Raw genomic sequence first — 72089 nt, forward strand, 5'->3', positions numbered from 1 at the left:
AACATAAGGAGAACACTGAATATTATAACATGTGCCAAGAAAAGTATGCAAAACTCTGTGCTAATTAGCTTTGATGCGCAGAAAGCATTTGACACTGTAAACTGGCAGTTTTTATATAAAACACTGGCTGCTATGGGATTTCATTCAACGTTTGTGGACTGGGTGAAGGTCATATACACAAATCCAAGGTGATGCGTTAGAGTGAATGGCTGCTGTTCAGATTTCTTCAACCTTGAGAAAGGGGTCCGCCAAGGAGATTGCCTTAGTCCTTTGCTCTTCGCTGTCCTTGTTTAATGTCCTTGCGACATTAATAAGACAAAATAAAAATATTAAAGGTATAAAAGATGATGGTCAGACAGAAAATAAGACTTCGCTTTACGCGGATGACTTATTGACGTACATCAGTGACCCTGTCTCCTCAGTTCCGGCATTGATGAGTAGTTTAACACGTTGAGTGCCAATGACGAGATATCTCGGCTTACAGAATCCAACCGTTGAGTGCCAAAGACGAGATATCTAGGCTTAAAAAAAAAAAAAAAAAAATTTGACGGTGGGACATCGATCAACCCCTTTTACGTCTCCTATACCAGAATTGGAGGTATTGAATGTGTATAATCTATTTTACCGACCCACTGAGTGGCGACATGTCTCTCCACAGTAGGAGAGGCGAGCCAAAACTATAGGGAAAAGCGCGAGGAAGCCGTTCTCATACAGTAAAATGGATGGCGAAAACGCTTTCACTTTCGCGCTGATGCACAGCGGTGGCAACGGTGGGGGGTTCCAAGAATAGATTGGATGCACACTTTGAAACACGCACCATAAATAAGCCCAGAATCGCAAGAGCTTCATCAGAGCTCTCAACCGGACCGCCAAGAAACCAGCGAAACCCATCCAGCGAGCCCCATGCAGACTGCCAGGCAGCAGCAGCAAAGCAGCAACTCGTTTGTCACAGACCCGCCGCAGAGCCAAGGAGAGCGGAGGAGAACGCCCACGGAGGGAGGAGTTGGAAGTAGAGGGGGGTTTCCTGCTGTTATGGAGGAAATTACTGTTCAAAACTATTGTTTAGATGTCTGACGCCAAAAATGAATGGTTAAAGTGACTGTTCTATCGAATTTCACAAAAAGCCGTTTATCTCTGAATAAATTTTCTGACGCTGAAACCATGCTGTATTCAACTGCTAATGCTTACATAACTACTAACTCTACAAACTAACTCTTTTAGACAGAGAAAGCACACATTCTATTAGTTGTTTTGAGATATTGTGTGTTCACAAAATCTTAGCAGAAAAGAATCCTCGGGTCTTGAAAGATGAGCCAGAATCCTCAAAAAAACCCTCTGGCAGAACCTACCTACAGTAAAAAAAAAAAACGGCTGGCAGTGAATGTGTTAAAAGAATATGGGAAATTTTCAGGTTACCAAATTAATCAATCAAAATCTGAGGCAATGATGCTGGTGGGGAGCTGGCCACCACAGTTAGAAGGAAAATTTAAATTTCACTGGTCCAAGCAAGGATTCAGATATTTAGGAATTGTCATAACTCCTAGCACATCACAACTATTTAAGGCCAATTATGAGAAATTGATGGATGAAATAAAAACTGATCTTACAAGATGGGAAGTCCTTCCCCTTTCCCTGATAGGGCGTGTAGAAACAATAAGAATGAATGTACTACCAAGGTTGCTATTTTTGTTCCAATCCCTACCTATAGAGGTCCCTACTGCTACATTTAGAACAATTAACAAATGGCTATCTAAATGTATATGGCAAAACAAAAGACCCAGAATTAGACTTAAAAGACTATTATGCTCAAAAGAAAAGGGGGGTCTAGACTTACCCAACATGGAAAAATATTATTGGGCAGCTCAGCTCAGATCAATGGTAGCATGGCTATCTCAAGACAAAGACACAATATGGGTGGGGATGGAACAAAATCATTGCCCAAAAGCACCATTAGATGTAATCCCATTTTTGAACAAGGATTCTTGGAAAATACATAAAATTAATAATCAATGGGTAAAAACCACTCTGAAAATATGGTCAACCGTGAGACAGAAGCTAAGACTCCCCTCATCAATATCTATAGCGATGAAGATTGCACGAACTATTGATTTTCTCCCATCCAAAATAGGGGCAGGGTTTAAAGAATGGGAAAGAAAGGGTCTAATCATGTTGGGTCAAATGTTTGAAAGAGGGGTCCTGATGACCTTTGAACAACTTCAGCGCAGATATAACCTTCCACACAATGATTTTTTTTAAATATTTACAAATAAGACACTACCTCCAGAAACACAAAGAATGGGACAAATTATGTAATACACCATCACATCTAGAAAGTTTTTTTATGCTAACAATTGATGGGACTGTCAAAAAGAAAATCACCTCCTACATATATAAAATACTGCAAGGAGATTTAATGGATAATAGTCTGGACATTAAAAGAAAATGGGAACTGGAGATGGAATCTATAATTTCGGAAGAAGATTGGGAATTAGCATGCGCAGAGGGACACAAAACAACTAGTAGTCCCATCTGGAAGGAATTTGAATGGAAGGTTAAGATGAGGTTTTTCAGGACTCCTCATCACGTCAAAGTTTGGTGGTACCTCAGACAGATGTTGGAGGGGTTGCGGCCTGATAGGAGAGCATTCACACATATTCTGGGACTGCCCAAAATTAGGGGATTATTGGCAGAACATACAAACAGAAATTAAGAACTGTCTAGGGATTCGATTACCCTTGGAACCATCTTACTATTTATTAGGAATAATACCAGAAGATATGGGAAACAATAACTTGAAACGAATACTTAGAGTCCTTCTGTTAACCGCTAAGAAAATGATCACAATCTCTTGGCTGAGACCGCAGCCCCCCACGATAACACAATGGAAGGAGAAGGTTAAAGATGTTTATCAGATGGAGGAAATAACTGCAAGGTTACAATTAAAGACAGAGGCATTCTTGATGAGGTGGTCACCAATCTTTTTGTATTTTGTTTTGCCTAGAGTGTAGTGAACAACACCTGTAGTAGGCTATTAATTTTATTTCTTCTTTTGCTTTAATTTGTCTATTATCTTCTATAATTTTGAACTGACTGTCATGCTGTATGTCTTTTCTCTACATACGAAGAAAAGACAATAACAAACCCGGTCATATGGGAATGGAGACTATGGACATTGAAAAGACAAGATTATATGGACTGCATTTCAATACACCCATACCTGTGATGTAAATGAATGAATAAATGTATAATTGCACTTGAGAAAATAAATAAAAATAAGTTCAAAAAAAAAAGAAAAAAAAAAGGGCCAAAGCAACATACGCTCTAAAAATCCAGCGTCACTTTTCCACCAATGACCCCCGGAGCATGTGGAAGGGCATCAAGTCCATAACAGATTACACCAAAAGAGATGTAGAATGCCCCAGGGACCCGTCTCTCCCTGATGCCCTCAACACATTCTATGCTCGCTTTGAGGACCCAAACATCCCTCCTGTCTCCAGGCTCACCCCCCCCCCCCCCCCCAGTGTCTCTGCTGAGAGTGTGAGGAAGTGTCTGCAGAGAGTCAACCCCCGCAAGGCTGCAGGACCAGACAACATCCCTGGCCAGGTCCTTAAGGACTGCACACACCAGCTCTCAGAGGTGATGACGGACATTTTTAATGTCTCCCTCTCAACAGCAACTGTCCCAACATGCCTTAAAACTGCCTTAAAACCTTAAACCTTAAAACTGCCTTAAAAATCATCCCTGTCCCGAAATCCCCCACAGTGACATGTATGAAGGACTACCGCCCAATAGCACTCACCCCAATCATCACAAAGTGCTTTGAAAGGCTGGTCATGTCACACATAAAAGAGACCATCAGCACTACCATAGACCCCCACCAGTATGCATACAAGGAGAACCGCTCCACCGCAGACGCCATCTCCTACGTGGCTCACCTGGCCCTCACTCACCTGGAGAGCAAGAACTCCTACGTCAGACTGCTGTTCCTGGACTTTAGCTCTGCGTTCAACACCATCATTCCACAAACCCTGATTGACAAGCTGTCACAACTCGGACTAATCGTGCGTTCCTTTATCGCAAAAGAACTGGGAGGTGGAGGCTAAATGACGTTACATCCGTTTTGTTAGCGTTCCATTTGCAGAAAAGTTGAGCTGGGAAGTTCACTGTTCACTGGTCAGATCCACTCGCTAGCCAGGCTAGCCATTGTTAGCAATAACAGTTGATATAACATTTAGTGGCATTTTGCGCATACAAACACTGCAGCCTCATGTCCACACAGATAGAAGTAGGCCGTGCTGTGTGTACAGCTGATTTAACGAGACACAAACAAGACAGAAGTGCTAAATAGCATTTATATGATTATAACTACTGTTGTTGCGCGGAACAGCCATCTTGGATTTTTTTAGGTCGGGGCTGCTGAGACTCCTACGAGTTTGGAATGGGAAATACCAGCTCTAGTGACGTCACGTCCCAGCTCATGAACTTTGAACCGGTAAGATTACCAGTTCCCAGTTATAAAGGAATGCACGATAAGCCCATCTCTGTGCAACTGGATACTGGACTTCCTGACAAACAGGCCCCAATCTGTCAGGATCCATGACATCCTGTCCTCCCGCATCATCCTCAACATCGGCTCCCCCCAGGGATGTGTACTCAGCTCTCTACTGTACATACTGCTCACATACGACTGCTCAGCCTGGAACCTGAGCAATCACATCGTGAAGTTCGCTGACGACACGGCAGTGGTAGGGCTCATCACAAACAACGATGAGTCTGCGTACAGACAGGAAGTGGAGAAATTGGAGGCATGGTGCAACAAACAACCTCTCCAATGTGAAGAAGACGAAGAAGATGATAATAGACTTCAGGAAATCCAGCTCCACCCCCCCTCCCCTCATCATCGGGGGAGCAGCTGTCGAAGTTGTCCCATGTTTTAAATATCTGGGAGTGCACATCTCCGACACTCTCACATGGAGCCTGAACACAACCAGTACAGTGAAGAAGGCCAACCAACGCCTCTACTTCCTGAGGAGGCTGAAGCGTGCTGGCCTCGGCACCTCAGTCCTCACCTCCTTCTACAGGTGTGTGGTGGAGAGCGTCCTCACCTCCTTCTACAGGTGTGTGGTGGAGAGCGTCCTCACCTCCTGCATCACTGTGTGGTATGGCAGCTGCTCTGCTGCAGATAAACAAGCACTGCAGCGTGTGGTCAAAACCACACATAGGATCATTGGCTGCCGCCTGCCAAACCATCAGTGACATCTTCCAGGACAGATGCAAGAATAAAGCTGGTAAAATCATGAAGGACTGTACCCACCCTGCCAATGGACTGGTTGCCCCTCCCCCCCTCTGGTAGGAGGCTACGCAGCATCAAAGCCAGAACCACCAGGCTCAAGAATAGCTTCTTTAAAACTCTCTCGTAACGGACAAGCCCCGTCTTTTATTGTCACACGAACACCACAACACATGCATGCGGCCACAACACACTCATGCTGACGGTGGCCGGTGAAAAGTGTCCTCTGCATTTAACCCATCCAGGCATGTCCTTTCCTCCGGGGGGCAGGCCAGGAGCAGTGGTCGCTTTCTCGTACAGCGCCCGGGGACCAACTTCGGATGTTGTCGTCACTGGTCGGATGACGATGACGATCTGATCTTCTGCATGTTTTTAGTGGGGGGGTTATATATGGAGGAACCCCCTGGGGGAGCACGGGGAGAACATGCAAACTCCACACAGAGAGAAAGACCCTTACGACGAGATAACCCACCTGGGCAGTAGGCACTGAAGATATGGGGGGGAACACAACCACAGCGCCCACAGTGTCCCAGGCGAGAATCGAACTCAGGACCTTCTGACTGTGAGGCGACAGCTCTACCACTGAGCCACCGTGCCCCTCTTTCCGGTGGCTGTGAGAATTATGAACAATGCATAACCACTCTAACGTTACACACTTTAGTTTTCACGTATCTAATTATATACATATATATTACTATCTTTTATATATAGTACATAGCATGTATTATATCTTTATATGTATATATCTAAACTGCTGCTCGTGTAATGTACTGCTGCTACTTCTTATAACTTTTACCTTATTTTTTTACGTATCTAATTATATACTTATATATTATTTTTTATATATAGTACATAGTATGTATTATATCTATATATGTATATCTCAAATCTGCTGCTCGTGAAATTAACTGCTGCCACACTCCTCGCACTTTAATGCCGCCAGCTGTGAGCATAACAAAATGAACTTTAAGTGGCTCCCTGTTGAGCGAACACATGCACCTTAAATTGTTTCCCTTGCTCTTACATCAGGTATTATGTTGTTTTTATGATGATTCTAATTTATATGTTGTTTTTATATTGTTCTCCTTCTTAGTACTCAGTTGTTCTTATGATATTTTATGATTTATGATATCCTAGTTGACATATCCACCAGGACCTTGAGCCCATATTTCGTTCCCTTCCATGTTTCATGTTTTGGAATGACAATAAATATCCTTGAACCTTGAACCTTGAACCACTAGGAATACATAAGTGCATACTTCTTCCTACTCCTTTTCCAACATCATATTTAATGTGTGTTGTTTATAAGTTTGCCTATTGACTTTATTGTATCATTAGAAATCACGCGTGCTTGATTCTATCGCAGGCTTGCTAAACTCACCCACCCTGGAGCTCAACCACAACACAGGCTCGCATACACAGCTGGGCCGCTGCGCAGCCTCGCCCGCACGTGGCCTCGCCTGCTCTATTGGCATGTGCTGCACACAATTGCTCAACTTCGCATCACTGATGATATCACTCCCTGATGACATCACAATTCCTCGAGTGACCATCACTGATCACATCATGGAGTACTCGAGTGACATCACTCAGCGCACTATAGAGGGAATGCACGTGACGTCACGGACGCGACAGTCAGTGCGGGTACGCCCACTCAGCTGCAGTGAGTGTCAAAACGTCTAAACAAGCCAGGTGGTGCCGCCCGGTCACGGTGTTTAGCGTTCAGCTTCCGCGAGAAAACAACGTAAATGGGAAAGTGCTGTTGTGCCATTGACTGTAAAAATAGATTCAACAAGGCGTCGGAGGTATCTTTTACAGGCTGCCGAAAGCTAATGAAATGGTCCCGGTCTTCTCTGCAGCTATCCAGGGTTTCAATGAGGGCTCATTCATTCTCTGGCTGTGTTTTACCTGCACAGATATAACGTTACATGAGTGACAGTGTTCACTATGATTGAACAAAGCTAGCGTGTGTTAGTGACAGCGTATGCTATATTTTTCTTAATAAAAGTTGTAATAAAATAAATATTTACCTCTCCACATACAACCAGAATATCCATTGCTTTAATGTCGCCAACAAATCCAGCCTTGAAGTACAACCACGCGTCCAGGCTCTTGTATGCTTCCCTGGCGTCTATATTAAGTAGCTACATATAAATGTCAGGAAACCCTATTCATGGCCACATGTCTACGTCCATGGACCACTGGTTCTTTGGCAAGCTATAAGGGTCACATTCGAGTCCAACTGCCTTTAATTTAAGCAGATAATCGTTTATATTAGCCGTGGTTTCGCTACTACCCCTGGCGGAAGCCACGTTTGTTTTGGAAATTTGACACTCAGTGCTGCTTAGTCCGGCTGAGGGGGCGTGTTCGGGAGGGGGCGTGGCGTCGGTGCATTCCCTCTATAGAGCTGAGCACTCAGTCATGTGACATTTGTTGCCCTGGAAGTGAGTTCCCCATTCATTTTCTCCATAGACATTTTGAAAAATCCTTAAAGGTCCCATTCCGTGCAAAAGCTGTTTTTACTTGTAAATGCATATATACTGCTGTCAGCCCTCCCTGTAATGAGTGGTCACAAGCTCAGAACTGCCACAGTTGGATTTGTCCCTATACAGCTCTCTCAAGCAGTCTCCTCCAAGCCACACCCCCAAACGCTTCGTTTGCCCAGACGGGGGATCGGGACGTCACAAGCTTCCTCACGCATACTGCGCGGGTCTCTCTCACACAAGCTACCTGCACCAATTTGTCTATAGCCACAAAATTAACACTTCTAGCTGGAGCGACGCCAACTGTACGTGATCCAGCAACTGCAGAGGTGCATTCGGTAAGTCTAGGCATTTTGAGATGTCCTCTTTAGCGTAGTAACCGTTAAGTTAACGATAACTCGCAACCTAGGGTGCTGGTCCACAGACGCTAATCTGACGCTAATCCGCCCCAGGCTGGGAGCCTGGGGCGGGCTCTCCCTCAGCGGCCACTGGGAACTGTTAGTTCTGAATATATTATAGAAACAGAGCATTCTTGGGAAGCGACGAGATGAGGAAGTGAGAACTCCGTCACAACAAACGGGGTTGCTATATTTTCGACAAATGCTACATTGCCCCGGAGGGCAATGTACAACATTTAAAGCTATCAATGAAAATAAATGCGATACATGCATGGAAACGGCTTTAGCGAATCTTTAATCAAACTCCATTCAAATGCAGTTTTAACGGAGGAAGACAGCGGGATAAGTTAACCAGTGGGGATAATAGGCGACTCACATCCAGAATTGACATTTTATTCACTTAGAGCATTGGTTCCCAAACTGTGGTCCGCGGGGCTCCTCCGCCTGGTGGTCCGCCAGAGAATTGCATTTTTTTTTTTTTTTTTTTACAGACAACAGTTTTTACATACACATTAACCCTGAGCAGTTGCCGGATTGGGCCGATTTTCGGAAATATCGCGATATTTGGGAAACATCACAATTTTGAACATTTACTTTCAGAGGCTGCAGCAGGCTCAGTTTTAAAGCCAGAGCGAAGTTTCTGGTATCATATGAAACTAGAAGACTTAAGGAATGGATGTGTACCAAACATGTCATGCTAGCTTGTCAGGAAGGAAGGTAGCTAAATAACACTCCAAATGTAGGCAACATTTTGGTGAGGGAAAAAAACTTTTTCAAAGGGGTCCTCTTTTTCACAGCCTAATGTTGGCAGGTGTGTGTGTGTGTGTGTGTGTGTGTGTGTGTGTGTGAGAGAGAGAGTGAGTGTCCGTGTGTGTTCATTTTGAACCAGCTAGTAGCCTTATATTGTTATTTAGCCTTTCTGCTGCTATTGCATAGTTAAATCATCAAATTTTATTTTATGGGCGGGGGGGGGGGGGGGGGGGGGGTTATACGCAGTGGAAGTGGTCCATGGGAAATTTGGTTTGGTACGTAGTGGTACTTGGTCGGAAAGGTTTGGGAACCCCTGACTTAAAGTAACCTCTCTGTGGATTATATATACGCTGAATTGAAGAGTGGCGCCTGGTAATCTATTTCATGTACCTCTGTATATCAATAAACTTTATATATAACATAAACCCAGAGGAGAATCCCGATTTCTTCTGCTTCTCTATGCTTCTCTATGGAGCTCTAGGCTCAGGTTGTCTGAGTGTATTGTGGAGCTGCACGCGCTGTGATTTACTCATCTACGTTCGGGGCTTAGCGATAGGTGAATTTCATATGAAGTTGATGATGGTCCTTTTGTTATTTGAGCTGTTTTTGCTTTCATTTAGTTTTGTTTAAACTTCTTTTACGTGTTGGAAATAAAGATGATCAAATCAAATCAAATATGCAGACAAGAGTAAAGGTTAAATAACTCACCCATGGTCTCATCTCTACCAGCCGTTTCCTCTCCAGTAGTCTGCTGTGATTGGGTGGAGCATAGCCAGGTACCAGACGTCACACAGGGTCCCGCCCCAGTTGGCTACCCTCCGCTTGTTGTGTTTACTCCACTGGAGGAAGAGCGCCCTCAGCTGGTGGCTGAGGGGGGCAGGCTGTCTGAAGAGCCAGGCAGAAAACATCCACTGGAAACGGCACTGTGTGTACTGAAGGAACACACTGTGTGGTCTGAAGGATGAGAGAAACAGAGGGTAACAATAAGATGGACAGGGACGCTGGAACTAGGGGTGCTTAGGGCACTGCAGCAACCCCTCCTGGCGGGGAGCTGTACCTCCAAGACTAAAGGGTTTACTTAAATCAATAAAAAATATCGGTCCTGATGGATTCGGTGCTGAATTTTACAAGAAATTCTGTGACATTCTTGCCCCACTCCTCAGAATACATCTAGCTCTAACGCCTACATTCCACTGAGTCCGTGTTTGGTCCGTCTGCGCTGCGGTACGGCTTCGGAGCCGATACGTTTCCACTCTAATCATTGTGTCAACTCCCACCTACTCCGCTGCGTTGCGTGTCTACTCCGTCCCAGCTCCGACGATCCGGAGCTCTCCGAAGCAGATACACAAGGCTTCTATTTTTCACGGATGACGGAGCAAAGCCACAGCAAGTTGGGCGGAGCCAGGCATGGAGTCAACAGGGCAGAGGTGTTTACAGCATTCAATATCAAGCCAGAGGACAAACATGTATGAGGAAAAGTTCATAATTGAAGTGGAAAACCACAAAATAATATATGACACGACCCATCCTTTTTACAAAGACAACACCAAGCAAGTCCACCCCTCCTCTGCTTCTCCAGTTGGGAACAATGATCTTCTGCCTGTTTGTTGTTGTATTTATCCCACATACAAATTGTCTCGCGCGATTTTACCGTGGTAACCTGTGGGTCTTGTCTAGAGGTCGACCGATATTGCTTTTTCAATGGCCGATGCCGATGCCGATCTTTAGAGAGCAGGGCGGCCGATGGCCGATATATAATGCCGATTATTATTTATTTTGTTCATTCGATAAAATACGATTAAAATAAACTCCTCAAAAAAAGTTTGGAAACGTTATTTTGCTCGATTATTTCTCCCCTTTAATAATACCAATTGGTATTGTATTTTATATAGTTGGAAAGCCTGATTAGTCACCTTTACAACGGGGTACAACTTGTAAGGATTGTGCATTCGTGGAATGAGAAACACACAGCTAAACGTGTGGGTAGCGCCCCCAAAAAATGTGCAATATTCTTCTGTTGGTATTTTTTTTTAAAGAAATCTAGTAGCCTAGATTTCCATTATCTATTCATGCACATTGAAAATCGAATATAACATTATACTGTAGGCCTACATCTAATATAAGATGTTATCTTATATCAATTATTCTTTTTATTAAATAGAAAAATACATTGGGTTATGCGGTATAGATTTCAGTAGTGACTGGTAGTCTATAGCGAGAGAGCAGTATGTCAAAGAACTCATTCATGCACTGTTCTATACATTAACAATAATAATAATGTAACTGTTTAGATTTGCTGTCATTTGATGGGAGAAGTGTGTTTGCAGAAGATGGTGGTGACCGAGGAAACGTAACGTTACAGTAGGCTCATGGGTGCATGAGAAGACTCACATTCAGTGGCGGACTGCATAATCGGGCACGTCGGGCAAATGCCCGGTGGCCTGGCCTGGCCTGGCCTGCCAAAATTTTTTTTTTTTTTTTGCAGGCCGATGCAGATTAATTAAAAATGCCAATAATCGGCCCCAATTAATCGGCCGGCCGATTAATCGGTCGACCTCTAGTCTTGTCACTCCAGCTGTCTGGCGGAGCGGAGGCGTGATTTCTAACCCCACATAGGATAGGCAATAACCACGCCCTGTGCCCGCCTACGCAGCAGTCAAGCGCCGGGATTGGCCGGAGCAAGTCTTTTGTGTTCTTCTTTTGACAGATGGAATCTCCCACACCACAAACACTGGAGGGCACGCAGCCCAGCGATTTCATGAACCAACTGAATAACTCTTGATAACGGACAGCGATTTCAGCGGACATTGAGAGCGGACATTGAAATGAATTATGGTCGCATAATAATTGTAATCTACACAATGTACACAATCTACAAAAACATGTATGTGTTCACGTATCGTTCATTTCCTCTAATATAATGTATCATATCGTTAATTTCAAGCTCAATTCTTACCCAGAGAAAAGGTATAGCACTGTATAAATGTAACAAGCAATAGTTTTTTAAACATCTTTATTTTAAAAGATGAATAAACCCAGGTGCTTTAGTCCCAAGCTTCAACAAGCAGACTTTTTATCTAAAAAATCAAATACAATAATAAAATACAGTCCAGTTTTTTCTTCTACATTTTTCACAAGTCCAGCTGGGAATCCCTCTTCCAGTCCCAACAAAAAAACTACAAAAATAATCATATAAAACAATATAAAACCATAGATAAAGTTGTACACACCACAACCAATAAAATCAAAAGTAAAATAAATTATAAATAGCAATAAAGTAAAACACCAATAGCCTATACAAAACATGCAATAAAACCATAGATAAAAAGTTGAACACACCACAACCAATAAAGCTATAATTAAAATAAATGATATGCAAACATGCATCATAAAACCTAGATAAAGTTAAAAACACAATCAATAAAACCAAAAGTATATATAATTATATATAGCTAATAAAACTGTTGGGAATGGGAATGGAATAGACCAGTGTCCTCTAGAGAGAGAGGCGTCAGCGGAGGACCAAAATGCGAGACTCATTAGCCAATGAACACTACACGGCTCTGGAATGGACAGGTCACAGCATCCATCTCTGGGGAGAGGTAAATAGTGAGGAAATAGTCTCAGTGGATAAATGGAAACATTTTACATTTAAAACTATACTTACTGTGTCTTATCAGTGATGGAGGCAGAGGTCACAAGGAGCAGCAGCAGGTGACTTCAGGCAGCATGGTCACTGGGTTGGGACAATATCGGAGGAGAGGAGAGGAAAGGAGTGGAGAGAGGGAAGAGGAGAGGAGGTAAATTACACGAGGAAATCATCTCAGTGAATAAATGGAAACTTTTACATTTCAAACTATACCTACTCAGACAAAGTTGGTATCATTTTGGGTGGCTTTTTCTCTCTGACACAGAGTGTACCAGATGATGAGGAGCTGGTGCTCTGACCCTCTTGGCTGGCTGGCCGTAAACATGATCAGGTCCTGTTGTGACCTTTGTGGGGCGTCCAGCAGCAAGGCGGCGTCTTCCCCCCAAGGGTACCCTGCGTCTCGCCACTGCTGTTGGCTGTGCAGGGATAGCAGGGCCAGCATGCCTGGCAGCTCTACGTATGGCTCTAGATCTAACAGATGTCAAACCGTTGTTTGTGTACCGGCCAAACATATGTAAGGCTGTGCTGATCTTGGATGGATTGTCTTTGATTTTTTTAAAGGCCTTTACTGCAGCCAGTAATGGGGTTGTGAGAGACAGGTTGCTGTTGACCATGGCTAACAGCTCCTTATATATTTCAGCTAATCCCTCTTCAGCAGCTTGACGTGATTCTGGAAAACGAGACCAATAGTAATTTAACCAACAATTGTGAAATATTGTCTAGTTGTCTAGTGGTGTATTGGGTTCTATTATACCAACTCGGCACCAAAAAGTATTTGCACGTGAATAACAAAATGTGAATATTGATATAGGCCACAGTTGAAAGCACGCGTTCTGACTCAATACCTTCCTCCGATTCAGCCTGTTGAACCTCTTCAGCTACCATCACCAGATCCGTCTCTTCTCGACAGGTGTCACCGGCAGTGTCCACGTCTGCAACTGCATCTGTCCCTCTGGATGGCACAGCCTCTTCCTTCAACGGCTGCAGAAACTGGAGGGGAACATTATCCTCTGAAAATGAAACAAGATACCAAAATTTATGTCACGCACCTCCATTGAGTAGCCTACAGTTTGTGACTACACTACACTGCCATAGCCTGTACTTTGTATTTTACTTACTACCAGTTGCCATGTACAGCAGCTTTGCCTTCATGTCTGCTGTTTGTGGCAGGAAGTTGGTGCTGGGGACGCTGTGCTGGAGGACGACACCTGCCTGGTGTTTGCAGGGCCCACCACTGCTACCCATGGGACAGGTGCACATCTCCAGCTGTATGTCAACGACATAGACCTTTCCAGGAGTGGAGGAGCTTTTGACCTCAAAGTGGCTGTCATCAATCTATGTGAAAAAGTGACAGCGAAGACAGATAACAGACAGGAAGCAAACATGCATATTAAAAAACTGCCTGGACATTTCTTTCAGTCTCAAACTTTGCCAGGAGAAATTAATCTCCATCTATTAATCACATTTACTATCCAACTCCGCTTTGTAAAAAATTTAAATCTAATAAAAGTTTTACCTTGTGAATGTCTTCAGGTTTCACACTGTTGTCCTTTACCAGGAACCTGGACTTCTGAAAGCCTTCCCAATGGCCAAGGGCAGCAGCTGTTATTCTGGCCTCATAATATGCAGTGAGGCGGGTGGTCAGAAAGTCAAATAACTGTGGAACATTGTACGCTTTGGTGCGATGTAGGATTTTGTCTTTCAATATGCGCATTGCAGCCTCGCTGTAGTTGTTGGTGTTGTTGTTTCTCACAGGAATGGTGTCCCTGTAACAGAGAGCCCAACATTCCCTCCGGCTGTAGAGCTTCTCCAAATAGCCCCTGAACTTCGGATACCTTTTAGAGTCAAACACAGTGCATCGATATGAAAAAGTATTAATAGGTACCATTCCAGTAACTCCAATGACAAACAGGACTGTTCTGAAGTGAAAAAATGCTATGGAAATATGGAGACTAGCTGTCCACGTCACAGAATTGACTAACCTGTTGAAAGCAGAGCTCTGTAAAGCCTGATGGTAATGGCTGTTCATTGAACTTTCCCCCTGGGCATATAGCAAGTCTTTGACAAGCGCAAACAACGTAGCCCTGTCTCCCATGCTGATGTCATTCTCTTTGCACCACAACCATCTCCATGCAGCTTGCAGCAGGTGAAAGGAACAGAGGAGAAGTTTGGCTTGTGGGAAGGCTCTGTTTAGTGCTGCTCTCTCTGCCCGGCTGTCATCTGTGAGGAAAAGCATGGGCCCTGACTCTCCCCTGCCTGAAAAGGAGTCTTGATCAAGGAGGCTCTTCAAAAGTTGTAGGCCCTCGAATATGACCTGCTCTTCCTCAGACTGGCTGATGATAATTCCAAGCGGCAGGCCACCAGCACAACTGTGGGTCAACAGCAGGAATATTCGACAATGATGCCGGTCCATATTACCTGAAGCATCCATGAAGCACATCTCCCCACTGTGCTTGAGGTTGGTGTGCACTCTTTTCATCAAGGGGGAGCAGATGGCAATTAAAAGTCGCTTGCCACTGGATGTCGTTACTTTAGCGCATTGGTCCTTGCACTCAGTGTTGTACTGCTCAATCTGCCTCTCCAGAGCCGCTACCATCTGTACTCCATCAGATCTGACATACTCCTGACTGAATATCTGATGTTAGAACACGGCTCTCTTGAATACTCGATTCTGATTGGTCAATCAACAATATTCACCGGTCATTATTTCTCGACAACCGACCGCTGCTCTGCCACACCTGGATTAATCAGTTGATAAGAGCTTTTTGTCAGCAAGACACTACTAATTAGGCCAACCAGTTGCAGCTGTGGTGTCTTGTGTGCCAATTACGAATGAAACCGCTTTGTCGTTGAAAACGCTATTAAAAAATCTATTTGAATAATTATTTTTGTCAGATTATTGAATGATTTAGTTGTAGGCCGTGTTCTAAGCGGGATAATGTATATTGAGGCGGTGATTACTGGGAAATAATGACCTTCAGGTGAACGATTAAGCCCTCCGCTGGCGCGTCGGGCTCAATCCACCTGTCGGTCATTATTTCCCCGTAATCACCGCCTCAATATACATTATCCCTTACGTAAAGTCTGTCCAAAGACAATAAATTAGCGAGGCAATTGTATACTCAACTTTCAAAATTAACTAATGCTGCTTTTTATTTAGTAATGATATCTTCCTTGAATAAAACATTTCTCTTTCACAGGTTCTGACAAGGTGAATGAAGCACAAGTATGAAACATTATTCTTTGCAGGTTCTACACAAGTACTAATCCTGTTTCTGGAATGGCAACAACTGACAAAAAGAGTAAATTTATATAGGAGAGTTTAATAAATTACTTTTATCATGCATTTATTTGAAAAGAAAAAAGTATCAAACATATTTACCTGTAGCAGTCCATTAGAGTAGGACAGAGTGCTCTGTCTGCTGTGACAAACACATAATCATCCCCATGTTCCACCTGAAGATCATGCTTGAGCACATCTAAGGCTGAACTTGGGGAGTGTCCTGCTTCAAAAAGCTTGCTCAGTTTCTCTTTTGCCTTGTTGCCCACATCGCGGTGCCGCAGTGCACCAGCCACATAAATGTTGTGGTTGTGGTCGCTGCGGATGGTTAGTATTGCAGGAAAGGTTAGCATGTGAGGGTCCTTGCTTCTGCTGAGAAATTTATAGACAAAAATGTCATGTTCTTTAGGAAAACAGTGCCAAACCGCATCCTCAATGTCATATTTAGAGCAAGCCTTACCTTACTTACCTAGTCTGTTTGCGCTCAGTGCTTTGGATTGACACAGTCATCGTCGCAGGGCAGTTTGTGTTCTTGCTCCTGCGTGGCACTGCATTTTCTTTGAGTACGTAAGGTCGTACCTTATGCTGGCATCTTAAGTCCACCTTAGGACAATACATGTAGGACAATACATGTGTTATTTTACAACAGCTTATAGGTCTTATAATTATAATAGACTACCTGCATTTACCCCACCAAAAATGTCAATTCACACACACACACAATTCTTTTTTACTAGAACATCAACCTAAAAAACCTAAAAAAAATAGGATTGTAGGATGTTCAATGCAAAGTGTCTTACACTGTAAAGAACTTCCCGGCCCGTTGCTGGACGCGTGCGGTTCACCCTCCAGGTGACTGTGTGAGATTTCAGCCATGCCATCAACTCATCCTTTGTTGACAAGGCCATCCGAAGAGTGGCCCTGAAGTTAACGTGGTCAACTGTCTCACTAAGGGTGTCGTAACAGCACACATGGTATGAATAGCCGTCTGGCATAGAGGCCTATCAAACACAAGAGTATAAAGTAATTTTTTTTACATACCTATAGCCTATAATATAGCTACCATTAGCCTTTTCCACTTCACACCCAATTGACCCATTTTGTGTCTAAGATGCAAGCAAAACTAAAATGGCAAAAATGAAAATGGCTAATTTGTCTATTCAAAGCAGAAGTTTACTATGGTATTTATTTTATAGGCTACTATTCAAAGCAGACGTTCAAAACAGGAAACCCAGAGATATTACTCTTGGGGTTGATGCAGGTTGATAGGATTTTCTCACAGGGCTTTCTGAGGAGAAAGATAATTATTGCCTCAAATATCAGATTAAGACGAGATGAAAAAAGTTGTGCTATAAGAACAATCTAACTGTGTTAGTTTTGCTAAGAAGTTTTGATGGAGAAAAATTAGTTAAAACATTGTTAATTTACCCTTTTACCGAAATCATGTTGTAGCGGCACGCTGAGCTGCATGCAGGCTGAAGCCTTGTCAGTCTGCTTGTCACGCACCAGGAGCTTGTCAAGTAATCACCGTCCCATTGGCTCACGTGAGCGGCCAATCCCGGCGCTTGACTGCTGCGTAGGCAGGCACAGGGCGTGGTTATTGCCTATCTTATGTGGGGTTAGAAATCACGCGCCATTGAGCAGCTGCCTGTGATTCCTGTGTGCGTGTGTGTGAGACTCGAGAGAGAGAGAGAGAGAGAAAGAGAGAGAGAGAGAGAGCGAGAGAGAGAGAGAGAGAGCATAAGGGTTCATTTGGTCCGTCCAGTCTTGGACTATCTGGTAAATAAGTTCCAGGAAGTAAAAGTCAGTAAAAACTTTTTTTTATTTTTATTTTTTTGGGAAAACAAATACTGTATATGTCTGATGTGTCACTGAGGCAAAAAATAAAAGGCTCAAAAGAGAGTTCTGCTTGAAACGGTGTCCTTCACTAAAAACCTCTTTTTCTGCTATTTGTCTCCCAAGGAGTGCATTTTTAGTGAAAACAAGCTAACTTCCACTGCTTGTAACTAAACAAGGAAACATTTTTCAGTTTCAGTTTTTTACAAGGGGTAAGAAGAGAGTCTCTGCTTTATTGTGAGATATGTTGTGTAATTTTATTCCTAGCACAGAATATTCTGTGGGTCCTGGAAGATCAGGAAATATGCTCAAAATCCTGGCACTGGGAGCACACAGACCGAAATGACCCTGGCAGAGAATGAGTTAACCTGTAGTTTATGCACACCTGAGTCAAAATTACTATGGCTTTTGTCAATGTGTTTTATCTGCAGACTAGGAGCCATAGGCTTTTGGTTCTATCAAAGCCTTTATTTTTTGTATTGAGTGATACACTTTAATAAAACACTCATATTATATCAGAAGTTCTTTGTTTTGTGTTCACAATAGTGATGTCAGTTAGATTTGGTTAGGTCAGAGCTCTGGAATATTACAGTTAAATCATCCATCTTTGCTCACTACATCTGCCTTTCTTACTGTCATGTTACTGGCAAAGCTGTAACAGATTTGGCATTGGGCAGAGTTCTATTCAAGTGAATGGGCAGGCATGGGAAGTCTGTCCCATTATAAACCATTAGGGCCAGGGGTGCCCAACCTTTTTTGACCCAAGATCTACTTTTCAAGCAGCCAGCCTCCTAAGATCTACCAGTCCAGTTTCAACATCGCAAACGCACACACATCGTTTCCAGCCTGCAGTAACTAACCTCACAACACTTTCTCGTTGTCCCACAACCACTTGACATTAGGGCTGTGAATCTTCACTGGCCTCACGATTCGCGTCTCCCACCCTGCCAGACGAACTCAACGCGTTCTACGCCAGGTTCGACCCCTCTGCCAGAGCGCCTCCCCCCCCCCCCCTCTCCTCCCTCAGCCACCTCTCACCACCACCACCCCTCCTCCCCCCTCTCCCCCCCCTCTCTCCTCCCCCCCTCTCTCAGCACCCCCTCCCATTCCCACCTAACCACCAACCCCCCCCACCTCCCGCCCCCCACAGATCCAGACCGCCCTCTCACCATCACTGAGGATGAAGTGTGCCGGTCGTTCCTGCGTATCAACCCATGCAAGGCGGCCGGCCCGGACGGCATCCCCGGGCGGGTCCTCAAGGCCTGCGCCCACCAGCTGGCAGGCGTATACACAGACATTTTCAACCAGTCTCTCTCCCTCCGGCGAGTTCCCTCCTGCTACAAAGCAGCGACAATCATCCCCATTCCCAAGCAGCAGAAAGTGACCAGCCTCAATGACTGGCGCCCAATAGCCCTCACGCCAATAGCCAGCAAGTGCTTTGAAAAGCTGGTCATATCAAAGATACGCCCCACACTCCCCCCGGACCACGACCCGCAACAATTCGCATACCGCCCCAACAGGAGCACAGCGGACGCAGTAGCACACGTGCTCCACACCGCACTGTCCCACCTGGAGGGGAAGGACACATATGTAAGAATGCTGTTCGTGGACTACAGCTCAGCATTCAACACCATAGTACCCTCCAGGCTGGTACGCAAGCTCAGGGATCTGGGACTAAACACGGCAATGTGCGACTGGATCCTGGATTTCCTGACAGACCGCCGCCAGGTGGTGAGAGTGGGCAACCTCACCTCCTCCCCACTGACCATCAGCATAGGAGCGCCCCAGGGGTGAGTCTCCAGCCCCTTCTGGTACGACCTCTACACCCACGACTGCGTGGCGACTCAAACCTCAAACACCATCGTGAAGTTTGCAGACGACACAGCAGTCGTGGGGCTGATCTCGGGGGACGACGAGACGGCCTACAGAGAGGAGGTGAGGGCCCTAGAACAGTGGTGCCAGGACAACCACCTCTCTCTGAACGTCTCCAAGACCAAGGAGATCATTGTGGACTACAGGAGAGGGGGGGGCGCACACCCCCCAATCACCATCAGTGGTGGAAAGGGTGGACAGCTTCAAGTACCTGGGAGTCAACATCCACCAGGACCTGACCTGGGCCGGTCACACCGCCACTGTTGTCAAAAAGGCCCAAGAGCGAATACACGGACGCAGGCGCCTGAAGAAATTTGGGGTAAGGAAAGAAATCCTCAGGGACTTCTACAGAGGCACCATTGAAAGCCTGCTGACTGGCGGCTTCACCACCTGGTACGGGAACTGTACCACCATGGACCGCAGGGCGCTACGGAGGGTGAGGCGTGCGGCCCAGCACGTAACAGGATGTGAGTTGCCAGAACTGCATGAACTGTATAACCAGCGGTGCCTCAGGAGGTCCCTGAAGATCATCAAAGACACAAACCATCCCCACAACAGCCTGTTCTCCCTGCTACCCTCAGGGAGAAGATACAGGGTTCCAAAAGCACGCACAAATCGCTTGAGGAACAGTTTCTTCCCGCAGGCCACGAGACTCCTTAACATACACAAATAGTGTAGTACAGTAGTCGTACCGTACCGTACTGCAGCTGCTACCATTACGTATGTCTAATGTTTAATTGTATGTTTAATAAGGTACATGCTATTTGCACCTGTATGTCAAATACGTCGAATTTAAAATGTTTAAGCACGTATGCACATGACATGTGCACCTATGTGCAGTGAATATGCCACTGTCTCGGACTGTCTTATCACTATACTGCCTTATTGCTTATTGTTGCTTATTGCTTATTGCTTATTGCCTTATTGCTTATTGTTTTTGCACTCATTGTTATATTTGTACTATGTCGTAAACGGAGTCTACAGCACAAGAATTTCACACGTGATACTTGTACCATGGAGTGACAATAAAAATCTTGAATCTTGAATTCGATTCGATTACAATTCAGAGGGCTACGATTCAATTCGATTACGATTATCTTAAATCGATGAATCACTTTTTTTCCCCAATACATGATTTATTTTTTCTCACTTTCTTTTTTCTCACTGTGTGCCTACTTTTAAAATAAAAGTGCATTTGGAATTGCATTGTATTATGATCCATAATTAAAATAAACAACTGCATGTACTTCCATTATCTTTTTATTTGATTATAATTTTTTGTTTTTTTCTATAATTGATTTTTGACGCGATCGACCTGGGGTCAGTCCGCAGTCGACCAGTAGACCGCGATCGACAGGTTGGGCACTCCTGCATTAGGCTATCTGTCTGTGTGTTTCCACTGGATTAAAGAAAATACATTATGTGATGTTGACTGATGTTTTATGTATTACATAAAATATGACATGTTTTCTTTAGGTGTATATACTTTAGGTGTCATCTGAATGGAAGAATTACTCAATTTGAATATGAAAAATATACAGTAAATGTTGGTATAATAAACTTTGATTAGCAGTCCTTTTCATCAAATTAGTAGCTATAATTGGGAGTGATGGTGTTACAGTTAGGCTACTGGTGGAAGTGCACGGTCACAATCTGGCCCCTTGGTAGCGAGGACTTTTTGTGTGGCCCTCTCTATCATCAAAGTTGCCCATCCCTGCCTTAGACAGCGTGGTGACTGTCCGTCCGTCCAGTGTTGATGATGTTGTTGATGAAGTTGGCTCGGATGGGTCGAGGCAGATCCTGACGGAGAAAAATATTATTGTCAACGTATTGACACTATTCCCTCACAGCAGTACAGTTTTTATCAGTGTCCATTTTTTATCAAGCGTAACTGTAAATAAACTAAAACATAAAACTTAGTATAGTACATAACTAGAAATACCACATTGTGGTTGTATGCCTCCACCAACAAGTGAGCAGTCTACATCCATGTCTGTCCAGACTCATACAAGCACAAATACCTTGAAGCCCACAGCGCAGTGCTGTGGCCATTCAGCCTTACGCTACGTTCACATAGGGCACCTACGCCTTGCCTCAACCCACGCCTACGCCTACAGACCTTGAGCTGCGCGTGAAGTGAACCTACACACGCTTTTGCGTTCACACTGCACGCCTATTACACGCTGAACCTGAGCCGAGTTACAAGCGCCTCTCCTCTCTCCCGAGTGTTTTTTTTGGTCACGTGTGGTCCCGAATTATCATGAGTAGGTAAAATAAATCGGATATATTTAATGTGCTATTGATGCTGGATATGTATAACCAGGTCTCCTTCTTTGGTGACTGCTGTCATAGAGAACTGGATGCTGTTGTACTAACGCTAAGTGGATTAACTTTTCATTATCCATCTTGCTTCTTTCGGTCGCTATTCTCTCTCCTGAAGATTTGTTTACCGACGGGGAGAAAGCAGCCACCCGTCAATCACTCTCTCTCTCGCTCTCTCTGCTCAACATTGTTGTAGTAACACCATTTTATTTTGAAATTCAGTTGACTTTGCCATTTCCCACGGATATTGTCGCATTTTTCCTTCATGGTTTGACAGAAAAAGTGTGCCTTCACGCGCCTAGTCGGCTTGAAAATAGAACTCACGCCTAAACAATAAAATTGGCGCAGCTCAGGCGAGGCGTGGGTACACGCAAGGTTCACGCTGAGGCGCCCTGTGTACACAGCCTCATTGACTAAAAAGGACGCCTATTTAGAAGCGTGGGTAAAGGCAAGGCGTAGGCAAGGCTTGGGTGCCCTGTGTGAACGTAGCCTTATGGCACTTTAAGCAATGTTTGGGAGTACCTCAGCAACACAACTAATTGTTTTCAACATGGAAAATGCTCCTACCCCTACGCCAAAACCACCCACTTCTCCCCAACCACTCCCTCTACCCATCACTCGAATCCCAACTCTCTAAAGGTGCTCTTATACTCGAGCAAAGCTCCGTGGGGGTGGGGCCCCGCGAGTCTCCGTGAGTCACCGTGCAGACCTCGCGCTGGGGGTGATGCCATTATACTCAGAAAGTGATCAGCATGTATTGTACAATGGTGAGAACAGCCCGTGAAAAGTCGCAATGAAACTCTGTGCAGTACTGAGTGCGCTTTCACTCTCAAACGACCGCACATCAGCACATGAAGGACTCACCAAACTTGTTTTTACTGAAAGCCGTTTTTACTTCTCAGCCCTGATAGCCTACTACTCTGTGCTGCTTTTAATCTCTCTCAATAATGCTCTCAACACAACACATTTACTTGGTGAAATGACTAAAAACGAACAGTTGCAAATCAAAGTTTATAGCCTACCACATGGGTCAAGAAATGTGGCGAAAACACAGCTCAGTGTTCAGGGCTCAGTGGCTCGAAAGCGGACATGTTTGGAGAGAAGCCGTGCGCTGCTCGCGCTGTGAGGAAAAAAATGTCGCACCGCGCTCGCACTCGCACCTCACGGGGCCTCGCGCCTCACGGGGCCTCGCGCCTGGCCTACATGGATTGTATTACTCACGGACTCCAACTCCGAGATCTGTTCCACCACCATGGAGGGCGTCTCTCTCTCTCTCTCTCTCTCCCTTTCTGTCTCTCTCCCTCTGTGTGTGTGTGTCTCTCTCTCTCACACACACACACACACACACAAACACACACCCTCCCTCTCTCTATCTCCTCCATCCCTCTCCTGCTTCCGAGGCAACCAGCACAGCAGCAGCAGCGCACATTCACAGCGCGCGCTCTCGGGATGAGCTCACATTATATTCATGTGCTGATATACGGTCGTTTCAGAGTGAAGTTCAGAGCAGTTTCTCACTCATCACAGTAACATGAGGATTATGGACTATACCCTACTTGGCTGCAGCTCTGACCATCACTGTATGCCTCAGAGGCAGCGTGGAGCGCGCACAAAATCTGCCTCACGCTGCCTCGCTCGACCATGTCTCAGCTTTAGTTGTTGTCTGTGCACTCTGCAGCTGTGGCTGAGAGACATGATGATGCTGTATTATTTTTTCGACCATGAGCATGACGCACTGATAAAAACATTGCAAGTATTTGGAACACTGAAAGCGCCGCATGTCAGCCTGAACGTGAAAGAGAGGGAAATATGATGGTGAGATCTTTCTCCACATGGAGCCTATCAAGATCTAAAGCCATGACCGTTTATTTGATGTGAAGGCAATCCATTATTTCTACAAACGTGTGAAGTTGTCTTCGGTGCGCACTTGATAAACGATGTGTTCACTGGCCACAGGCGTGTACTTGCTATGTGTGTGCACGTGATTCATGTGTGTGCACGTGATTCATGTGTGTGCATGTGATTCATGTGTGTGCACGTGATTCATGTGTGTGCACGTGATTCATGTGTGTGCACGTGATTCATGTGTGTGCATGTGATTCATGTGTGTGCACGTGATTCATGTGTGTGCACGTGATTCATGTGTGTGCACGTGATTCATGTGTGTGCACGTGATTCATGTGTGTGCATGTGATTCATGTGTGTGCACGTGATTCATGTGTGTGAATGTCAATGAAAATGTTTTTTCCCTTGCCAAAATGTTGTCTAACTTTGGAGTGTTATTTATTTACAGTAGCTACCTTCCTGACAAACTAGCATAACATGGTACAAATCAATTCCTTGTGTCCTAGTTTCATATACCAGAAACTTCATTCTGGCTTTAAAACTGAGCCTGCTGCAACCTCTGAAAGTAAATTATCAAAATTGTAATATTTCCCAAATATCGCGATATTTCCGAAAAAGTAATTATCTGGCGGACCATCAGGCGGAGCGACCACAGTTTGGGAACCCCACCCCCATTCCTTGACCCCCACACCCCCTCCCACACACCCCTAGCCACTCTCTCTAGCCACCCCTCAAACCCCGACCCTCTACGACCATCCTATCCCTAGCTATGACCCCTTTTCCCTAGCCCCTCCCCTTTCCCTCACCACACCCCTTGAACCCCGACTCTCCACAACCTTCCAAGCCCTATAGAGTACTGCAGGGATGACGTAGTTTTGTAGTCGGAATGTGGAAGTCCCGGACTTCCGGGTTCTTCACTGTTTCTGCCTATGGGATTTTTGAATGGGTTTTTGGCGCGATGCTTCAAATAAGGTCTGTGGACAACGCACGCTTATTCAAATGCGAACCAGTGTTCAGCGGGATAATCTTCACACATGAGGACCACTTTCATGAGTTTTGAAGCGTAAATGCGAGCCCTAGAGGTAAAAAGCTCATGCTAAGCTAATCCAGAACTACACAGTGTCGCATAGGCTTCCACGTCACGTCACCACTCAACCTGGACTGTTGTTGATGTGTGCGCTGCTGTGCACTGATTACCCCGGGCTGAACCAGGTGAGGGAAAGAGAATTTCCGTGTTCGTCCTTTGAAGTGATGACGTTATTGACGTATAATATCCCCGTCGACTCAACAGTGTCGTCTCATTTAGCAGCTTTCCTCTTTGAGGCAGGAAGCAACAGGGCTTGGGCCTGCTGAAATGCAGTCTTTTTATGAAACACAAATAGAAAAGAAAAGAAGTCCTTACACTGTCTGTGATGTTGTAGAATTTCATAAGACACTTCAGGGTAGCTGAGACGATGGCACTGTAAAAGACATGGAGGAAGTGTGAGCGTGCGATACTTCTAGTTATAATAAATAGCAATAACACGCTATAGCTTTGTGAGCTTTAAAGACCCCCTAAAGTCAAAAACATGTTTTTCTTCTTGTTCCTTCAGTTGGATGTGTGAGCTTCACTGTGCTGAATGATGTCTGTGCAGAGTTGGACAGTAGAAGACTGTTTCCACAATCGTCTGCTGAAAGTGTTTCTCTGAGCTCACTGAAAAGGTTGTTTACAACGAGCATGAATTGGTGACCAGGGGTGTAGTGGAGGGTAAACACACAGGGGCGTAGTGGAGGGTAAACACATAGGGGCGTAGTGGAGGGTAAACACACAGGGGCGTAGTGGAGGGTAAACACATAGGGGCGTAGTGGAGGGTAAACACACAGGGGCGTAGTGGAGGGTAAACACATAGGGGCGTAGTGGAGGGTAAACACACAGGGGCGTAGTGGAGGGTAAACACACAGGGGCGTAGTGGAGGGTAAACACACAGGGGCGTAGTGGAGGGTAAACACACAGGGGCGTAGTGGAGGGTAAACACACAGGGGCGTAGTGGAGGGTAAACACACAGGGGCGTAGTGGAGGGTAAACACACAGGGGCGTAGTGGAGGGTAAACACACAGGGGCGTAGTGGAGGGTAAACACACAGGGGCGTAGTGGAGGGTAAACACACAGGGGCGTAGTGGAGGGTAAACACACAGGGGCGTAGTGGAGGGTAAACACACAGGGGCGTAGTGGAGGGTAAACACACAGGGGCGTAGTGGAGGGTAAACACACAGGGGCGTAGTGGAGGGTAAACACACAGGGGCGTAGTGGAGGGTAAACACACAGGGGCGTAGTGGAGGGTAAACACACAGGGGCGTAGTGGAGGGTAAACACACAGGGGCGTAGTGGAGGGTAAACACACAGGGGCGTAGTGGAGGGTAAACACACAGGGGCGTAGTGGAGGGTAAACACACAGGGGCGTAGTGGAGGGTAAACACACAGGGGCGTAGTGGAGGGTAAACACACAGGGGCGTAGTGGAGGGTAAACACACAGGGGCGTAGTGGAGGGTAAATACACAGGGGCGTAGTGGAGGGTAAACACACAGGGGCGTAGTGGAGGGTAAACACACAGGGGCGTAGTGGAGGGTAAACACACAGGGGCGTAGTGGAGGGTAAACACACAGGGGCGTAGTGGAGGGTAAACACACAGGGGCGTAGTGGAGGGTAAACACACAGGGGCGTAGTGGAGGGTAAACACACAGGGGCGTAGTGGAGGGTAAACACACAGGGGCGTAGTGGAGGGTAAACACATAGGGGCGTAGTGGAGGGTAAACACACAGGGGCGTAGTGGAGGGTAAACACACAGGGGCGTAGTGGAGGGTAAACACACAGGGGTGTAGTGGAGGGTAAACACAAGTAAACACAGTTTACCCACCTCTTTGAAATGAGGCAGATCGTTTACTCACCTATTTTCAGATCAACTGTATCAATCAATGAGGAGAAACAATGTGGGTAAACTACTCACCTTGGATAGTTTACCCACCTCTGTATTTACCACTACACAGCTGATCGTGACATCACGGATACTGGAGCCAATCCCTGTCCAGTATTCAGCAGTTAAAGCCCCAACACATTCTCACTGCAGATGGGTCAGGAACCCTTGTCGTCATTTTGTCGGGAGTGAGAATGTGTTGAAAGCCCGTGTTGTATGCTGTGATTGGCTAGTTAGGTTCTAGATAGGCCTAACCCTGATTGGTTGCTTTGGATTTTTAAATGAGGCAGAAGGAGGGAAAGTCATCTTACGGATTTGACAAGATAATATAACCTTTTTTTGTGGGACGGACAGACACAAATTATTATTCAAAGTAGAGTATTTTATATACATCTTGAAACATGACTTTAGAGGGTCTTTAAGCAAAGTGACAGCACTATAAGGTTATTAGCAATTGTATGATACTATAATGCACTTATGAGGACATATGAGCAGTATTTGCAGACTGCAAGTAAAGTGTAAAACAAAAGAGAGTATTTGTTGTCACTTTGGCATGGAGGTATAAAGAATTATGAATGCTCAACTTATAATACATTATGTCCACCAATTAATTACTTTATAACCCTTGTTATAAGTTTCCATGGATGATTAGAAACATTTATAAAGTTGTATAAACCCTTATACATTCATTTAATGTTATGAATGTGCTCATAATGCATTGTAGACATGACCTTCATAGAAAGTGTTTGTTACCAAAATATCTTGAAGACGGGCGATACTAATTAGATTGTTTACCTGCTTCCAGCAAGACCCTTGAGAAAACAGAGAGACAAACATTAAGTGACATATTTCATGGTTAGTCTAGAGCAGTGGTTCCCAACCTTTTTTCTCTTATGTACCCCTTGAGCTGTTTTCCCATGCCAGTAGTACCACCTCACTCATGCATGTCGATGATTCTCCTAAATTTGTTCTATTAATCTAATATTAAACTTTTAGTAGGCATCTCTAACAAATCTGATTGATTGAATGGAAATCATTTGAATGACTCCCATTTAATACAATTCTTCCCATTTCAATTGGGGAAGAATAATCAGTTTTACCAAGACGGGCCTATGAAATTACTTGGAATATTGTTTTTGATCATTTTGGAAATAAATTGTAATCCCCAATCTTTCCAAGTACCCCCTGCAAGCTGCTAAAGTACCCCTAGGGGTACACGTACCCCTGGTTGGGAAACACTGGTCTAGAGAACCTTCAGACTAATATCTGCAGAGATCCTCACCACTTGTCGAGGAACGTTGGTGTCGTACTTGAGTGTGAAGTTCTGCTTTGTCAAGGCGATGCTGCAACCAGAAACACACAGACTTGAATGAGTGAAGTAGCACTGCACACAGGGTTCCCACTGTTTCCAAGAGATCTTACAGGACATTCCCAGGACTTTTTCAGTGACAATTTAGCTCAGTGAGCTCTCTATTGGTTGATCTCAGGGTGCTTACCGCTAGACCCCGAAATAATTTGTGGATAATGAGTGTTAATTCTGTGGCGTCAGTGTCTCGCATTTAACCAGTCAGTCCGTGCATTATGTTTAGTGCAAACAGACAATTTATTAACAAATATTTGTCATTATACATTGATTATTGCTTATCATCGAATGGAATACAACTTTATGATTTATTATTATTATTGTGTGTACAAAGTCTAAATATCAGGTTTACAGTTACAGCCGGGTGGGGTGGCTGGACAGGTAGATCTTGTGCTGTTGAAAAATGTAAAACTAGATCTGAAGTGTAACAAGGGCAAATTCGGCCCTGGACCACGTGCTGCGTGTGGCAACGGCGGGGGCAGGTATCCCTGGGTTGTGGCTAGATGGGGTACAGCCACGGATGGAGTGACGTGAAATCGTGGCAATTGTTATTATTCCATGTAATTAATTTGTGTTCCTTCTTGTATAGTGTCATGACGAAAGCAAAGATACAAGAGGGTGAGATAAAGGATACATCCCGCCAATATTCAAGTAGCCTCTAATACTGTGTGTGTGTGTGTGTGTTCCTTCCTCTAGACCTAACCGTATTTTCTAAATTTCTGATCACCAATTCCATTATTATAATTTTTTAGGGCTTTATAGCATGAATGAGAGATGAATAGGGGGAGGCCAGCTATTATCATTTCTGTCAAAAAAATAAAAAGAAGAAAAATAAGTCATATTTGAGATCCGGGGCTTTTCATAAAAAATCCTGGGCTGTAGCCCTGAAAGGCCAGGCCTAACAACGCCACTGCTTGTAGGGAGATGCTGCTTTATCCTCCAAACTGCATGATAATGTCAATCTAATAAAAAGAACAAAGAAATATCCAATAGGCTCAAAGAACATGTCGGTGATGTCAGGTGTCGGACGCGATGATGCAATTGTGCCAAAATGCAACATTCACACTTCAAGTTGTACTCTTAGATTGAATGGTGAGAAGAACCTAATTGACACACATAATTAGCGAGCAGATGACAGAGATTCCAGAGAATTTTTAATGACAGAAATCGGTTCAGAAGTAAGTAGAGAATCCTTGGTGACAGGCAGGTTGCCTATAGCTGCGTCTGTGTGCATTTGGCACAGGGGCGAGAGGAGGGGATGAGATGGAGGCACGCCTAGGCGCTGCTGACTGGGAAGTGAATACAGTGCGTCCACGAAAGTGGAAAGCGTCCTTTCCGTTCCATATGACTGACACTGAATTAATCATCTTTAGTGACAACCAAATTAATTGATGTGTGATGTGATCTCTTTCTCTCTCAATCCCTCCCTCTCGCGGGCGCGCAGAAAAGACTTCAAAGGGATTGCAGCGACAACCAAATTGACGTGATAAAAACATTGGCTGTAACGCGAGGGGACATAACGCGAGGAGACACTGACACAGAGTTCATGTCTGTAAACTGTTCTGTAAAATGTAGTTCACCACTTACGGTTTTAGCACGGGCCGAAGCAAAATAATAACGAAATAGCGAGTTTGTAAAACGGGCCGAGGGTATTTGCATTGGGAGGAGGAGGTGTGTGTGTGAGTCAGTGTGGAGGTGTGTGTGTGTGTGTGTGTGTTCATCGAAATGAAGGCACCGTCCCAAGCGGGCGTGGTCAGGTGTATTGAAACACACCACCCCTTCGGGAAACGAGAGTGAAAAGTCATCCAGCGTCCCAGAAAGTGGAAAGCGTCCTTTCCGTTCCATATGACTGACTGACACTGAATGAATAGTCTCTAGACCAGCGTGCTCCGCACGTGCTAAAAACTGATCTAGCTGATATGAGCGACAGGGATCGCACCATACATTAATATCCTCTCTGTGGAAGTCTGGGGGAGGTTTTACCCATTTTCAACCCGCTTTCTATCATTACAATGTCAGTAATGATGCAGATGGACAGCCTTTACCTTGTCTTCATATTTTCCTGCACAGAGAGCTCCGCAGTTTATTCCAGCACTTCCGTGTCCAGAATGATTCAAAACGCATCATTCTGTACAGGAAGTGAACAGGCGAGGGCGGCTTCGAAGACGGTTACCGTACTTTTTATTTTCTCTGTACATCCGCAGGAAACGCATGGAGATCCTTAACGAGCGTTAAAGGAGAATTTCGTTTTTTTACACCACGGTCCTCATTTCCAGGTTAAAATATGTTTTACTCACCGAAATAGTTTGGCTTCATTCGGATGCCCACGGAAGATTTTGAGCTCCGAGTAGTCTCCTCAAACAGGCTATAACGAGAGCCTGCGGCCAGCGTGGGGCATGATGGACGGGAGTGCACGCGCTCTCTAAATGACACTTTTTCTGTCATTATGGTTGTAAATATAATTATTTAGCTAATAGCTAGAAGCTAAGCTAACAACAACACAGCAGTCAGCGTTGATCTGCCCCGGATGGGGTTACAGTGCGTATCTTCCCCCTTCTGTGGTTTCTCTGAAGAAGGTTTCACAGAGGGGGAAGATGGGCACTGTAACCCCATCCGGGGCAGATCAACGCTGACTGCGGTGTTGTTGTTAGCAATTAATGTGGCAATTAATAATATCCGCACGTCGGACGAGAGCAGTTGGATGAAAATCAACCATCATATATCATCATACCATATGAGGAGCTTTTTGTCACACGTTTATAAGCCTGGAAGAGTTTAGCCGCAAACGCTGCTGAGCTGATCCTTCTTTCAAAATGTGAGTATAGGCTACATCTGTTCAACAGGCTGTGCACTACTGTTTGATATTCTTCAAGCCACTATACAGTACAGCATCGCCACAGCCAAGAACGCACAACGCTTATGTTTATGTATGTTACGATTGCCAAAACCGATTGATAACGCAAAACAGTTGAGCCATTTTCGGTGGAGTTCATCGCATATACACACAGCTGAAACCCCCATGCTGAAACATATCAGGGGTGTCATAAGTGTATGAGACAGACACCCACACATCATCTGTAACAGTGGTGTTGTCTACGTGATACGCATGTATACGCAGTATACACACTGCGAAATGACTCAGATTTGCGTATGCGCACTGGGAAATGCGCTATGATACGTATCGTTTTCAATTTCAAAATCAGAGTTAGTATACCCTCTGAAAAAAGGTAGACTACACCACTGATCTGTAATATGTTGGTAAAGCTGAAAGGGCACATCTCAGTTTTAAAAGTCAAGGAGGACAAAATACTCACATTTCACTTGATTTATTGACTCACATCACAAAAACAAAACGCTTACGTGTTTCGGCAAAGAGCCTTCTTCAGAGCGTTTTACCTTGTGGGAGAAGCGCTAGTAATCCTTGCAGCAGACAGTCGAGCAGGATGATTGATAAATGGTAAATGGTAAATGGCCTGCATTTATATAGCGCTTTTATCCAAAGCACTTTACAATCAGTAGATAGTCTACATTCACCCATTCATACACCGATGGCGGCAGGATGCCACGCAGGGTGCCTACACACCATCGGGAGCAAGGAGGGTTAAGTGTCTTGCCCAAGGACACAACGACAGCAGCTGGGAGGGAGCGGGGATCGAACCGCCAACCCTTGCGTCATTGGCCGACCCGCTCTACCTCCTGAGCTAAAGCCGCCCCAATGCACACCATAAAATCTCAGCGAGGTGCCGGTGACGGACAAGAATCTATAAAAAAAAGAATAGAAACCGCACACTCTGGCTCCGATGCAATGGATTTAATAGACGGACAACGTTTCGGCCTGGTGGCCTTTGTCAAGTCATGCGGTAACATGACTTGGTTTTGCTAGTCTAAACTCTTACCGTGCTTATAAACATCCGAGTGGCACGCACACCAATCGATGTAAACAATGGATCTGGAAGTTAAATGTCCGTTGCTTTGCTGAACCTTGAACTACCAAGACTGAAATGGCAAATTAAATGGATAAAGTTGGGCTATTTCTCCGTTTGGGTCGGGTTGCCAGATACAGCGATGGTTCCAGCACAAAGACTGCTCAAAAATGGAAAAATTGAGACAATCTGGCAACACGGAGTCTGATGCGTGCTATCTAAAAGCACATGGTTTTTGTTTACATGGTGATGAATGTAAATATTGAGGTAGGATTTTTTTATTTTACTGGGACTTTGATGGATGAAATGCATGTACAATGGAAACCTTATATAATACTGCTATAACAGCTGATACAAGGGTGACATAATCAGGGCTGCTAAGTTTCAGCCAAAGTTAGGAGTGAGATTGGAAGGGACGTGATTTTGTGGGGGGGGGGGCTAGCTTTAGAGGGATATCTCAATTTAAATTAACATTAGGATTACTGTTGTGATGTAATTATTCAGTCTGCACCCCGATGCCAGCTGCTCTCCCTGTCGGCCTCCTCGTGCTCTCTCTCTCTCTCTGTCTCTGTCTCTACTCTGAATAGTGAACATGCAAGAAATATGATCAATTGTTAGAAAGAATAGAATACACAGAGTCCAAGTCTACATTAGGATTAGACTGTCGGATGTCATTACTCAGTCTTATTCTGTCATTATTCAGGCAGCTCCTCTCCACCCAATTATTTTGAGTGGAGAGCAGATTTTGGTTTACACAGCAGCCTGTGTAACGTTACTCCTGCCTGGACTGGCTATAACGCATTTTATTCTATAAAAATAATGTATTTTGTATGATCAAAATGAGGTGGTTACCTACCGTTTGACCTGCCGTTTCAGTTGAAAGAGCATCACGGCATTTCAGCTGACAGAAAAATCTTTTCAAACTTTTCAACTTGTGTTCTTCCTGGGATAGTGGCGCCATGATCCGCCCTACTCTGCCTCTAATTGGTTGGTACTCGTGGTTGCCTTTCGTTGGGTTGGTTAGATTTAGGCAGGGGGACTGATGATTGGTTAAAGCTAGGGTAAGAATATCTGGGTCAGCCAATCAGAGGCAGAATAGGGCGGGCTCACCCTGTGACAGACTCGAACTATGGCAAGCCGCAAGTTATGGGAATATTATAATAGAAGTGAGAGAGAAAAACATTTATGAGCGTGTGAAATAGCAAGTGTGGCGTGAAGAGGTTAAATTGCGTGACTCTCACTCTCAATGAGTGAGACTTGGCAGCTCTGTATAATACTGCTACAGCCTACCAGCTGCTATTAAAAAAATAATACAAAAATGGCATAACGACCCCCCCGCCCCCACACACACACACACACACGCACACACACACACACACACACGCACACGCACACGCACACACACAACTTGAATCATTACGATGTCTAGGGTAAAAATCGACGATGGCATCGTAATGATTCAAGTTGGTAGACATCGTCCAACCCTACCGTACACGGCTCTTATACTAGACATCATGATGTTACGATGGTGGGAGCTGAGACCATCGGCTGTGCCCGACATCGACCATGGACGTCCATCGCCCCAACCCTAAGTGTGAGGTGAAAAACACGAGTGGAGGAGAGAGTTGGGTGCTGGCCTGGAAAAGCAGGGGGAGGGAACTCTGCTTGCTACCCAGGCACTTATGTATGTACTTAACCTAACTAACTTAACTAACTATCCGGTGTGCACAACATTGTCAGACTAAACTCCGGCTGACACCCCAAAAACTTACAATCCGCTACAGAAAAATGTATATTGTTTGTTTATTAACTGGCCCCTGGCCTTCTATCATTTCACGAAAGTGGCCCGCAGGCAAAGCAAGTTGAGTATCCCTGCTCTACATCATGACTGACCAATGTGGGGCCCATGGGCCACGTTTGGCCCACACTGTTTGTTTTGGCCCACCATGGATTTCATTAAAATGTTTGTATTTTTTACCATGTCATCCTAGCTTGTTGGGAAGGGGCTAAATAACACTACAAAGCAGGGATTCTGCTAGGCATTTTTCCAGATGGCCAATGCAGCTGGTAACCTTCCAGAATTCCGGCCATATCGAATATTTGCCGGCCACTATTAAAAAAAGTTTTCCTAAATAAATGTTTTGAATCCATTTATTTCTCTATAGTCTATTTTTTTAGCTTCTATAGTCGATCATGTTTATTCCAGTGTTGTCATTAAGAGGCCGATTTTGCAGCAAGAATATTTAATTGGTCGGCATTCAACAGGCACGTCGTTCTCAGTAAGGACGCTTTCGTTATTGAAACAGACAACATGCAGCACGCTCCTACTGTAGCCTATCTATCTGCATTTGCAGTCACTCATGTACCCATATCTTCTGGACATTGCCTTGATGAAAAAACAACGTAGCTAAAAGTAATAAGTGCGACAGTGTCAGTGCAGACAGCGCACAACTTGAATCTCCAGCAATAGGCTACGCACCTTAATCTCTCCCACTCCACACCTGGCAACTGCGTCAGCTCTCCTGCAGTCACTCTCGGCTCCCATGTGGCTTTATTTGTGGTAAGCAATAAGCATTTTGATTCATCTCATCCAGTGGCGTGCCTGACCAAGCTGGTGCCCTAGGCAAGATTTTTGCTGGTGCCCCCCCCCCCCAAAGAAAATATAATAAAAATTATATCGCAGCTAATTCCACCACAAATACTTAAACAGTCACACAAACGGATGTCATGTCACTGCTAAAACTACACAAACTGACGTCATGTCACTGCTAAAACTACACAAACTGACGTCATGTCACTGCTAAAACTACACAAACTGACGTCATGTCACTGCTAAAACTACACAAACTGACGTCATGTCACTGCTAAAACTACACAAACTGACGTCATGTCACTGCTAAAACTGCTGCCTGCAGTGCAGGCTCAGAATCGCCCTTCCCCCACTCTGGGAAAAAGCTCCGAGCAGGTAGAAGGGGGCGCGGCCGCGCAGGGGGTGCACTTTGAGAGCAAAATTAAGAGGCTAGATCTATAAAGAACTACAGACATCATGTTAGATTAATATCCTCTTTAACTGTGCTGTTGCTTTAAAATGATACAAAAAATAAATGTCTCCCCATATAATATAATTTATATTCTGCATACAGGTCACATGGCAGAATACTGCTCAATTAAATAGAATGGCCCATCTACACAAACATCACTTACAGGGTAGTTACTTACCCATTCACTTCAATAGAACTGTCCCCAAAGTCTAGCCCCAAACTAGCCCCAATGCAAAATCTGAATGTTGTGAGTTATCTTTCTTCCTTCTATAGCACACAGAGAGGAAGCAAACTGTTGCATTTCTGATCAAAACTGTCACATTAAAACATCAATGACAGATGAATTGATCTGGGGGCCGGGGCTATTTTTCCTTTTTTTTTGGGGGGGGGGGATACTGAGGCCATGACCTCGGTGTCCTCAATGGTAGCTACGGGCCTGGCTGCAGCCCATGCAGGCAGCCAGAAAGCCAGAATTTGAAAAATTATTTCACTATTATTTAAAGACTTAAGACCTTGTTGTGCTTATTTTTTGTCTACTATTGCAAAATAATAGTAGGCCTATTATCATGAAAAAGTATTTGTAAAAAAAAAAAAAAAAAAAAAAAAAACATTTTTTTTTTTTTTTTACCCTCTCTGGCGCCCCTAACGGCTCAAGCGCCCTTAGCATTTGCCTAGTTCGCCTAATGGACGGCACGCCACTGATCTCATCATTCGAGCGTCGGGCAACAAGCGCGAGCCATTGATTGATTGATTATTCGCCTCACGTATAGGTAAAAAGGTTTTTACCTCCGCTAAATTGACAGCCTACGTCGGGTCTCTTTCACTTTTGACGGCGGCAGGCACGCTTCTGTTTCTTCTTGAGGAAGATGGAAGAATAGTAGGTGCTTGACGCTTTCCTGCCGTCTTGCTGGCCTCGGCTGAAGTAGGCCTACTTGTCGTTGCATGATCTAGATTATAAAATGGACTGGCCTAGCAAGGGATGTATGTAATGTGTGTTTTGACATTTGGGTTTCCTCCTGCATCAAGTCACAGCGGGTCCAGCGCTGGCCGGCAGGACTGATGCTGCGTGTGCAGCTTTTGAGCGGCGCACTACAGTAAAGAAAGCGTCTTCTCCAAACACCAAACACTCAACATAACAGCGGGGTCGGAAGAAATATTATGTAAGTCTTTATTTAAGTCGTAGCTTATTGGCAACATCACTTAGGCTATAGGTCACACAATATTAGGCTATTTTATATAAGGAATTTATTTATCTGGCATATTTTCAACCGGTCACTTGAGCCGGTTACCTTTTAATTTGCCGGCCCACGGCAACAAATACCGGCTAAAAGCTGGCAATTGCCGGCTAACGGAATCCCTGCTACAAAGATAGGCGAAATTTTGGCCAGGGAAAAACTGGCAAGGACATTTTCAAAGGGGCCCCTTGACCTCTCACCTTAAGATATCTGCATGAGAATGGGTTCTATAGTAGAGTTAGGGCAGGCATGTCCAAAGTCCGGCCCGGGGGCCAAATGCGGCCTGCGGACTGATTTTAACCGGCCGTCGGCTTGTATATCTCAAAATATACTATATATGGCCCTCCACGCAGTAGGGGTGTCAAAATTAATCGTTTAATTGCTGCATCGCGATGCAGACGTGTGAATTGAATCGAAGACAGATGAATCGTTGAATCGTTTATGTTTACATTTCTGTCGACATTCAGATTTTAAAGCACTTTCTAAGTCAAAAAGGGACTTGATATTGATCTGACTGCTTGTATTAATTGATAAAAAGTAGCCATGTGCAGTAATAATATAGAAAATTGAGGATTTGAGCAGCTTGGCCGCCTGTTATTTTCACATGATCTAATCTGGCCCCTATTCAAAAAAGTTTGGACACCCCTGGGTTAGGGCTATGCACCTTGAGTTGCATGCACTCGGTGAGAAAGCCGTCTCTCTTTAAATATGTTTGCTTTTTTTTTTTACAATCAACTCTAAATCTAGCTAACATTACTGTGAAATAGATAAGAGTAGTGTTTTTATTATTTTGAAAATGTATTTTAGAATGTAAACTGTCTATAAAAACATTTAAATCAATAAAAATCTATAAAAGCGGCAATCTGGGCAATGTTTGTTCTCTCTGTTTCAATTTTTGTGCCACTGATGATGTCATCAGTGATGTCATAAGGGGGCACACACACACACATAAGGAGGTATTGTGACATCGATGACGATGTCATCAGTGATGTCATAAGACTGATGACATTAGGGCTGGGCGATATGACGATATATTTCGTCTGGACGATAGAAAATGTATTTCGTCTCATATGATGCTCTATCATTTCCACAGTCCACACACGCACCAGACTCTGTGTCAACAAGCCCCATTGCGTCCCTTTATAAGTGGGTGAGTAGGCTAAAGAGCAGGGAGATGTTACCTCCACTCCGTCCGCCTAGTCTACCCAGGCATTTGCGCTGTGTTAAGTGCGCGTTTGATCCATATATGAGTGTGTCCTCCTGACGTTAAACCTGGCAAAACATCTCCTTCCATCCTCATCATCCCAAGAAAATCCCTTGAGGGCCGACAACAAAACGTCTATCGTTAGCTTTAGCTTTCCCTGGGTGAGTTGTGTTGGTTGGATAACCGTGAAATCCCGGAGTGGAGTACTTTTGTTGAGTGAACTGAACTGGTAACATGGAAATCCCGAAATGGAGCATTTTTGTTCCTTTATAAACGAACTGAGAACTGGACTAACTATTCACCTTATGTAGCCACGCCCATTTGACCTGGTTGTGTGGCCGTATCAAAACTTCCGGCTAAAATAATAATAAAATAAAATAAAAAATGGCTGCGCTGCTCCAATATCATCTAACTCTGAATAAACTAATAATTTAGCCAATTGTATGTAACATACCAAATAAAAGCAAACGGCAATGTCTAAGAATGCAACGCCATGTAACTGGCTCGTTAAGTCTCGCATTCCAGGGAATTACGTTAACGTCTGCGGGTCTTTATTGACCTTAGGGGCTCGCGCTGCCTCTGAGGAGAGAAAACTATCTGAAGCTTTCTTTGTTGGAGTCCAGGTATGTTTTACAAGAAAGTGCTCGTCATTGTCGACGATAACGTTATCTGACCTGGCTAACAGTGGATACTCGCTTGCTTGCTGTGTACCGGCTCAAAGTAGTAGGCTACGTAATTTATTTTACCCCTTCACTGTCCGCTCCAAAAACAACTCTTATTTTGCGCCGTGACCGCTGGAAGTGTTAAAAGGACCCGGAAGAATTTGGTCCACTGTAAGGTCTGAACATAAGGTGAATAGGCTAAATAACTTTTATTTTACCCATTTTGCTCTAATGTAATCTTTGAAAATCGAACTGGTGGTGTGGTTCAGTTTGTGTTTCATTCTACTGCCCCGCAACTAATTATTATTATTTGTGTTGTAAAGAATAGCCATGCTTATCTGTATTCTGAATGCATGTATCCTTTGTGAGGTTTGACAACATTTTAACTGGTTTAACTGCTACATAAATAAATGGCCGTGTGGTTATTTTATATAAACTATAAATTGAATTTACAGAAAATATGATATATCGTGATATATATCGGTATCGGGATATGAAATTACCTATATCGGGATATGAGATTTGGGTCATATCGCCCAGCCCTAGATGACGTCATCAGTGATGTCATAATGGGGCGCACCCCCCCCCCACTGATGATGTCATCAGTGATGTCATAAGGGGGGGCACACAGACACACTGAGGCATTGTGACATCACTGATGATGTCCGGTAGGTTACTTGTACATGCAACGGACATACATTTTATAAGCCTTTTGTGATTTATATCTCACCTGTACAAATCATTTCTTTATCTTCTTTCTATGATCCCTGAGGTCTGGCATATTAAGGAGCCAAAGTCAAACAGAGTGTGTGTGTGTGTGAGATGCAGCCTTCCGACCTGTTCCCATGACGCTGTGCTCTCTGTTGTCACGGTGATAGGTGTTGCTGTTCTGGTTCTCCTTCCTCCTCTCTGACAGAAAGTCCCGCCCCTCGGAAGATGACCGCTTCCTCCTACAACAACCAATCACAGTAGGAAGCATTTGGTTTCCTCTAGTGCAAGACAATTGAACCAGTGACATCCTGTGCCTCCTGTTCTGTGGGAATTGAACCGGCAACCGGCCAACATGTGGAGGGGAGTTTGACCTTCTGCTGTGGGATTGAACTGTCAACCGAACCTACCACGGTGTCTCCTGCTCGCCACCCGGCTCCTCGGGTCGCCGGTCAAAGTGGTAGTAATTGATGTGTGAGTGCAGCAGGCTCCACTTCCTGAAGGACTTGGTACAGTCCAGTGCCGGGCATTTAAACGGGTTGTGGTCCAACTCAATAGACAGAGACTGGGTGGAGGCTGATTCTTGATCACTCTGTACACTAGAGAGAGAGAGAGATTTAGTTGTATACTTCCTTCTGAACTGCACCAGGTATGAATAAGTAATAAGTACAGTGTGTGTGTGTGTGTCTAAGTAAGTAATTCTTTATTTCTATATCACTTTTCACAGCACGAGGTCACAAAGTGCTTTACAGAGAAACAGAGTCGAAGTTACAATGAAACAGTGAGGTAAAAAGCATAAGAAGCAACGATGAACAAGAAACACACATGATAAAAGACACAGGGAACATAAACAATAATAACCGGTTATCCGAAGGCTTGCCGGAACAGAAAGGTCTTTAGCTGTCTCTTAAAAATATCCACAGAGGCAGAGGCTCTTAGGTCCAGGGGGAGAGCGTTCCAAAGCTTTGGAGCTACGTTTTAAAAGCGCGGTCACCTTTTGTTTTGAGCCTGGTCTGGGGTACGACCAGGAGCCCCTGGTCGGAGGACCTCAGTGACAATGTACGAGGGAGCTTCCCCATGCAAGGCCCTAAAAGTGGTCACCAGAACCTTGAAATGAAACCTGAAGGCCACAGGGAGCCAGTGCAGTGAGAACAGGATGGGAGTGATGTGACAGGATTTACGTGAGCGGGTTAACAGCCTGGCAGCAGCGTTCTGTATCAGTTCAGTTGTAGACGGTCCAGAGATGATTTATTGAGGCAGGTGAAAAGCGAGTTACAATAGTCCAGTCGGGATGAAATAAAAGCATGAACAGCCAATTCCAGTTCTGAGTGGGAGACAATGGATCTGAGTTTGGCAGTGTTTCTGAGGTGGAAAAAGCAGGTGCGGGTGAGGGATTTTACATGACTGTCCAGGAGCATGGTCTGATCAAAAATGACACCGAGGTTTCTTAGGCTGGAGCGAATGTTCATCTTGTCTGCATTTAGTTGTAGAAAGTTATTTGCCATCCAGTTTTTAATGGCAGACAGGCACTCATGAAGGATGTTAATTTTTTCTATTTCTTCTGGTTTAAAAGACAGATACAGCTGGATATCGTCTGCATAACAGTGATAAGAGATGCCCTTAAAACTGTTGATGAGGAGGCCTAGAGGCAGCATATACAGAGCCCATAAAATGGGGGCTAAAACAGAACCCTGGGGCAGGCCACATGGTAGAGGGGCGGGGTCAGATGTAAAAGGGCCGACGGCCACAGAGAAGCTTCTCTCAGAGAGATAGGATGAGAACCATTTCAGTGCACTCCCAGAGTCACCCACCCAATCACTGAGTGGGTCCAACATAAACTCCGTGCTTTTTTTGACAAGGGTGCTCCTCACCCATTTCCACTTGTGATTCTCCCACAGACTGTTGCCGTGCCCACGCCTGACTTAGGCCTGAGGGCCAAAAGTACGTTTGTCCCTCCTGCCCTCAACCCCTCGGTTGCGACGTTTTGTAGGCTGATTGAACATGACTCACAGATATTGATGAACAATCAAAATAAACTCTATTCTAACATAGAACTGAACGAGAGAAAAGCATTGTCTTCACTGTCGTCTGATCGTACTATTGTTATAAAAAATGCAGATAAGGGTGGTGCTATTGTCATACAAGACTTGGAAGCATATAGAACAGAAATCCTGAGACAGCTGGGTAACAGTGAGTTTTACACTCCTTTAGCGAGTGACCCCACGCTAAGACTCTATCAAGAAGTAGAGCTCTTTCTTAAAACAGCTTTGTCAAAATTATTTATTTCTGAGAATGAGTTCAAATTTATGCTACAGAAACACCCTGTACGCCCTTTGTTCTATACACTGCCCAAGATCCATAAAAGCTGTATCCAGCCAGTCCCCGGCCGCCCCATTGTGGCAGGGACACAGTCCCTTACTGAACCTGTCTCACAGTACCTGGACCGACACATCAAATCAATGGTGTCCTTGCTTCCATCCTTTTTGAAGGATACAACTGATTTTTTGAATAAACTGAGTACAGTACAGCTTACCGATGATCAAATAATTCTCTGTACGATGGATGTCAACAGCCTATACACCAATGTTCCCCATGTCGAGGGTTTACAGGCACTGTCTTGTTTTTTGAACAAAAGAGAGAATCTCACACCTCCTACTGACTTTCTGGTAGAATTGTCCAGACTGGTCCTTGACTGCAATTATTTCAGATTTGAAAACTCTTATTACCTGCAATGTCAGGGGGTGTCCATGGGGAGTCCCTGTTCCCCTAATTACGCCAATTTATTCATGGGTAAATTTGAAGAGGATTTTGTTTACCAAAATAACCCTTTCAAGACACTGTTAGAATGCTGGTTCAGGTATATTGATGACATCTTTTTCATTTTTCAAGGCACACTCTCTCAGTTAGAAGAATTTAAACTTTATATTGATTCCAGGCTACCATCCATCAAATTCTCACTAGAACATAGTCGTGAGTCAGTCTCATTTCTGGATGTGGTGGTCACTAAATCTGAACACCTTATGACACGAGTGTATAGAAAAGAGACTGACAGAAATAGCTTTTTGGACTTTTCAAGCTATCACCCCCCCACTCTCAAAAAGGGTTTGCCATACAGTCAATTAATCAGAGTCAGGAGGATTTGTAATACAGATGCTATGTTTGAACAGCAGGCTCAGGATCTATGTAACAGGTTCAGAGCAAAGGGCTTTACCCAAAGGGACCTACAGAACAGCCTCCAGAGGGTGAGAGGGTTAAAGAGAGAGGATTTGCTGCTCTCTAGAACCTCCACAGACCGTGATTTTAACATTGTGTGTGCCACCACGTTTTCACCTGCTTCTCAGGACATTAAAAAATGTATTTTGAAACACTGGCACATTCTTCGAAATGACCCACAAGTGGGACATATCTTTAGTAAGCCTCCTTTGTTTGCCTTGAAACGTGCTAATAATATCAGGGACCGATTGATGAGGGCCGATTCTTTTGTACGCCCGACACATTTTTTATCACATGTACCGAATGGTAATTTTCCCTGTTCCAATTGCATCAATTGTAACGCCATGGTCAAAGGCGATTCCTTCTGTCATCCCCATTCGGGGAAGAAATATTTGATTAAAAATAGAATTTCCTGTAAAACTAAATATGTAGTGTACCTACTGAAGTGCCCTTGTGGCCTATGTTATATAGGAAAAACGACCAGAGAACTCAAGACCCGGATAACGGAACACAAAAGCAATATCAGAAACAAGGACATCAAATCCGCTGTAGCGAGGCACTTTAATGCTGCTGGTCATGATATATGTTCCCTTAGATTTCTAGGTATAGAGGTAGTCGTTCCTCTTAAGAGAGGGGGTGACAGGGATCGTACTCTTTTACAAAGAGAGGCTTATTGGATACACACCTTACAGACAGAACACCCTAGAGGTATGAATGAGGAATTGTTATTGGGTTGCTTTCTGTAATTTTGCTTTTTGCTTTTTTCTTTAATTTTAACTTTTACACTATCGTTTATTTGATAGCTTGAATTGTGTGATCTTGGTGTGTTGCCTGACCTTGGTGTATTTATCACCACGTTGTATCTCGAACACCACTGCTCTGTGTTGCAATTAGGTTTGTAATATAGTTCCTTGTTTTCTATTTATCAATGAGGTTTGATATTGACTGATCTTTATCTAGCTTCTCCCCGTCTGTTTTGAGTGCATTTACCCGGTTTATTTAATTGTGTATTGTAATCTTACATGAATGATGCTGTTTCCGGTGTGATGCTTTATAAACGTCATCTCCGCCTTGTACTGCACCACACTGAAGAAGGCCGTCAGGCCGAAACATGTATGTGCTGTTCTATCCTGACTGAGGTAAATTAAATATTCAAAAGGACTTTTTTGAGTGCTGGCTTTTTCTTGTTTAATTTGTACCCGTGCCGTGCACCGGACCTCTTTCTTCACTCTCCGAGTGTGCTCGCATTTTGCTACTTTATGATGCAGTGGTCTACAGTGTCAAAGGCTGCACTTAAGTCTAATAGTACCAGGACTGAACATTCATCAGCATCTGAAGCCATCATGATGTCGTTTGAGACTCGGAGCAGGGCTGTCTCTGCAGAGTGCTTCTGACCAAAACCAGATTGGAATTTGTCCAAAATGTCATTATTTGTCACGAAAGAGGTCAGTTGATTAGTGACAACTTTCTCAAGCACTTTAGAAATAAAAGGCAGTTTAGAAATGGGCCTGTAGTTTTTGGGGAGGGACGGATCCAGATTGGGTTTTTTGAGGAGGGGTTTGACAACAGCCTGCTTAAAGGAGGATGGAACACAGCCAGACTGCAGTGAGGTGTTGATGATGGAAACCATGCTAGGGCCAACAGAGCCGGAGACTTCCTTGAGCAGGGAAGTTGGTAAGGGATCTGAAGGGCTGGAGGAGGATTTCATCCAGCTGACTAACTTGGTGAGGTTTTGCAGGGTGACACAGGTGAAGTTGCTAAAAGAGACCAGGTGGGAAGGGGGGTGGGGGAGGTTGAGGTGGTGATACTGGCCCTCACATCAGAGACTTTGTTCACAATTGTATTTTCCAGTCCTGATTGGAAAAAACCGGGGGTGAGGGGAGAGGTGAGCTAACAATATTATGAATAGTTTGAAAGAGTACCCTAGGGTTACGCCTACTAGCTGTGACTAGGGTTGCAAAATAAGAAGCCCTTGCATTCTTTACCGAGTCATTAAGATCAGTTAACAGCTCCTTCAAATAAAAGCGATGGACCTGGAGGTTTGTGGATTTCCACAGCCGCTCAGTTTTGCGGCATTTGCGCCTGAGGCTGCGGATCTCATCTGTTATCCAGGGCGAGGAGTTTACAGATGGGATGCTACGCGTTACTATGGGGGCAATGTCATCTAGGCGTGATTTCTAACCCCACATAGGATAAGCAATAACCACGCCCTGTGGCGCCGGGATTGGCCAGGAGCAACACTGGAGGGCACGCAGCCCAGCGATTTCATGAACCAACTGAATAGCTCTGGAGAACGGACAGCGATTTCGAGAGCATAATAATTGTAATCTACACAATGTACACTATCTACAAAAACATGCAATAAACAGTGTTGTGTTCACGTTCATAGCTCATATAATATAATGTATCACCTTAGGTTAAGATTTCCCTTAGGGTCCAAGTTCAGGTGTCCATAAAATCGAATCGGCTGCACAAAACACCCTTAAGAAGTAATCTCTCCCATTTTTTATTCGCAATAAAGTAAGTTGGAAGACAGATGAGTGACAAACACATCGGAGGTTAATTCCCCCTCGAGTCTTACCAAAGGATGTTTTAAAAAAGGAAGAAAACAAAAATGAGTTATCACAGTTTGTGTCGTGTCTTACCCACCGACTAGAGGGCGCTGGCATCTCCAAGCCAATCACCTGGGAAAGGAAAGGAAGCAAGGACACATTGTAGGAAACCACATTTCGGAATGGAATGCCCCCGAAATAATTCAGGTCCTCTGAAGCAGAGGCACTGTACTACATTCTCAGAAAATGCTATAATTAGAATGAGATTTCATTACTGGCACACAGAGAAAAAAAACACGTCACAGACAGCTGATCGAGCTAAATTTAAAATAAAGCCACTATAAAGCAGACGAACAGCACAGGCTGAAGAATGAAGGAAGAGGGAGGACTGCCAAATAATTTGACACGTCTGGTCTTGCAAAGAGGTGCGCTCACCGAGTCGGGACAAAGTTGGTGTGTGTGCGTGTGTGTGTGCATGTGTGTGTGCATGTCCATCTGCCAGGCTTTCTCCGTGTCTCTCGTGTTAGTGGGAGTGGCCTCATGGCAGGGACACTGGACAGGGACACTGGACAAACCTTTCTGGGATTGGTGTTTCTCGGTTTTGCCTTGGTAATCAAAGCCCAGTGCGCTCTGGTCCACGCGATCTGCCTGTACGCCGTATCGCCCCCCAAACCCAGTGGAGTAGTCTACACAGCAAAGCAGGGGGCAAGGGTCAAAGTTCAAGGACAAGCCGCAGCAGAGCAGCAATGATCAAGAAGCAGCCCAATTCCAAAGCGCCCGTCAACACAAACCCAAGGGGAGGGACAAACACTTGGGCAAAGAGCTAAAAATCAGAATCAATTCACTCAATGTAGTTGTTTAATTCAGTTCCTTTTCAGGATTAATCAGTGCATCAATTTGGAAAAACTACACATTAAAAACTACAATGTCCTGCTGGTGGTGCAGAAAAGAAAAGGCATCTGTACCACTGTTAAATAGTTATTTAAAGGAACACTGCAGCAATTTTCAACCAGCTTTGTATCATTACATCAATAGTTTATCAGAAAACCAGTGATGTCATTCATGCACAAATGACATAACCGCTCCACAACTTTACTTAAATCAACTGTCAAACTAAATGAACGACTGCAAAACTGTTAACAGTTTTCTGATAAACTACTGATGTTGTAATGATAAAAAGCTGGTTGAAAATCACCGCAGTGTTCCTTTAACCCATTGATGCAGCATTTGCGTGTATATCCCTCATTTGTGTGTGTATCCCTTTAAGACCGTGAACTGCGTGACGCAGTTCACGGTCTTAAAGGGATACACACACAAATGCTGCATCAGGTATCAATGGATTAAGAACAGAATTGGAATTGGGCAAGTCTTCTGCTCTCCTGTGCAACACAAGGATGGTGACAATATATGTCGTCATGGGAAGCAGGCAAGCAGCTAATGAGCACTGAGAGCTAAGGGACTGGAGTGGACTCCCACAGCACTGAGAGCACCCTTCTTCCCATCCATATACATTATAATACACCAAAAAGCAAACGGCAAAAAAACAGCTAGCCTTTTCTGGCTCTACAGTAGCCACCAGGCAGAACAGAGATCAAAGAATTCCACTCTGGGACCTGTTTTCACTTGTTTGCGTTTTTAGGCCCCAAGAACGCCGTTCCTGTGTAAAAGGAAGGCACTAACGCTAAAAAAAAGTTTGTCGTTTTATGCAGGGAGCGTTGCCGCGTAAACAGGGCCTATGTCTGTCTGGCAAGTTTCTCTACTACAAATTTTCCACTCTCAAAATCCAAGTGGCAAAATAGTGAAACTTGATGGTGAATTTTGGAATGTACAGAAGGATGCCTTCAGTCAGTGAATTAAAAAATATATATATTTTAATTTCCTTTTCCTGAGTAGGGTGCACATTACTGTCGAACTGTATGTGTAAAAAGGGAGTCCCGCACACCGTCCAAACTTGCAAATAAGAATTTATTCTGTGACGTTTCGGTCACCGACCTTTTTCAAACAAACTGTTGGAACTGTACGTGGAAAAGACAACCAGGCTATTTACTTGAAACAGAGGAGTGGAAAGAAAGCACATTGCGACATCACCTTTCTGCGAAGCGTGTTTCTCTGTCTTCCCAGCGTACTCAAACCCTACAGCAGACTGGCATGAGAGAAAGGCAGAGGCAAAACAATGATTATTACAACGCCTCATCCCTCTGTGTGTGTGTGTGTGTGTGTGTGTGTGTGTGTGTGTGTGCATGCGTGCGTGACTTAGAACTATCTTAGTTCAAATTTTTAATCTCTCAACAGAACAAAAATATGGAAAATTTCAATTTTGTCATTCCTGTCCCACCCGACAATCAGATTTTCAATGTCATTTTGAAATACACCATCTGCACATTTTTCTTAATTAATCCAATGCAGAACCAGTTCTACTTTCAGATGAGTGTGAACCGTAGTGGTGCACAACAGTTGTGCATTTAAGAGCAGGAGTTATTGCGCTGTTTTAAACAGCATCAGTATTTTTTATTTATTATGTATTGATTTTATTTTTTCAGAATGTTTTGTGATTGATTCTTCTTTAGGACTGTTGATTTACAAGATGCATTACAGTTTAAGTGGGGCTGCTCTGCAAGCATACAATGAATTAAATAATTGGGGGCGGGGCTAGAGTTCAAACACTACTTTTATGACAAGAAATAAGAAAGAAAGTTCTCGCATAGTTTTTGTTCAGATTCAGTTTTGGGAGAAAGTCTCATCCCAGTGTTGTGTCGAGAGAACTGACATTTTAGATTGTTGTACACAGCCAAATCATAAAAAATAATGCCATTTGAAATCATAAGAGATTAATTCTATGATTATCTATGGTATCAAAAAAAACACGAATTTCCCCAAGGGGATCAATAAAGTATCTATCTAATTTAATCCATTTAGGTGTTTAAATGTGTCTGAACAGAGTGGTCCAGTCACAAACGGCAGGGTCGGGGAGGGAATACCTGGTCGACGCGGTCAGCCTGCACGCCAAACTTCCCCCCGAAGCCCTTGGACGTGTCTGTCTGGGAGCAGTGCTTGGACAGCTTGCTCTGGTAGTCGTGGCCCACCGCAGACTGTGGACACACACACAGAGACAAGGGACACACACACAGACAAGGGACACACACACACAGAGACAAGGGACAGAGACACACACAGAGACAAGGGACACAGACAGACACAAGGGACACACACAGAGACAAGGGACACACATACAGAGACAAGGGACACACACACAGAGACAAGGGACACAGACAGACACAAGGGACACAGACAGACACAAGGGACACAGACAGACACAAGGGACACAGACAGACACAAGGGACACAGACAGACACAAGGGACACAGACAGACACAAGGGACACAGACAGACACAATGGACACACACACAGAGACAAGGGACACACACACAGACACAAGGGACACACACAGACACAAGGGACACACACAGACACAAGGGACACAGACAGAGACAAGGGACACAGACAGACACAAGGGACACAGACAGACACAAGGGACACAGACAGAGACAAGGGACACAGACAGACACAAGGGACACAGACAGACACAAGGGACACAGACAGACACAAGGGACACACACAGAGACAAGGGACACACACAGAGACAAGGGACACAGACAGACACAAGGGACACAGACAGAGACAAGGGACACACACAGACACAAGGGACACACACACAGACACAAGGGACACACACACAGACACAAGGGACACACACAGACACAAGGGACACAGACAGACACAAGGGACACAGACAGACACAAGGGACACAGACAGACACAAGGGACACAGACAGAGACAAGGGACACAGACAGACACAAGGGACACACAGAGACAAGGGACACACAGAGACAAGGGACACACACAGAGACAAGGGACACAGACAGACACAAGGGACAAAGACAGAGACAAGGGACACACACAGACCAGGGACACAGACAGAGACAAGGGGCTGAGATAAGAGGGAGGGACAGAAAAAGACATGGAGGTAGCACTTCTACTAGAAACCCAGCCAGCGGTTTGGAGTGCTGACTGTAAACAGTGTTTGGTCATCACATTCATGCTGCGCTGACCGCACAAGAGAGAGAGAGGGGGTGGGGGGAGAGAGAGGGAGAGAGGGAGAAAGAGAGGGAGAGAGAAAGCAAGGGAGAGCGAGAGAGAGGCAGAGCAAGGGAGAGAGAGAGGGAGAGGGAGAGAGAAAGCAAGGGAGAGAGAGAGGGAGAGGGAGAGAAAGCAAGGGAGAGCGAGAGGGAGAGAGAGGCAGAGCAAGGGAGAGAGAGAGGGAGAGGGAGAAAGCAAAGGAGAGCGAGAGGGAGAGGGAGAGAAAGCGAGGGAGAGGGAGAGGGAGAGAGGAAGGAAAGATTATCAAGTGTGAAATACCCACTACTGATTCGCCCTGTTCACACTGATAAGCACATTACAGAAAGTGCAGCACAGGTTGAAAAGACTTTCTGGGATCATTTAGAACAACATTTGTGAAAATGTGCATTTTCACATTTTCAAACAGAGCTCATCTTCAAACAGGGCTGTCTGTCTTTGAAATACAGGTACTCTTCTTTGTATTGCAAACCAGCAGGGATGTATCTAGCAGACATCAAATTTAGCTTCAGCTACAGCAAAACATGTATTCATTTTATATATATATATATATATATATATATATATATATATATATATATATATATATATATATATATACACACACACATACATATACATACATACAGGAGAGAAAGTTCTGGTGGTATTCGATCACAGACCAGCAGCTATGCTTCTGTAGCTCCAGAGTAATGGATAGATTAGAACAGCTCAGAGCACAGACTGAGGCAGGGGATTTTAAATGTAATAAAGAGCAGAATGATTTGTAACATTAGATCAATCGTTGTTGTAGGGACTGATCATACACACACCACAGATCCTGTAACAGCGGAGCATAGCCTGAACAACATCACTGAAACCAGAGATAAAACGTCTGACCACACAGCTATCACTCACATACCCCTAAACTGAACCGAACCGATGGTGATAATGACACAAAGTAGGGTTGTCACGATAATAAAATGTCTAACTTCAATACGATAAAACCTTTTGCACTTACAGCAGATTAGCCCTGCTCTAGTCATCAGCCTATCAGAACACTTTGAGCTTGTTGAAGCAACAGATAGCCACCAATGACAGGGAGGGAAAAATCTGTAGTATTTTAGATTTCTCAATCGGAGAAAGCACTGCTGGTATCGATACTGTTGCAAATGAGTATTGTATCCATTTAAATGTATCAGTATCAATACTTATCGATACTGTCGATAACCTTAACCGAGAGCTACGATGAAACAACTCCCTGGTGGACATGAATCATAATTATGATGATAAAATGCTGCTGTGGTGCAGCTGAGGCTGGATGGTCATAACGGCTTTCTTCAGCAGGCACCTCTTGCTGACCATGCGTCAACATGGAGTTGACACATGACTACTGCACTCTTCACTCCTCTCCTAAATTAATTTAATAATTCCTACACTTCCTATTATTTATGGCAACTCACTCTATCACCACTCCAGCAGGCACGGTGTAATAAATTAATCTGACATATTGTGCATTCGTGTTCTATCGGATTAACACATTTCCCACATAGAAATTTCACATAAACTCAGAGGATGAAACTAATCATAGTTTTACTGGTGAGTTTCCAAGTTATGACACGACGACGGTGACCTTTAACCTTCTCAACAAGCCAAAAAACCTCAATTTCAGTCAACAGAAACCTTCATTTGTTTGAATTAAATGTGTCAGATTAGCTTGTTAAACTACAGGAGGTCCAGGTCTGATGTTCGGACAAAACTGCGCATGAACAATGCTGTTTCGCAGCCAACTTGGAAGTCCGTTAGGCCAGACTTTCCCACCAGCACATGAAGACAGAAACAACTCTTTGAAAGTTACAAAATAATATATATATACAAACGGCCTGATCCAGTTGAACTGAGCACAACAGCTGTAAAAGGCTCCAGGGTCTCGCTCACCTTGTCCATGCGGCCCTGCTCCACTCCAAACTTGCCCCCGTAGCCATGCGAGGCCTTGGGCACGTCGTCCATCTCCTTCTGCTTCTGGGAGGTGTGCTCAGTCGACACGTTCTCACGCAGCTGGTGGATACTGAGCAGGAGGAGGGACAGCGTTAAGATGACACCTTTGGGGGCTTTTCACATTACAGATCCCATTATGAAATAAAGAAGAAAATCCCTGCTTATTGTAGTGAAAATCGATATCTAAAAAAAAAAAAACACTAGTCTCATAGTTGCTCACTTTATGTGCTCCTGATGGCCTGAGCCAGCCACCGTCTTCGCCCCCCCAGCGCTGCTCTTTCTCCGACACGTCATTCTAGAAAACGAAACCAAAAAAACAGGACAGAATGATCAGAGATGGTGGACGCATGAAGAACGAATAGAGACATGTGAGGATTAGATGGAGAGGGGGAGGAAGAGTGACGGGAGAGGGGGAGGAAGAGTGACGGGTTTATGAAGGGAGGAGTGATGGTGTCTTCCTAATAGTTTCACAGCCACCTCAAAGTCAGGGTCGGTCTCCCAGTCGTCCCCTCCGTCGTCCACAGTCACCTTGACCGTCTGTCGAGCCTGTGCCACACACACTGAAACACACAAAACAAATAAAAAAATGTATGTAACGTGGCTCACTTTACATTAACTCATTCATGGCCAGTTTAGGACTGCCAATATTTAGCACAGGCCAAAGATTTTCATAATTGTTGGTCATCTTTCAAGACCCACAGTAAATTATCTATTAGCATCAAAGTGATTTGCAATACCTCAAAATGAAGATGTACGTCTCTGGGTTCACCAGGGAAAAAAAAGTGAGCTTTTAGCATGTTCTGTACTCTACTTATAGCCATTTATATACACCCTGTTTTCACCAAAAAGGTCTCTCTTGAGAAGACAAATAGGAGAAAAGGCCATTTGTGTAAAATACACAATCTCAGGCAGAACTCGCTCTCAATTCTTTTATTTTGAACTGTATTGACATCAGACATGTAAATATTATTCGTTATGACACAAATGACAAAAAATATATATGAAGTGCTTTTTTTAGATTCAACAATACAGTACACACACACACACACACACACACACACACACACAGAGAGTTCTGTCCACAGCTGCTGCTGGATCGCACCTCTTCCCAGGGAATACTACTGATCGCCCCGCAAATTAGCATAGGAGGGGAGAACACCAAACTGCTCTGAGATCAGCGTCTAGCCTCCTCTGCACTGCATCGTTTTCCTCCTCTCCTTCGGGCTGGGACGAATGCTGCGACACAGGAACGGGGTCGGCTTGGCTTTGGGACAAGGCGCTGGAACCGGATCGATCATGTTGGTTTGACTTCCGCGAAGAACTCAATCCAGGTTCGCCCTGCAGCAGAGGCGACCAGCGCAGCGCGCCGAGGGGTGTTTCAATGGCGTTTCTCCTCTATGCAACAGGCAGCGTTTCTCCGTTTTCTCCTCCTCTTCCATTTCAAAACAACAGCTGCGGTATGCGTTTGATAACGTGTTGTCGGCTTGTCTTTGTTTGGACCTGATAACATGTCACAGGCTGGGGAAGTCTTTGAACTACGCGCTGTACTAATAAAAACAAAAACACGTCAAACACGTCATTGGCGGGGAGGGCTATTTCTGATAACACGTCAAAGACGTCTTTGGCGGTGAATGAGTTACAACTGTTCAAGGGTGTCCAACCAACAAAAGTGTTGTCCGACAACGCCACCTAGGTTGTTTGGTAGAGCCTAGGACTCAAATAAAAAAGCTGCACAGGTTCTTTAAAAATCAGGAGTGAGCAGAGTTAAAGTTGACCACCAAGGTAAAAAGGAATAACAATGTTTATTACTACAAGAATATTAAAATGTTGTCGCGGCCCAGCCCCAAGTCCACTGCTGGAATCAGAGTCCGCTAGTCCTGTCCTCCCGCTTTGGTCCTCCGGTTTTCTTTAGGGGACCAAGACAGCGTCAGCCACCGCCACTCACTTGACACAAAATCCACTGCAACAAATATCCACTGCAACAAATATCCACTGCACTGCAGACTGGTCACTGCACCCTTTTGGCCCATTTCCACCGCTGGTATCAGCGCTGCCCCACCCAGCTCGTCTCGCGTTTTTGTCTCATTCCACCGATCAAAAACCTGGCCAGCCCGGGTTGAGTCGGCGTTGAGTCATGCTAGTTTTGGTCCCTGCTCTGTTGAGGTTCTAACGCTGTGGACCCGGTACCATACGGTGACGTGAAAACACTGCAGACGACTGATTGGTCAGGCAGAATCGTGTCTACTCTATCTACTGTCAATGCTGGATACCAGTTTAGTGGGGATTACCTTCTCTTCTGTTATTTCCATCAGTCTTTTGTGTTGCTGCCTTCGGCTCTGGTGAAATAAAAGCGATCTCCTTACTCAGCTTAACACATTCACTGCCAGACGTTTTTTTTTTACTGTAGTTAGCTTCTGCCAGAGGGGTTTTTTGAGGATTCTGGCTCATCTTTCAAGACCAGAGGATTCTTTTCTGCTAAGATTTTGTGAACACACAATATCTCAAAAGAACTAATAGAATGTGTGCTTTCTCTGTCTAAAAGAGTTAGTTTGTAGAGTTAGTAGTTATGTAAGCATTAGCAGTTGAATACAGCATGGTTTCAGCGTCAGAAAAACGGCTTTTTGTGAAATTCGATAGAACAGTCACTTTAACCATTCATTTTTGGCATCAGTAAGACGTCAGACATCTAAACAATAGTTTTGAACAGTAATTTCCTCCATAACAGCAGGAAACCCCCCTCTGCTTCCAACTCCTCCCTCCGTGGGCGTTCTTCTTGGCTGCAGCGGCCGTCACAAGCTTGTCACCAGTCTCACTGCTTTGCTGCTGCTGCTGCCTGTCTGCGCGGCCGCTGTTTGAGGAAGTCTGGATGGACTCGCTCGCATCTTGGAGTTTTGGTTGAGAGAAGCTTTTGCGATTCTGGTCATATTTATGCTGCGTGTTTCAAAGTGTGTTCCACCTGTAATCTATTATGCAAATTTGCAATCCCGCATCGCCAGCAATCAGCGCGAAAACGAAAGCGTTTTCCTCCATCCATTTTCATGAGAATGGCTGCTTTTTGCTCAGTATGAGCCAGAAGCGTCCGGCGAGCGGGGTAAGCCTTCCTCTAGTCAGGAGAGCACTGTCGCCACTTAGTGGCTCGGTGGAATGGGTTGTAAACGTTCGGTGGCTCCAATAATTATATAAGAGATGTAAAAGGGTTAGATGCACATCCCACGGTCAAAAAAAAAAAAATCATTTTTTTGACATATTAATACGTCATTGGCAGTCAACCGTTGGATTATTTTTGACGTATTAATACGTCATTGGCAGTGAACGTGTTAACATGACGGTGCTTTTCAATTGTTTTGAGAGAAAAAAAAATCCGCTCCTCAGGAAGCCCTTTGTAGCTGTCTGCAGCATCGGCTCCGCTAGGCCGCAGGCGGGGCTTTGGTGAAGCCGCGGTCTTACCTGGTGAGAGGCCGCCGGGGTAGAGGCTTCACTCTGTAGCGCAACCCCGTCCCTCACTCCCGTCCCTCGCGCATGCATGCATGTGAGTTTGACTAACAACAAAGAGATATCCATTCTCCTGGCCGATTGTCACATTTGCCCATGTACACTGTAGGTCATTTAGAGGCACCAGTATTTCATAAACAGTTTAAAAGTTCTGTGGATGGATTTAATTGTAACGTTATATGTTATAGCCTACTTCGGAATATGGGCGGAGGGCAGATATGCGGTCGCTATGACGACCAGGTGTGGGCGGGGGCAGATGACCAGCGGTGGAAGCAAAACGTCCATCGGGTTAAAACAAGTAGAGCCGAGTGGTGACGAGCTGTGCAGGGCTGTAAAATGTGGTGGAAATGAGCCATAAGTGCACAATGAACTCGTAGGTAGTAAGCTCGAAAACACATGCAGTCAAACACAGCACTCTGATCGAGATTAGGGGGTGATCTGCTGTTAGCAGCCCAACAAAAGTCCCGGCGGCCTTGGCAAGGGGGTAACAAAATAAAATAGGAAGGTGGGACAATTAAAAGTGGCTGAGGATAAAAGGGCCCATTAACACATTGAGTGCCACAGCGCTTCAGTAAAATTGTCTGCAGCCTGTGCCAGATTCACTTCCATTCAGTTGAAAACAGCTATAGAATTTTTTCTATTAGGGCTATATTGACGGGGCTGGACTTTAATGAAACATTGAACACTCCTGCTTCTTCCAAAGAAGAAATTTTGTTTCTAGACAGTTCCATTATGAAATGACAGCCTCTGAAAAAAGTGCACTTTCAAGGGTTTTCTGTCAGGTTTTTTTACTTTCCAAGATATAGTCACTTTTATGAATACCTTTTGCACTCTAATTTCGAGCACATTCACTGACTCTGGCTGGTGTTTTCTGATGTGGTGGCGTGGTGTGGTTTCTGTGCAGCCTGCGTGCCCCCCCCTCTCCCCCCCTTCTCCACCTCTGAGCTGTGGGCTCCTCCCCACACGCACAGAGTTTGTTTTCTCGACTCCGTTTTTGCCCCGGACGGATCCCAGCGCGCATCAAGGAAATGCAAAACGCGACTGAACGAAAAGGCTTGGCCGTTCGGCTTCGGATGCTGGCTTTCTGGCAGGGAAGCGTGTGGAGATAGATAGAAGCATAAGAGCTCAGTTGTGAGCGCGGATGCAGCCGAGCCCACTCTCCGCTGCAGACAGAGCAATCTATAGGCTCTGGCTGAAGCATGCATCGGTTTCCTCTTTGATCACGTCTTTCCCTGCTGTCTCATGCACAAAGTAAAGGATCTGAGGTGGGTGGCGCAGCTTCCCTGTCGATGTTTAAGGTGGCGCCGTGTGATCCCTTGAAGGGATTCATGCTCACTGGCTAGGTACGACCTTAAACAGCAGAATTATGGAATAATATGAATTATGATTTTAGGACGTCCACAGACGTCCTTGGCACTCCTCGTTACATTTTTTTAGGACGTCCAGAGACGTCCTTGGCACTCAATGTGTTAAGATAAAAACAAGGAAAAAATGTCTAAGATGAAAACGTTAAAAGGGGATTAAAATCTGGCAATCGTCGTATTCAAACAGTATGCTGGAAGGAGGAGGAAGGAGCCAGGGGTAAAAAAAACGTGTACTTAACTCGAGAGAGGGGCTCGTCGAGACGCCTCCCCTCTGCTGTGGTTCAATGGCTTCCCCCTGGCTTTCACCGATGATTAGACGCTCCGCTCCACCGACACCTCGCCCGGATCCAAGGTCGTCACGGTGCCACACACCTCGCCTGTCTCCTGATCGTTGGGATGCTGCTGCTGGCTCCTCCGTCTTGGACTGCGTCGAGCCGTCTGTTCTGTCGGCCTCCTCTGTCTCACTGGTCTCTCTCTGTGAAACAGGTGTGTTATATTCCCCACCAGCGCTGCCCACACAGGTTTGCAGGTGAGGCCAGTTCCACTGATTGCAGTGTGGCCTTCGAGTGTGATCGGGAATCTGGTGTGTCCCACAGTCCATTAAAATACAAAAAGTGCCCCTGTCACATCCCCACAACGGACTGGGGGGACTCCTCGGTTTGGTCTACCAGAGCGCCGCACTGATTGCTCCTCTGGCTGTGCGGGCACGTTCCTATGCGGGGCTGGGACACAATAAAACATGGGCAGGCCTTCAAGTCCTTCCCCAGTGGCTTGTGGGGCTGCCGGTTTTTGTTGCAATGGGGGACCTGTACACAGTTTCAGAGAATTCCTATGTAAAACTTTGTCCTTCCCTCCCCTCTCTGGTTTCACCCTGTACACCAAGCCTGTGTCTCCCACAGTTTCCAGAACAAGGTGAGATTCAGGATCCCACCCACCATGCAACTTCCCTTGTCCTTGCCTGTTCCTGTCTCGAACCCATACTTGCTCGCCAATCAGCAACGGGGTTGCGTTGGCTCTTTGGTAATTTAGTCTGTCCGGCGGCTTTAGACATTTTGTTGCGTGCCACATCATAAGCGTAGGTCAATCTTCTGTGGTGTTCACGAACCAACCCGGCCAAATCACCATTTGCTTTCTCTTGCCCGACCCCGAGACCAACGTCCACCGGGAGCCTAAGGTGTCGGCCGAACATTAGGTAAGATGGAGCAAACCCAGTGGCACTGTGCACGGTGTTGTTATCCGCTTGCAACAGCTCAGGTAAGTGGTCTGGCCACCTACTTTGTTCATCAGCTCCCAACGTCCGGAGCAGATTCAGTAGGGTTTGGTTCATCCTTTCAACGTGCCCATTACCTGCCGGATGGTATGGTGTAGTTCTAGGGCTGGGCGATAAAACGATGTCAAAAAATTTCACGAAAAAAAACGGCCACGATAACGATGATAAATTTATGAGCTGTAATTTCAATAAAATATTTTCAGTGTTGCGTTCAAAACCCCTCAGAAACATGACCGCAGCTTAGCACAGCAATGCTTATTGTGAATAATGTGTCGTTTTGGGGGGGTATTTGAAGGCAACACTGAGTGAAACCAATGGCATCAATGGAAAATAAACCATGTGATGCACGCGTTTGCGGAAGAATCCCTTTTTCTGCAGAGCCTCGCAGTCGGCTCGGCTGGCTGAGTGGCTCCTAATCAGTTAGAGCCTGGCCCAGCAAAACAAGAGTAACATAAACAGATGCAATTAAAATATATGTCAGGCCGTGGATTTGTAGCGTGTAGCGGTAGCTGGCTGTCATGAATGGTATCAAATTAGCATCTACATCGCATTAGCTAACGCTAACGTTAATATCTTCATACTTGACAATCTTGCTAACGTTATGCTATCTGTTAGATAGACCATCTATAGCAGCTATCCGAACAACATTACACATCTATGGTTTAAACAGTCTTTGCTTCCTTTATCAAACCAACAGCAGCTAACTATAGCTGCATAATCAACACCTAGCCTTGGACCAAGACGTTCATTGCATTGAAACAACATAATGCAATACACACAACAGAATAAGCACACCAAAGACCAGTGGTATAAGGGAAAACAAGTAACAAGCATAGGACAATTATAATAAGCTGAAAATGCAAATGGATCAAGTTACATTAAAAAGCCATAAGTGAATAGTATGGACAAACAGATGACTAAATAAAGAGCTATCATTTAATGACAACAATAGCCAATGAGCTGCATTGAGCCTCTCTCATGAGAATACTTTGAATTGAATTCAACTTCATTGTAACCGGTCAGAGATTAATAGAGTCCTATCGAATAGATTCTATATCGCTCTGCATTGAATTTTAATTGTGCCCTTAAAATTCTTCATGTGCTTTTTATGTGCAATTAGTATTATTGATAAATTTATATCGTGATAAATATCGACATCGATCGATATAAGAAAACATATCGTGATAAAAAAAATTGCCATATTGCCCAGGCCTACGTAGTTCTACTTTTAGCAATACCATACATGTCACAGAGTTGCTTCATTAGCTCAGATTCAAAGTTCGGGCCCTGGTCTGAGTGAAACCGAACAGGGCATCCGAAAGTGTGGATGATTTGGGACCAAATCGCTCGCACTGTGGTTTTGGCAGTCTGGTTGCGAGTGGCCACAGCCCAGGCATAGCGAGTAAACATATGGGTCATGACCAAAACATTTTGGTACGAGTGGCCAGGCCTACCGAGAGACAGGAAATCTAAGGCCATTACCTCTAAAGGGTACGTGACAGTGACTGGGTTCAAGGGAGCCCTTTGTTCCGCCCTGTCCTTCTGCAGGCTGCATACAACACAACCGGACTGGAAACCCCTCACCTCTTGCTCCATGTCGACCCAGAAGAAATGGCGTCTCAAGGTGGCCAGAGTCCTTCCTGCTCCTGCATGTGCTGCAGCCTCATGGTACAGCCACCACACTTCTTGACGCTTGGGACCTGGGCACACAATCTGAAACAGCTGCTCATGGGTGTTTGGGTCAACAGTTTTGCGGCACAGGATCCCCTCATGGACACAGAGCCTCTTGAATCGTTTCAGCAGTATAACAGTGCCCTCAGTGAGTGTTCTCTGCTCAGGCCCAACAGGGCATAACCCTTGCTCCACATACCTTCTCATAGCCTGCAGGTCAGGGTCGGCCTGTTGTTCTACCGCCCAATCATTTTGTTGTAGAGAGCCTTCATCCTGTTCTACTGCTGCTGAGGTGATGCCGTCTGTAGGGGGAGCAGTAGTCTGTGCTGGTGGGTTCCTAACTGCAGGGAATCGAGAGAGCGCATCTGCATTTGCGTTTTCCCTCCCGGCGCGGTACTTCACTTCAAAGTCAAAGGATGCCAGCTGTGCCACCCAGCGCTGCTCCACCGCACCCAACTTTGCTGACTGCAGATGAGCAACGGGATTATTATCCGTATACACTGTGAACTTTGCTCCAGTCAAGTAATCTCTGAATTTCTCGGTAATGGCCCACTTTAGTGCTAGGAGTTCCAGTTTGAAAGAACTATAATTTGCATCATTACGCTCTGTGGGGTGCAAACTCCGACTTGCATAAGCAATTACTCGCTCCTTACCCTCCTGGACCTGGGCCAACATCGCTCCTAACCCATGGTTGCTGGTCCAAAGTGGAAAACCACTTTGCTTGGGTCATGGAGGTCAAGGTCTCCTCAATCCTAGGGAGCGGAAAGGCATCCTTACGAGTGACAGAATTGAACTTTCTATAATCAACACAGAATCGCCAGCTGCCATCTTTCTTTTTCACCATAACAATGGGTGCGGCCCAGGGGCTGGAACTTTCTGTTATGACGCCATTTTGCAACATACCTGCTAGCAGGACCCACATGTCTTGGTAAAGCAGGGGTGGTAGAGGTCGGAAGCGCTCTCTCACGGGGGCCGCATCGCCTGTGGGTATGCAGTGCTTCACAGCATCTGTCCTCCCAAAGTCCTCCTCATGGGCTGAAAAGACTCTCCCATTTGTTTATCAGGGCTGTTAACTGACCTTGCTCCTCCAGGTTCAGGTCCGGCCGGTCGGCCAGTTTGAGCGCCTCAAACACCTGGTCTTGCTCTGTCCCGTCACAGACGTCAACCACACTGACTTCGACCACGCCATCCGCATCAGGCCTCAGGCTGATATCCCGCGTTCCATGGATGTCCGTGTCGTTAACCTGAAACAGCCTTGCCAGCTTTGTGTAGCGGCCTAGAGAGACAGGAAGAGGCAGGTTATGCACACTGACAGGTACTCAACCCTGCTTGACTACAGATATTGTTCGTGCCGCTGCAACTGCACCAGGTTCTGGGAGTGCCTCGACCAGCCCATGGTAGTCACGCCCTCGCATCCCAGGTCTGGCACGCCCCCAGACCACCACTTCACTCCTTGCTGGTATGGTAACTCGGTGGGCTGGCCGGATGTGACCCAGGGACCCATCTCCAGAGGTCTCCACGGTGCTGCAGCATACTGTAAAGGCCATCCTCCAGGCATTCTGAAACTTGGCATTCTGGCAAGAGAAAGACCTTGGACCATCTGGGTTTTTAAACACGACATCAAAGACTGCTTGTATGACATTCATGCCAATGAGGAAGGGGTTAGACAAACAATCATCTTTTACAATAAAGACTCCTCGCTGGCCAATATTGTGGCCCTCAACCACAAAGTCAAACATTGCATAGCCCAGAGAGGGGATATGGAGACGGTTGGCAGCTTTAAGCTTAATCATAGAGGGGAGCTCTTTGACCGCATAGTCTGGAAAGTACTGAGTGAAAAGGCTATGTCGGATTAATGTGATTTGTGAGCCCATGTGGAAAAGTCCAGTCAGTTTAATTCCTCCCATCACCACCTCAGCCTGTGGGCATTGTCCAATCAATGCCTCCATTGGCGGCCCTTGTAACACCTCCTCCTGTCCTACCCCCACCACCCAAGCCTCAGTAGTGGGGTTAGTTAGTTTCAATATTGTGTGGGCTGGTTAGAGCTCAGTAGTGGGGTTAGTTAGTTTCAATGTAGACTCAGCCCTCAGTCTTAATCCGTTTCACTCCTGTAAGACTGAGAATATTACTATTTAAATCTTTGCATAACGTTAGGTGGCGCTGTTGGAAGCCTTGCATCGGAGAACCAATCATGAGTGTTGTGGGCGGGCCTGCTTTCTGGGGGCAGTGACGCTCATGCAGAACCAGTGTCTCGCAAAACATCGCCGCGTTTGCGGAGAAACATATTAATCACTTAGAAACAAACATAACCTGTTAATAGGACGTGTTTCATCCGGCCCCGGCGGCTAGAGGTCTTTTCCCCAGCGATAAACCCGACTCCCGAGGCTAACGTTACAGAGCCTGCTGATGACTCACAGTAGCAAGCGGACCACTTCCGGGTAGGAAAAATGATTGTAAAATAAACAACAGGTATAAACTCTCTTTGCAGCACATCGGTGTCTTGCTCTATATTGGAACTATGATAAATGGCATTGCCGCTACCAAATAAAATTCTAATAATAAATGTAGGCGTGTCTGCTGCCGGCCGTTCTCGCCGGGCTCTGACAGACAGTTTCTGACAGTGAAATTCCCAGACGTTTGGTGGCGCAGCTCACCAAACGTCTGGGAGCCGAGACTAGTTTCAATGTTGTGTGGGCTGGTTAGAGTTTGGACAGAAACCAGCTATATGGCCCGCTTGGCGGCAGCGCCTACAGATAGGCTTACCATCTGCTGCCCACGTGTTGGAGGATGCAGGTGCTTCCCAGCGGTGTTCTGGGTTACGGCGTGGGGCATAGCTGCTCTGCCTTGTCGGGGCGGGCTTCTCGGCCTGGCTTCTTGGAGGAACTCTTGTGTCCATTCCTTCAATTGGTCTTTCAACTCTGACATAATCTCTTGTTTAAATTCCGCCTTCCAATCGGTTTTCTGGGGGTGAGAATGAAAGTTATTTGCCCCCCCAACCGCTGTGCATGTTACCTCAGACCAGCCATGTCCCCGTCTATCCTCCTCCAGCAATAGGGCTTCTTGGTGAAGGGCATCAAATGTTCGCTGTGGGTTTTGGCGGGCATGTCTCCTCAAGGTTTGTGTCATCGGGCCCTCCTCCAGACCTAAGAGGAACTGTTCTTTCAGGTGTTCATCCGTGGGGGCTCCATCCGGGTCATGCTGCAGCAGCCTGTTAAAGAGCTCCCTTAACCTGAGGGCATAAGACTGTATGGGTTCGTCAGATTTCTGTCGACACCCATAAAACTGTGATCTAACCACCGAGACTGGGATCCGTACTTTATAGATCCTATCAAGTGCAGTAAATATTTTAGCTACAGTGTTACGCTCGTCTTCTACAAATACACTAATGTGTCTCTTAGCTTCCCCAGTCAATGCTCCCATCACAACGCCCACTTTTTGTGGTTCAGCTTGCCCAGCATATTGTGCCAGCACCTGTAACTGTTCTTTCCAGTCATTGTATTTCAGTTCTGAATCAGTTCCGCCAAACTTAGGCACCCATGGTGCGCCCAGGAAAACAGGGGTCATCATCATTGTATACGTTTAACAGCAAAAAGTAAAAGAATAAAACAAAACTCTTAGGTTTCAACTCTGCTCAGGTCCTGATCCTGCCGACGGACGCCAAATGTAACGTGGCCAACTTTTACACGTTAAAAAATGCTTAAAAGGGTCCTTAATAAAATGTTGCCCGACAACGCCACCTAGGGTTGCAGCAGAGCCTAGGACTCTAGTTCTAAAAGATTAAAAGCTGCACAGGTTCGTTTAAAATCAGGAGTAAGCAGAGTTAAAACTACAACCAAGGTAAAAAGGGAATAACAATGTTTATTTATAAAAATAGGTGACCCAGCCCAGCTCCACTGACTGAAGATCCAGGTCCACTTGTCTCAGTCCTCCCGCTTGCTCTCCGGTATCCTTTAAAGATCAAACACAGCGTCAGCCACCACTGCCACTCAAGTTAACTTTAAGGCAAATATCCACTGCAAAACGTCCACTGCAAATTAATAGCCACTCTGCATGCTAATCACTCGTAATAGGAACCCGTAGGTATTATTAGGCTCGACAAATCTCACAGTAATTGGGTCGAGGCTAGGGGGATGTGCTGCAATAGCAGTCAAAAGTCCTGGCAAGGGGTAGTGACAGCAAGTGGAACTACGGAATATTTTAAAAGTGGCTGGGGGTAAAAGGGCCCATTAAAGATCAACACTATAAATAAAAATGTCCCAGATAAAACGGTAAAAACAGGTCTAAAATATGGCAATCGCCGTGTTCTTATAAAATGCTGGACAGGAGGAAGGGAGCAAGGGGTACTTAACTCGAGAGCGGGGCACGTCGCAACGCCACCCCTCTGCTGCGGTCCAATGGCTTCCCCCTTGCTTTCACAGATGACGCTTGCTTCTCCGACGCAGCTCGCCCAATCACAGGCCTCGTCCCAGTGCCACACAGCTTGTTCTGTTGGAGGACAGGAAACCCACAGCTAATCTTCTGTACACAAGCACAATGCTCTCCCCACCCTGCCTGGCCCCGCAGCCGGCCTCAATGTGTCCGCCACAATTCAGTGAGTACTGACTCTTGTCCCGGGCAATAACAGGTCCTGTTATTGGCCCAGGCTGGAGTAGTAAAGCAGAACGGACACTGGCTGCTGCGCTTCAGGTTCCAGAGTGGTCCTAGGCTCGTCTGGATAGGTGCTGTGTTGGCTCTCCACTCTCCTGGGTCTGTCCTGGTGCGCTGTGTCGCCTCACTGCATCGGCTGTCTTCTCCCTCGTCTCACTGGTCTCTCTCTGTGAAACAGGTGTGTTATATTCCCCACCAGCTGCCCACACAGGTTTGCAGGTGAGGCAAGATCCACTGATTGCAGTGTGGCCTTCGAGTGTGATCGGGAATCTGGTGTTTCCCACAGTCCATTAAAATACAAAAAGTGTCGCTGTCACAGTAACATCACTGACTAACGTTGGAATTTGAATGTCTTGGGTCCCTAGATTTTTGTGACATCAAAGTTGGGTCACAAGCAAAAAAGGTTGGGAGCCCCTGGTCTTATTCCTTGTAAAGATTGCCATGTCCATGTTCTCGGTAAAATGACTTGACTTTCTGATGTCTGTGTTCGTTATTCTTCTTGGTTGGGTTGTGTGTGTGTGTGTGTGTGTGTGTGTGTGTGTGTGTGTGTGTGTGTGTGTGTGTGTGTGGGGGGGGGGTAGGGGGGGTTCAAGTCTATGCATTTCTGGTCTTGGAACATTTGTTGTGCAGCTGATGTGGGATCTACTCCACTATTTACACGTGGTTGCATCAAACATTTGTTTCATTCAGTACAATGTAGCCTACATTTTTTATGGTAAATGTATGGTAAATATAACGTAAGTTATGAATGTAACTATGGATCTGTGAGACCGAAGGATGACCGTCACTACGGTCAAATAGGATGATAGCCCTCGTTCCGCCTACTCTCGAGACCAATATATCAACAAAGTCATGCCCATGACCCACGGAGGCGGAACCTCCCCCACTATAAAAGGGGGGGCAATTTCCGGCCCGACCTCTTACCTTGAACGCCTCAGAGTGTTCCGAGCGACAAGGACTAGTGACGGTCATCCTTCGGTCTCACAGATCCATAGTTACATTCATAACTTACGATCTGTTTCGACCTCACTCTGACCGTCACTACGGTCAAATAGGATGACTCATACCAAAAGGGTCGCGAGGAACAGGACAACCTAATCCTCCCCATCTCGCTGGGCAACCGACATCAAAGCAGCCGTGCTCACTGGTGCTGCCCAAGTAACGTCTACTCTGTAAAATCTTGCAAACGTACATGGTGTAGACCATGACGCTGCAGCACAAATGTCCCCCAAAGGAACTCCTTTCAGTGCAGCCCATGAAGTCGCCACACCTCTGGTTGAGTGGGCTCGTATCCCTGTAGGAACCAGAGACCCCTGTTCCACATAAGCATGGGAAATTACATCGACTAACCAGTGGGACAAACGCTGCTTAGACAGCGGTAACCCCAGTCTTGCCTTCCCATAGCAGACAAAAAGTTGAGTTTGAGACCCCCTTAGAAGCTGAGTACGAGCCACATAGGCACGCAATGTCCTCACTGGACACAGTGTAAGCAACTCCTCCTGTTCTGCCTGCGAGGAGGAGGAGGGTTGAAATTGACCCAGCTCCAGAACCTGGTTTCTAGATTGAGGTGTAAGTACCTTTGGCAAAAAGGCCGGGTTAGGCCAGAGTGACACTCCTGTGCCATCCAGCCTCCACCGTAAACAGTCCTCGCTAACAGAGAGAGCACACAGCTCTCCCACCCGTTTAGCCGAACAAATAGCCAAAAGAAAGGCTGTCTTACCCGACAGAGCTCTCAAGTCCGCATCAGCAAGCGGCTCATATGGTGCCTTAGTGAGAGATTGTAACACCAGGGGTAAGTCCCAGCTTGGTGGCCGCACAGTCCGACTTAGGCACAAGCGACGGGCCCCCTTCAGGAAATCACACACCCAAGGATGCCGCCCCAAAGGCAGGCCATCGGCTCCTCCATGGAATGCTGAAATAGCTGAGGCATAGACCTTAATTGTACTGGCTGCCTTGCCTTGACTCAACTGCAACTGCAGGAAACGGAGAACCAGCGGCACCGAGCAGGTTACTGGCTCGACATTCGTGTCTTTACACCAATCTGAAAAGATCCTCCATCTCATGGAGTAACTAGCTCGAGTGGACGGAGCTCGAGCATTACCCAACGTCTCACGGACAGTCTCGTCTAACTGTTGAGAGATGGACTCTGCAGAGGCCACACCCACAATCGCAGCGCGGTTGGGTTTGGGTGCCAAATCTGCCCGCCTACTTGCGACAGAAGGTCCGCTCTGGATGGCAACTGTTCTGGATGACCCCACTTCAGCTGAAGCAGCTCCGGAAACCACGGCCTCCCCGGCCAACGTGGAGCCACCAGCAGAACTCTGTAACGACCCTCCCTGACCCTTCGGAGGACCTGAGGAATCAGAGGGAGAGGGGGAAAAGCATATAACAAGCCTGTCGGCCATTCTTGTGACAGTGCATCCAGGCCCAAACTGCCCCCCTGGCCTGTGAGTGAGTACCATTCCTGGCAATGTGTTGTCTCCCTGGTTGCGAAGAGATCGACTTGGGCCACGCCGTATCTCTGCCAGATTTGGGTCACAACCTCTGGGTGTAACCGCCACTCCCCCGGGAGGGGTCCTGTCCTGGACAGCATGTCCGCTGCCAGGTTTTCTACCCCCGGGATGTGGACTGCCCTCAAAGAGGCCAGCCGAGGCCATGCCCAAACCAGTAGCTCCTTCGCTACCTGCAGACAGCGTAGTGACCTCGTCCCACCTTGGTGGTTGACATGGTAAACCGCAGAGGTGCTGTCCGTTCTCACCAGCACATGCCTCCCTTGTATGGCCGGCAACAAACCTTTGAGGCCAAGATGTACTGCCCTCAATTCGAGCACATTTATATGCTCCAATGACCACGGGGGCTCCCACATGCCCCTCACTGTTCTGCCCTCCCAGACGGCTCCCCAACCCGTCAGAGAGGCATCTGTCGTGACCACCGACCTCCTGTGAGGCAGATTCCCCAATGCTGTCCCGCTGTGGAGGAGGTCCCCGTCCCTCCAGGGGAGCAAGGCCTGCATGCAGGCCCGTGTGACAAGCAGTGTCCTCCTCCTGTCCCTTTTCGGATGAAAATGAAAGGAGTTCAACCACCGCTGCATAGACCTTGCTTTCAACAGGCCCAGGGGAATCACCACTGAAGCTGCTGCCATCAATCCCAGCAGTTTCTGGACTCTGTGCACAGTCACCAGCTTCCCCAGCTGAAACTGTTGTAATGCTCCCACCAGACTTTCCACCCTCTGAGGAGTGAGACGTGCATTCATAGTCACAGAGTCGAACTGGAGGCCCAGAAAGCTCACCTGTTGCGAAGGCTGCAGATTGCTCTTCTTCCAGTTCACCACGAACCCCAGAGACTGCACATGCACCAACACCCTCTCCATGTCCCGGACCACCTGGTCCCGAGAGGGGGCACATACCAACCAGTCGTCCAGGTATGGCAGGATCTTGAGACCTCTCAATTGGAGGGGGGCTAGGGCTGCCGAGACCACCCGAGTAAAGATTCTCGGTGAGAGTGACAGGCCGAATGGCAGAACTTGAAATTGGTAAACTCTGCCCTTGAAAGCAAAGCGGAGGAAAGGTCTGTGCTCTGGCCAAATCGGAACGTGGAAATACGCATCCTTCAGATCGATGGACGTAAACCACTCCCCTGCATTGATCGCCTGCATGACGATTCTTGTATGCATCATTTTGAATGGTAGGACCTTCAGGTAACGGTTGAGTCGCCTGAGGTCGAGAATAGGCCGATGACCACCGTCCTTTTTTGGAACTAAGAAGTAGGTGGAGTAAAACCCAGTCCGCTGTGCGCTGAGCGGCACCTCTGAAACAGCACCTTTCTGCAGTAGACCCCGCACCTCCTCCACCAGTACGGGCTCTAATAATGGGTCCTTGACGATGGTATGATGGACCTCTGAAAAGGGGGGGGGGGCCGCCGCCGAAACTGCAGCCAATACCCATGAGCTACTGTTGACAACACCCATGGGTCCGACACTGCTCCCTCCCAACTGGCCCTTTCTCGAGACAGCTGGAAGGGACACTCGACGGCTGGCCCCTGACCCCTATGCAGGACCGCCGTTGCGGCCTGCACCTCTGCCTGAGCCCCTCTGCTTACCACCCCCCCGGAACTGAGATCTCCTCTGGGGGTTAGTGGCAGGGTTTTGAGTGTGGCCACGAAAACTCTGACCCTGAGGCCCAGCCGGGCCCCCACTAGCTTGTCTATGCCAAGCAGATTGTTGTGCTTTCTGTGGCACCCTAAACCCCTGTGGCACCTTAAACCCCTGTTTAAAGGCCGGGGCTGGCTGACGACACGCCCGTTGGACCGTGTCCCTCAAATTGATAGAGCGCTCCGCCCTGTCCAGCACGTCTTGAGACCCTGGATGAAACACTTGACCAGACACCACTGGCAGCTCCATTAGCTCACCCTTTATGGCCTCAGGCAATGAAGTTTGTGCCAGCCATACTTGCCTACGACACAACACTGCTGATGACATCGCCTCCCCCACATCGCGTGTCAGTTGCGAGTGAGCCGACAAAGCCGAATCAATCAGAGCCCTGGAATCTTGATCTTCCACAGGCATTGTCTTACGCAATGCTGCCAGGAGCAGAGCCAAGGCATTGCCCATACGAGCTGCCCGTGCATTAGCATTAAACGAGCGCGATATCAGCCGATCAGTTTTGGCACACTCCTTCCTGGGGCAGCGAGGATTATGAGAAACACGGGCTGGGCCCAGCGTTGTCCATGACGCTATCGCCTGCTCCACTGGTGGCATATCCCCTAACCCAGTCTCCGCTGGGTAACAGGCATTAGCCAGCCATCTACAGCCCGCATTGAATTGTGGCTTCTGCGACGGCTTCGACCATGCTGTCCTCAGCATCGAGGCATAGTCGTCTGCCACCGGAATGTCCGGAGGGGCACTAACATGAGATATGCCCTCCCAAACACCTCCTACAGGGGCTGGGTTGGGCACGGGAGGCTGTAAGCCGACAATTCTTGCTGCACTTAGTACTCTATCCATCAGAGACTTAGTGGCAGACCCGTCCTCCACCAACGCTGACTGGTCATCCACCTCAGCGGAATCTGAATGGGGACCCGCTACATGGCTTCCGCTTTCTGAACGCCGTTCACTATCCAGTATCGAGTGGGGCGCGTAAAGCGACAGCACGTCTGCCTCCTCCCTGGCGGCCCCCCCAACATGGCTCTGTGGCCCCCGTGAAGGAACAGTGTCCCGGCTAGCGGAATGACGAGCCTCTAATCTGTCCATCCTCTGAGCCAAACTCTGGATGGCAGTCAACACTTGCATCTGTGTGTCTGCGCTGCCGTTCCCCGCTACTGAAGCTGGGGGTGGCCGCTTAGCAGGTCTAGGGGTCTGCTCCCGGTCCGACCTGTCTCTGGAATCCTGACGACGTTCATGCGAGCGTTTGCGAGAGCTCTTATAATGACCAGACCTGTCCGAACCGCGGTCCTTCCTCCTCCCACGTTCGGACGTAGAGTTACGGACCTCGTCCAATCTACGCAGTCTCTCCCTTCTTGACAGGTCAACCGCTGCACTGCAGGGATTGTCCACGTCTTCTGAGATATGGTCCATACCCAAGCATGATGGGCATTCCCGGTGCCCATCCTGGGGGTCCATCCTCGACCGACAAAGTCGACAGCATAAAGCCATGATGTAACAGCAGGATTCGGCCAGAGCAAGACCAACCCCACTAGCTGCGAACAGCAGTAAAGGGCAATTAATTAAGTAGTGGCCCGCACCGGTACGCGTACGCACCTAGCGAGACTCACATAAATCCCCCCACTGCGTACAGTGGTCTGGGGTATCAAACTTTCTTTAATTGAAGTGTCACTGATGGGTAACCTGCAAGACACAGAATTCCCAGCACACAGTAAAGCCCAAGCTAGCCTGTTAGCAACTAGCCTGTGGCTACAAACAATCAATAGCTCAGCAGCTAAGCTACCAAGCCAAGCTACCCTAGGCTTAGCAGCTAAGCTACCCAGCCAAGCTAAGCCTTAGCTTAACACTAGCATGTAGCAAGCAATCTAACAATGCAGCTTAGCATAACACACTAGCACATACAAGCAATATTAAGCAGCAAACCAACACAATTCACAGGGACACTAGGCACCTGCACCCACAGGTGAAGAATTGAAAGGTGGTTTACCCAGTGTAATTCAGTACACTACCTGTCCCGGTCTTCTGAGGCGAGAAAGGCAAAGAGGTCGGGCCGGAAATTGCCCCCCCTTTTATAGTGGGGGAGGTTCCGCCTCCGTGGGTCATGGGCATGACTTTGTTGATATATTGGTCTCGAGAGTAGGCGGAACGAGGGCTATCATCCTATTTGACCGTAGTGACGGTCAGAGTGAGGTCGAAACAGATCTGCCATTTACCCAATGGCATTTGGCATTTACCCCATAAAGAGCCAATGTTTACCATTGTGTATTTGCTGGTAGAACAACTTGTTATACCAGCAAATACACAATGGTAAACATTGGCTCTTTACAGTCCAGATTCTGAAGGGAAGAAAATATTTGAGGAAAATGTTTAAACGGTCGCTTAGTGTCATTCAGCATATACAGTAATTGATCAACAAGTAGGCTGCTATAACTTCATTGACAGAAGTAAAAGAATGCAACAAGAAATTAACACATAAGCCTGCTACAGTAACTACAGGCATTACAATCTTTAAATCTTTACAAATAGTTTGGATGGCTTTGCTGTTCTTGGGACAGATGGTCTCCAAATTTGACTTTGACTTGTATGTGTGGCTTCTTGGTCGCCCATTTCCTTTTGTGAGTGATATTTTCCATCTAAAATAAAGATTCTAAATCAATGTGTTGGCATAGGTGGATTATGACATGATGGACCCCTGGGCCTGGACACATGCAGCGCACACACACATAGGTGGATTATGACATGATGGACCCCTGGGCCTGGACACATTCAGCGCACACACACATAGGTGGATTATGACATGATGGACCCCTGGGCCTGGACACATGCAGCGCACACACACATAGGTGGATTATGACATGATGGGCCCCTGGGCCTGGACACATGCAGCGCACACACACATAGGTGGATTATGACATGATGGACCCCTGGGCCTGGACACATGCAGCGCACACACACATAGGTGGATTATGACATGATGGACCCCTGGGCCTGGACACATGCAGCGCACACACAATGACAACTAAGGCATACATGCACTTGACTCAACAGGATTTACATCACAGTCAGCCACCTGAACTCAAAGCCAACAGCACAACAACAATAAATACATTCACCTGTATCTCCATAAAGGCAACAAAATTCACTTTTTTTGTCCACCAAATGGCTAGTGAATGTTCACATTTTACCAGCCACTCAATAGATTACCATTGTTCTTTTGGATGGTGAGTGAAGCAAATCTACCAGCCACTTTTACCAGCATTTGGCGGCTGGCTGTACTAATTTTGGCTCATGTCTCAATAACACAGGATTTACAGTAAACAGAAAAAAACAATAACCCTGTAATTGTTCATAAACTTATGGAACATTTGGTCAAAAATAAAGGGTTGGGGCTCTCTCTAAGGGATCATTTGAGATATGCAGTGGTCCTGTGAAGAGGCTCTGGGTTATAGACCCCCTGAGCTCTGGGGCCTGTGATGATGCACACATATCTGCGTGTGCTATAATCTAGCACACATATCTGCTATATGACACATATCATAGATATAGCTCACTCTGTACATGGCTGACCTGAACACGGTTGCAGTCGTTAGTGTTAAGTCACCCGTTGCAGCCGAGCATGGCTGGATCGTTAGTCGTTGTTAAGTCACTCTGAACACGGCTTCATCGTTAGGTGTCAGTACTCTGAACACGGCTTCATCGTTAGGTGTCAGTACTCTGAACACGGCTTCATCGTTAGGTGTCAGTACTCTGAACACGGCTGATCGTTAGTGTCAGGTCACTTACACGGCTGATCGTTAGTGTCAGGTCACTCTGAATACGGCTGGATCGTTAGTGTTCGGTCACTCTGAACATGACTGGATCGGTTGTGTTAGGTCACTCTGTACAAGGCCGGATCGTCCGTGTTAGGTCCCTCAATGGCTGACCTACAAACGCTCAGATCATCGCTGTCAGGGAGCTGAACAAGGTTGATCGTCAGTGTCAGTCTGAACAGTGTCACTCTGAACAGTGTCACTCTGAACACGGCTGGATCTTTAGTGTCAGGTCACTCTTACACGGCTGGATGGTTCAGTGTCAGGTTAGTGTACAGAGTGAGCTATATCTATGATATGTGTCATATAGCAGATATGTGTGCTATATTATAGCACACGCAGATATGTGTGCATCTTTAATCAGATCCTTTACCGTGCAGATCAGGTGCAGATGGTTAAATCCTGGTTATGACTGAAACTGCTCCCACCTTGGTCACAGTGGTAGGGCTTCTCTCCAGTGTGAATGCGTTTGTGTGTTTTTAGGTTACCTAACAGACTGACTCTGCTCACACCTTGGTCACAGTGCTAGGGCTTCTCTCCAGTGTGAATGCGTTTGTGTGTTTTTAGGTTACCTAACAGACTGACTCTGCTCCCACATTGGTCACAGTGGTAGGGCTTCTCTCCAGTGTGAATGCGTTTGTGTGTTTTTAGGTTACCTAACAGACTGACTCTGCTCCCACATTGGTCACAGTGGTAGGGCTTCTCTCCAGTGTGAATGCGTTTGTGTGTTTTTAGGTTACCTAACAGACTGACTCTGCTCCCACATTGGTCACAGTGCTAGGGCTTCTCTCCAGTGTGAATGCGTTTGTGTGTTTTTAGGTTACCTAACAGACTGACTCTGCTCCGACATTGGTCACAGTGGTAGGGCTTCTCTCCAGTGTGAATGCGTTTGTGTGTTTTTAGGTTACCTAACAGACTGACTCTGCTCCCACATTGATCACAGTGGTAGGACTTCTCTCCAGTGTGAATGCGTTTGTGTTTTTAGGTTA

The 72089-nt window shown here is 45.9% G+C and overlaps 2 protein-coding genes across 6 annotated transcripts; both read right to left on the minus strand.

The window, feature by feature from the left end:
• Positions 1–9639: 9639 nt before the first annotated feature.
• Positions 9640–17519, minus strand: LOC310770793 (uncharacterized protein). 5 transcript variants are annotated; one of them, XM_083663498.1, is made up of 11 exons: positions 17279–17519; positions 16651–16851; positions 16320–16453; positions 15953–16222; positions 14553–14939; positions 14087–14405; positions 13689–13905; positions 13416–13580; positions 12788–13240; positions 12589–12657; positions 9640–9875 (listed from the first exon to the last, which is right to left on the minus strand). In XM_083663498.1, the coding sequence occupies exons 1-9, from the start codon at positions 17318–17320 to the stop codon at positions 12804–12806; spliced, it is 2172 nt and encodes a 723-aa protein (XP_083519624.1). In that variant the 5' UTR covers positions 17321–17519; the 3' UTR covers positions 9640–9875; positions 12589–12657; positions 12788–12803. The 5 variants fall into 5 exon arrangements, with proteins under 5 accessions (XP_083519624.1, XP_083519626.1, XP_083519627.1 ...); XM_083663499.1 differs by lacking the exon at positions 9640–9875 and adding an exon at positions 12387–12513; XM_083663500.1 differs by lacking the exon at positions 14553–14939.
• Positions 17520–21224: 3705 nt separating this feature from the next.
• On the minus strand, positions 21225–50982 carry LOC310770791 (uncharacterized protein; the record flags this gene model as incomplete). The annotated part of the gene is made up of 12 exons (XM_083663496.1): positions 21225–21358; positions 25128–25185; positions 27472–27488; positions 27959–28019; positions 38942–39054; positions 39223–39411; positions 44675–44709; positions 45153–45263; positions 46666–46720; positions 47556–47666; positions 50629–50758; positions 50909–50982. 6 exons carry the CDS (start codon positions 50980–50982, stop codon positions 44678–44680), a joined length of 513 nt encoding a protein of 170 aa, XP_083519622.1. The 3' UTR covers positions 21225–21358; positions 25128–25185; positions 27472–27488; positions 27959–28019; positions 38942–39054; positions 39223–39411; positions 44675–44677.
• Positions 50983–72089: the final 21107 nt, after the last annotated feature.

This window comes from Poromitra crassiceps, assembly GCF_964638095.1.
Source record: "Poromitra crassiceps genome assembly, contig: HAP1_SCAFFOLD_229, whole genome shotgun sequence".
Classification (NCBI taxonomy): domain Eukaryota; kingdom Metazoa; phylum Chordata; class Actinopteri; order Beryciformes; family Melamphaidae; genus Poromitra; species Poromitra crassiceps.

Bases quoted from the DNA above. Each gene is read 5' to 3' on its own strand.
- LOC310770793 (XM_083663498.1), bottom strand. From the start codon at position 17,320: ATGCAGCTCAGCGTGCCGCTACAACATGATTTCGGTAAAAGG. The intron at 16,852-17,278 runs GTAAATTAACAA...TGTGTTTGATAG, and splicing joins AACATGATTTCGGTAAAAGG to GCCTCTATGCCAGACGGCTA. The intron at 14,940-15,952 runs GTAAATATGTTT...GTTGACCCACAG, and splicing joins ACTCTAATGGACTGCTACAG to TTGTGCTGGTGGCCTGCCGC.